Here is a 72,089-nt window from a genome sequence, read left to right on the forward strand (position 1 = left end):
TTCAGAATTTGGTTCAGTGGTAATTAAACCATTTAACAATGTGGTGGCGTCTGCTCAAACGACTGTCGGTTCTTGCATTAAAATCCTGTTGCTCTGATTTGCTCGGCTATATTTTCGCTAGAAACTTCTGCGCTTTTGTGATGTGGAGTCTGCGTCTGGTTCCCCAATGTGCGTTGGCCTAGTTTCATTGCATAATTTACCTCGAGTGGCAAGGTATATATATATCGTTTATGTTGCTTTCTGTTTCCTCCCACCAATTTTGCAATTTGTAATAAAAGCCTGCATAAAGTATCTGTCGTTTTATATAAAGTTCTTGTGATCAAAATTTACCATAACACTGGTCGCTATTTTATTTACTGAGAAGAGCGCCGCCATCTTTGTCGGTAGTAAGAAAGGAAGCAGGGGGACTAATAGCAATTTTGATGTACCTTGATGTAATCCTTAATATATTTTGTACATGCAACGGTCTTTTGTAGTGTTGTAATACGAAAAAAGTATTTTGTCGTAATGCAGCTAAAATACCATCGTGTGTGCTTCGAGAACAAGCACAGATAGGCCCAGTGTACTTTGCAAAGTACAGCTGCATTCATTTTCTTGAATAATATATGGATAAATACGGATAATAATAAATACGGATAATATATGCGGATATCAGGCATTCATCATTTACACAATCTTTTCGAAAACTTCCACACAAACAGCTTCGAGAAGCATATGCTGTGCTTGAAAAAAAAATTAAGTACACCTGCATAAGTACGGATAGTATTTGTAATATCATGCATTCGTCGTTTACACCGTTCTTTGTACATCAGCACCTGGAATGTTCAGCGTTTTTAAGTTTGGCGGTGAATGCAAATGACAAAACTACAACGTGGTCGTCTTGGCAGGACCCTCCCTAGCAAAGTAGGCTGCTATGGAACACGTTTCTTCAATAATTATTTACAAATGAAAATAGTACTGTACTTTTAAAAGTACGCAAGGCCCTAATATGCGGCCTTTCCTGTACATTCCGTGCAGTTATAATACCAAGTGTGGCTTCTTATGCTAAGCACAAACGCTTTTGCTGGTGCATGACAAATCAGGGCATTTAGCCTGAAAGGAACAACACCGGGACTGAGCTGTACTCCAGATGTAATTAGCTCCTTCACTTAGTCGAAAAGTGAGCGTGAGTGAGCAAACCTCATAAAAAAGCACCAACCAAAAAAAACCCTCGCCATTTTAAGGCTTCTCACAAGTTCGAGGATAGTCCAGAACTTAATTCTTTAATTCTTCACAAGCGGCAGCCGGTTAGTATTAAAATTTAATGTGGCCTCGTCCGGTACATCGCCAGTTTCTCTTTTGGAAAGAACTTTTTTAAGATACCGATGTGACGATACTTACCACTAGCGATAAGTATGATGCTCGGGGAGTTCCTCGGTGTTTGCAGCAATGCTCTCGCTAAACGAAAGAGAAGCCATTTACAGCATACGTGAATTTCTTACAATGTTCACAAGTGTTCTGCAAATGTAATAGTGCCAATTTCACGGTGTAATGTAGAGAAGTGTATAATACCTTTTTTTCTCGCATTAGATGTGATATTAGATGTAATATACAGAACACAATTTTTCATGGCTGAGTTTGTAAACTTGACAGTTTCGTTCCCTCGAAAGTAGCAATTTTTACACGTTTGATATCGAAACTCCTCTTCGAACAAGCGTAAATTTTCTAATTTAAGAGCAACGCGCCAGATCTAATGGGCCACTTGTTATGACTAACAAATAATGCAAGAAACAAAACAAAACAAAAGTAAAATGTCTCCGTACGTCGGGATTTTGTGCAGATTCGCCACTCCACATAATTAAACATACGACAATGTTTTTTTTTTTCGAATACTGTTAGCCCTTCCTGCCTGTTACAGGGTGGGATGGGTAAATTCAATCAATACGGCACAGTTCCAGCTCTTTTTCAAAAGTTTCCAATGAACACGTATTGTCAAATACTCGTCGATGAAGGTTATTCCATCGTATAATTGTTTTAGGCAGAAACGAATATTTATAGACGTCAACTATTGACACGTAGGGCATAACTGCAAAGGGATGGTTAGTAAGTGATGACAGTCGACCGAGCGGCCGCAATTATAAGTGGAAATCCAAACTGAATGCATTGCGATAGAGCTGGTAAAGATACTTAAGCCTAGCAATTTTTCTGCGAACAGCCAAAGTTGGTAGCTCTGCACGTGCAAGAAGTTCTGTTACGGACTGCGTTCTTCGGTAGCAAGAAAATACAAACCTCACTGCCATTCTCTGAACACGCTCAATCTTGTCAATAAGATATTTCTCATTTGGATCACAAATTATACTTGCGTATTCCAGAGTTGGCCTTACTATTGATTTATATGCTTTTAGTTTGACATCCAGTTGTGCATCTTTTAGTTTTCACCGTAGGAATCCAAGTTTTCGTTGGGCTGTTCCACATATATTTTGTACATAAACAATCCCGTTCATGTCATGAGAAATCGTAATTCCTAAATATTTTAATTTACTGGAACGTTTTATTTCTATGTTGTTAATTATGTACGGGAGCACAAATGGCGTCTTCTTCTTTGACACAATCATAGAAGTGGACTTTTCATAATTGATTAGCATGTTCCGCTTTAAGCACCTGTCATATAAAACTTTCAAAGAATCATTCAACACGACCTGGTCTTGCAGGCTTCTTATGCGACAAAATAACACATCATCCGCAAACAATCGAACTTCGACGAGAGGATGTATGTCCATCGCGATATCATTGATGTATAATAAAAACAATATGGGACCCAGAACGGACCCTTGCGAAACCCCGGATGAAACTGATGCAGTCGAAGAGCATTCTTCGTCTATTACCACAAACTGTTCTGTTAGGTAAAAAAAAAAAGCCTCGATCTAATTAATACTTTGTTCATCAATACAAAAGTCGTGCTGTTGTGTAAAAGCTTCACATGACACACTCTGTCGAAAGCCTTGGACACACTCTGTCGAAAGCCTTGGACAGATCTATAGTAATAATATCAATTTGTTCTCTCGAGTTTAAGGCTGTAGCAAAAGCATGAGTAATTTCGAAAAGTTGTCGAGAGACGGCTACGGAAGCCATACTGCTTGCCGCGAAAAAGTTGATGACTTTCAATGTATTCTACAACATATTTAGATATTTTATGCTCTAATATTTTACATGCAGAACATGTGAAGGATATAGGACGATAATTGTAAATGTCCAATTTATCACCAGTTTTAAAGACGGGCACAACTCTTGCTAACAGCCAGTCACTCGGTAGAGTGCTCTCAGGTAACGATGCTATGAATATCTTCTCTAAAAAATAGGAAACCCATTCACAGTAACGCCTCAAAAACTCATTAGGTATCTTATCAGGAACAGGCGACTTCTTAGGATCCAGCTTTAAGAGTAATGAAATTGCACCTTCTCACGATATGACAATGCCATTACATTGCTGCCTGCCTGACGCTTCCATTGAGGGTTCGCCTTGTTTTGAACTAAATACCGACACAAAGAAACTAATAAATGCTTCAGCGATTGATTTCGGTTCACGGCATAAAGCACCGTTTATTAGTACTCCGTTTATTGTTGGTTTAGAGCCGGAGAGATACCTCCAAAACTTTTGGCGGGCGCTCCTCATATGCTGTGTCAGTGTTGTAGAAAGGAAATGCGTTTTGGCCTCCTTGAGCTCCTTTCTCACTTGCGCACTGCGAGTAGCAACTACGCTGTCATGTTTGGGTTTGTTTTTATGAGCACGTTGGGAGACGTCGTTTTAAATGGATATTTCGAGTACTCCAGGGATTTGCTTTTCGAGATCTTGTGGCATTGTATCAAAGGCAAAATCTAAGTAGTCAATAACTGAAGTGTCATGAGCTGCGTTAAAACTATAATTGTCTACCACCTTCTGTTTTGAGGCGGACTTAACATTAACAGTAACAAGTACTCTGTTATGGTGCGCAGTTCTCTCGTGAATATGTATTTTATAATCAAAAGCTTCTCCAGACAGAAATATGAAATCCAACAGCAAATTAGCTTCCTTGAGTTCGAGCGAGTTTCTTGACCGTCTGAATGAGACCATACTTCGTCATAATCTCTAACATCGAGTCAGCACGAGACCTTTCCATAGAGCCGGCAACTGTTAACGGACACGGAAAAATAATATAGGCAAAATAACTGCTGCAGTTGCTTGTGTTATCCTGCCGTGGTGAGCTTTGTTTACGGGGTGCACCTGCATTGCAATTGGCTCTCGTTTTCCGTTTTATATACCACTCGAGCCCATGAATGTGACCTGCCTTAACAAGCGGCGACCTTTCTCAAGAGTTGACGCACAAAAATGCGTTTCCAGGCTCGCCAGGCCTTGAAAACCTCAGTGCGATATGACTGCGAGAACGAGAAAGAACATTTATTGTAGAAAATATAAATTAACACGCTGGTGTCTTCCTGCTTGTGCGGGGAGGAAGCGCCGTGTAAGCTTCCTAGAGCACTGCACGGGCCGATTTTTTCAACCGGACCCGGCCCGGGCCCGTTTTTACGTTGGGCTACCCGCCCGAGCCCGATAAAAACTTTTATGGTGAGACCCGGGCCCAGCCCGGGCCCGGAAAGAATCTACGTAACCCGCCCGGCCCGGCCCGCCACCCCTTTACCTTAGGCCCGAGCCCGGCCCGAGCCCGGCTCGAAACCGGCCCGAACCTGGCCCGAGACCGACAAATACATGTTTTTCAGAGTTGAGACGCCCGAGAATAACTCGCTGCACGTTACATACACACGACCAGAAAGCCCGAGCCCGGCCCGGGCCCGCGTCAAATAACCCGAGCCCGACCCGGGCCCAGGTCAAAAAGCACACGCCGTGCCCGAGCCCGGCCCGAGCCCGTGAAAAAACTGCTCTACCCGACCCGGCCCGGTCCACGGGCCGGGCCGGGCCCGGGCTTTCGGGTAAGCCCGAGCCCGTGCAGTGCTCTAAAGCTTCCCCCCAACGCCTGAACGACATTCCATAGCACTCGTTGCTATACCGTTCACGGCGCTGTTCTTCTCTGCCTACACTCGGCCGCGCCCGCCTACGAATGCTGGCTTGAAACCTTGACCGCACTGTGTATTAGTGTATGCGTCGCGTCTCGCTAGTTTCGAGTTGTTTTGAAACGCTCAACCTTTCTCGAACCACGCAACACTTAAGCCAAGGCGACACCTGCGCTACGCCTGCGCGCGCTCACTCCGGGCCAACGTTGCTTCGAAGAACTCGAGCTAGACACCCTAGAGGACGCTGTTTAGTATTGAGCTATTGTGTACTCTTCAAAATGCGCAATTTGGATTTGTCGACCGCCCCGTCAGGGCAAAACCAGTCCGCAACACGTAGCACGGCCAAGCTGGAGCACACAAGAGCAAGTGTGTCGTCATGGCTCAGGGCCGTTTCGAATAGCAGAATGTAGTCATAACTGGAGTAGAACGTGTAGCAATGCAAGTTTTGCAACAATAAGAATACGCCAGGTTCAAGACGTTATTGCAAAAAAAAAGACAGCGAAAATTCGAAGTTGCACTGCAGTTATTAAAGTATGTGCTCTTAAAGCACTCCTTCTTTTAAGAAAACCCTAGAACGCTTGGTTCAATGACGTCCCCACATTTGTGTAGTCTGCCGCAGTGCATTTCATTTAAAAGACAAAACAAAGTAATTTATTCACTGATTGATTGAAAATTATTACGTACACCGAATGCATTTGGTGTTTGTTCCCATGAATACGTTGGCAGAGCCGCGAAGAATGCAATCCCCACCTAGCTGTGACGTAGTGTGGGGCATTGTAAGATGCATTGCCATAGGGAGCAAAGAAGTGGTTCGTATACGCTGCAGCGACTGTGCATCTAATAGGGAGGCTTCTGGTATTAAAGAAGTGCACGGTACTCGGATCTTCCATCTATGCCAGAGGTGGTTTCGATGGCGAAGCACACTTCCCGGTGCCGCCTCGTGTAATCGCTTAATTTTAACGAATATTTTGGACGGAGCTGTTTATAAACATGCCATTGTTGTGATTGATCAAATGGCACCTATTTTCCTTCCAAATAATGTCCGCTTAGAGAAATACTTTTTCGCTAGCGACACAATTCGAGAAAACATTGTAGTCGTTTAAAAATCAGTTCAAAATAAGAAAAAAAGGCACACTGTACTCCTCTATCCGTGTCTTTACGGACACTGACATTCTTTCTTTCTGTTGATACAACCCTAGCAAAGTTATTAAACTGCAAAAACATTTTATTTTAGGAGAACACTTTATGTAGTGGATGTTTTTCAGAGAACATCGAGAGCTAACAACGCAGCCGTTCTCTTATGTAGGTATGCAGATATCTAGCAGAGTTCGTTGTGTCATATGTGATGGCAGTATCAAAGCATTATGATGTGATCATAGCAATCTCTCAGAGGTCTACAACAAAATGCTAAACATGTTCAACTGAGAAACGAAGATTTGCGAGAATTACCCCTGATATTCTATTCAATTCGTTGTGTATTTTTTTCCTTTGCACTCCACATAGCTACACCTAATCGCGCTGTGACAGGTAAGTACCTTGTGCGAGTGTCCTACCTGCACATTTCTTTGTATATGCATTGCTAGATGATTGTGCCCACAGTCAAAATATTTATAACTCAGTATTTAAGAGAAATGCCTACTTCCTCTCTGCTGCACTGTTTTAGAAAATGGTTTTCCGCAGTCACACAGTTGGTAACGGTTGTTCATTCTTTTGCGAGTATCCCACATAATGTAGGAGAGGTTCATTTTCATTCCTTGATTCTAGTGTAGCATTCTACCTTCCCACGTTCCTAGTTAATTGGGTTACAGCGTATTCACCCAGCTAGCACAAAAGAGATATAATCATTCTTATTCATGGATATTTCGCCTTGACCGTCAAAAATCTAGATTGAAGAAGTCAACATCGAGAAGGATTCAATTGGGGTGGAAAAATCTTTCTATAAGGCGGATTTTAGAAGACGTTTAAAATCGCTTGTTCCAGCGGCCTACAATTATTGATTTTTTTGTTGTTGTTTTCTTCCGCTTTTTGGCGGGAAAAACGGACATTGGTTTTTGTTTTTGCTTCGCCCTGTTAGAAGATAATGCAATCAACCCTGGCGCGGGTGTTTGCATTGTGGTGAGTGAGCACTGAAGGGGCAGCTGCTTGCTCTTTATGCTCATAATGAAGTCCACAATAAAGAAGAAAAGTTACGCTGACCTTTCAGACCGTCAGAAGAGGCGTAGAGTTAATGACGAACCGATATCTGCCAGTCCTGTTGCCACGAGTACCGTCCAATAAGTATCATGGTAGGTTAATGAAAGTAGTAACCATGCTTCTAGTGAAGTATCCTCGCCTCATGAGGATGCTCAATCCGAGGACAGTTTTCACGAAAGTGACCTTGCCTTGAAAGGAGAAAATGCAGAAGCACACACGCAAGATATTTCTAGATAATATTTTGTTCCACAAAACGACCCTCCTATGAGCGCGGGCATCGAAAATGGAGGTTCTTCGGACTATGCATCATCATCTGCAGAAAATCAGGCAAGTCTTTGTCCACGTAAATGTGTGGAATTTCAAGGATGGCTATGATGGGTTACAAGTCACCGAATTCCGCTTGTCCCAGTTTCTGAACTTCTCCGGAAACTAAGCACCACTTTCGACGTTGATTTTGTCATCGACGCGAGGACATTGTTGAACAGTCCTCGATACACTTCAACGCGATCTGTCCCTCCTGGCGAATATTGCCATTTTTCTGTGAAGGAAAATTTAGAACGCATGATTGCTGTGTTCCTGAGTGGCTGTCGAGGGTAGATCCCTTGACAACGCTCAGAGAATGTTAAATGACAATGTCAGCCAAGTTGGACTGACGGTTCAAACTGTAAAATGTTTTGATATTGTTTGTCGCAGTTTTCGTTTTGTCTGTTTGGTTAACCTGTTTTTCTTTGACCGAAAGGAAGAAAAAGACACCGTAGTCTAGTTGCTAGAGAACCGGCCGCTGTGACCCACGGCAGAAGTTCGATTCCATTATAGGTTGCACATCACTTGTTTGTATTATAAAGCGAGTTAGGAACCTACCTACCTACCGCAAAGTGCCAAGAATGAGGCATTAAAAAGTTCGACTTTTGTTATTTCAAATTATCTTTCTAAGGTGGCGCTAGTATTATGGTAGCAGCCGAATTTTTTATTTTCTTAGTTAAATTAGCTAGAATTTCTGTGCTTCAGGTACCGAGTACGAAGCCACACTGAGTATTTTTCTGCATTGCAGCAGCGTGTGTCGCAAGAGGATGCAGCGCCGTGACGTGTCATAGCGGCTACCTGACAAAGCGAGGAGTGGCGCGACGGCTCATCGGCGTCATCGCTTGCGCCGACGCAGTCTGAGCAGCCAAGCGGACTGCGCTCTCCGCGCAGCTTCCCTCCAGATTGCGTAACTTTTGAACCCGCCGTTACATTGACCGTTATTTTTGTCAGGACCAGCCGTTAAGTTCCTGACGCGTATTCCTTCATGAACTGCGGAGCGCCAGACTGCCTTCCACATCTTCTTTGCTCACGTAAGTAGTCACGGCCACTTTGACACCTGTCGTGTTTAATTATTTACGGTTTTCAGGCGGGAGTTTTAGGTGGAAGTTTTAGGCGGTAATGAAGTTTTTCAATGAAAGCGCCTTGATTTTAACTGCAATCTCTAATATTGTTTAAGAGGCATGTTTACGTCTGCGTACGTTTCTTTTATTGTATGCGTATTCAGGTTTGCCAAAGCTGTCTAAAATTACCTCTGCGACGTTTCGTTGACCATTGATCGTTAGGAAGACGATGACATTCCCGTTTGGCGCAGAATGATTAGACGTGCTACGATCTTCGCGTAGCCACAGCGTTCTTCCGTCAACGCTCTTGTGCGAGATCACTCGTGTGTTTTTCCGAGCGTGAAAGGTGCCCGCGAATACACGCAAAACTGCCGAACGACTGGCCGCTCGAGGCAGTTTGCGTGTATTGGCAGGCACCTTTCACACTTGTAAAAACACTTTATGTAGCTCATATTGAGAAACAGAAAGCGGTATCAGGGGTTTCTCATGTTGCTTTACAATCTTCTCATTGACACTTTTGATCTAACTATAGTAATTGAGAAGTTAATTAATTAATTAGAACTAATTATCTAACTAGGCGGAATGCAAAAAATAATCTGAGTATCTCCAACATTACCTTGGTTCTGTCCTGGTACGTGGCACTTGCATATTTTTAAAGTTTGGCTAAAGTTAAATGAAACACCCTGCATGTAGTGCACTGTTGCCTTGTTTTTTGTAACATAATCCTGACAGTGTAGCTATTTACAGCATCTTTTTTTAGGATACCTAACATTTTTTGGCTTCAGTCATGCAACAAATAAATTTTGAGGTCGCACTGGCGTTTTCTTTTTGCAAGTCTGTGCAGTAACAAAATTCTGTTAAAAAAAGAAAAATTCCAATATACAGTTGTAATAGGCACTGCTGTTACATTATAAACATAGATACTCCGAGTTTATCAGCATAACAATAAAGAGTTTTTTTTGTAACTTACTATGCAGGCACATACCTACGTGCAAGAGAGAAGGCGCGTGAGGGTGAAGACACCGATCATGTACCCTCTACAGGTGCCAAATGGGCAGACAAAAACGCCGCCGCCCAAAGGGCCACCACGAAACTCCTGAACTCCAAGAACCCAGGTAACTGTTATTTCATATTAAAGTCGTACGAATTAAATTTTCAGCGTGATACATATACAGTCGTATCTCGATAATTCGAACTCGAAGGAGCCCGAAAGTTTGTTCTAATTAAAGGAAAGACTTATTTCTGAAGTATTCGTGCGCCACAGCACGACGTACGAATGGAGTCGTTAGATATCACGGCGCGCAAGCAGATGGCGAGTAGGGGCCACGAGACTGCCCACGTCGAGCAACGCGCTCGCAGAAAACGATGCTGTAGGGAGCGGGCGGCGCCAGCACGGCGGCGCCGGGCGCGCGCGGACACGTCAAAGGTGAGGGAGGAGGGCGTCAGGGAAGCGGATTTGGCTGAGCAGAGGTGACCCCGTCGCTTCGGTGGCTCCCCTCACTCTCCCTCTCAACTCCCTCGTAGCTCCCCCAGCTTCGACTGTCTCCGTGCGCGCCCGCCGCCGGCCCGGCGCCAGCTTAACCCTCTCCCTTTCTTTTCCTGCCGTTGAAGCGAGCGTTGGCCGGTTGTGAGCAGTTTCGTTGGCGGGACTGGGCCTCCGTCGTAGCTCCTCTGCGTCGCAACCGCAGCGTTGAGACATCGACTCGAACACGCGTGTTACGGCGCGACGACGTAACGGCGACCATGCCATTTAAGAGAGAGAAATTTACGCCGCCGTTCTTTTTCTTTTATTGCGATAGAAATTATATGGGCACTCCAAGCGCATTTTTGCCGCCGTCGTCGTCGCCGTGATAATCAGTATAAAGTGCAACGGCGATGAAATCGTCGCCGCGCGCCATGTGTGGGTTTTAGTGTGTGGGCTCATTTCGGTGTAAGCAATAAATTGCATATGCAAGCACTCGAGATCATAATTGATATATAAACTGCACGAGCTTAACCTTTAACCCATTGCGTAACTATAATTATGTCACCAAGGTCAAAGTTAGTGAAACTGGGTGGAAAATTACGGCTTATGTTCCCACCTTGTGTGTGGATGACTCACTGTTTTTGTAAAAAAATTCTTTACAAGTGCTTGGCAATGTTATTGTGTGGAGGTTTTCAAACAGGCAAGTCATAGGCGTGCAACATTTTAATGGTTTAATTACAGCAACTGAAGTTCTTACTGTATATGCTTGAAGCAGCCGTTCTGCAAATAGTCGCTGTTACTTAAGGTTGCACTCGTCTGCTGTCTTTTATTTTTTAAGGAATCGCAATATATTTGCTCAATTTGAAGTATGCGATGTGTTTGATAAACTGGTGTTTAGGTATATGCTCAAGCCTGCGCCATTTCTGAGTTGGCTATGTCATCTGTGGCAAATAAAATTGCGGTGGTGTAACAATGCTGTCACACTGAAGCTGTGCCTTTGCAGAGCCACACTTACCTCTTTTCTCGTACAACATTATCAGAAATGCATTATCTATTCCTTTCTTTGAATGCTAATTGGCACCTACTTCGCACGTGTTTAGGAGGCTGCTGTCATCTACCAGTCGCCAACTAGTCAAGACAACAGCCTCCTGAAAGCTAGCAAAATAGCCGACACTTACACTGGTTGGCGATTGTACATGCAACACCTTCAGTTAGATGTAAAGTATGTCTTCAAGGCAACAGAAGGGAATTTCACTTGTGATCGGTTAATGTTAGAACCATGTTAATAAAGGTGGAATGCTCGAAAACTGTGTGCTTGGACCAATATATTGTAGTGCTGCCCATTGCCAAGATATATTGCAGTGCTTATTGCCAATGCATTGAAAAACTATACGTTCACTAAGAAAAGTGTGCTTCAATTAATATACGTTTTACACATGCCTAATGTTTTTGCAGTAAGAAGACCTGCTGAATTAAGGAGCTACAGCCCAGCAGCCTGTTCGAAACCAGGTTTATCAAGGTCGATACCTGTAATGGACGTTACCCGGAGGCACTCATATTTAATGTTGATTGCTAGCTTGTCTAGTCGTGTTTACTTTTTGCAATAAAAAATGTTATTGCTGTATGTGTTTCGTGTATTGCACAAGCGCAAACCTGCATGCCGCCGGCCGGCGAAACGCCGCAGGGGCATGGGGAGAGGGAAGGAAAGGGAGACGAGGGGGGCGCTAGAGGGGAGGGTGAAAAAAAACGGATGTCAAAATCCTGATTGTAGCAGGATTCAATCTGTATTTTTTAAATGCTTCTAATGGTCTTACAAAATCCCATTTCAAGATAGGATTTTTCGAAACTACTTTAAGCAGGATTCTAGAACTTCTTGCAATAGTCATATCCGCCGGACATTAGCAACGATATACGACCGTTTATCGCCTTCTAAACGGACTGCACGGATTTTTTAGTGCGTCTTTCAGACGTTCATTTAGTCTTGGCGAATCGGTATGGAAGCAGTTTTCTATCGCTTTTGTGCTAGCTGGGCAGCTAGCCGCGCGCAATTTGTTGTTGTTGATAGTTTAACCCATTACCAGTTCTTTCGGGTGTCCCTCAAAGAAGTGTTCCTGCACCCTTATATTGTTTGTACTTTTTAGGCATTGTTGACGTAGTTGAACCATTTAAGCCTAGGCTCATTGCGGTTTATTTTATTCTGCTCAATGAAGTCACGGCCGCCAATGATCAGCTACGTTTAGTACAGCCTTCCGTCACTTGAACTCAATCAGGTTGACGAATACGAGTATCAAGGTGTAACTGTAACCAGCAACTTAGGTTCGAACTCACATATGCCTAGCATTTGTGACTCAGCGTTTCGTATACTTTGTCTTCTAAGGCATGAACTAAAGCATTCTCCGGCAAAATTAAAGTTTAAGCATATTCGTCCATCATCAGATCTAGATAGGAATACGCGTGCATTATTTGAGCCAAGAAAACGAACATTGACGAGCTCGAGGTAATACAGGGCAAAGCTGTTCATGTTATCAAAATATCGGCAAAGAGGCTCTCCCCCACCACTAATGAAAGAACATGGCGTCCGACCGCTCCAGACACGCCGCAATATTTACAGATTAGGGTTCATCTGCTCAGCTAAAAAAAAGCACCTTTCGCTTACACCATAAGTATACGTCACCCCTATAAGTACTAGATGATTGAGGCGTCATCAAGACTAGAATTAAGTGCATACACCTAACTCCACATAGCTAGAAGGGTATCAAGGACAGAACGTTAAATATGTTGACTCAGCAGTTAGGATATGCGCGAAATATCACTGATCTATTTCTGATCCGTTTCATTTCATTTGTCATTGTCTTCGCGCTCATCATAGCCGTGGCAACCGGCGCTATGACTGGTAAGTACACTGGTCGATTGTCCCACCACAAATTTCCTCTTTATGTAAAAAGCTGGGTCATAACTACAACGCTGCTTATTCCAATAAATGTCAAACGCTGAAATTCTTTTCCGAGATAAACCCTTGGCGGAGTTTAAGGAAGTTCGCAGCATTTGAGAGAAAAATGTAAGCTACAGTGACTGCTAGAAGCGCAATCTTGATTAATGGCCTTGAGCTTTTTAGAAAGCTTGCCGAAAATTGGTATGTTTGGAGAAAGAAAACACTGAAGCACGGAAGTTTACAAATTTAGATGGAGTTTACAATTTAGATGGCACCTCTCCATATAATACACATAATCGCAGTTCTGTGAATTGTATCAGTCACATCGTCCAAGGCAAATTTGATGTAATAATTTGCATCTTACATGAATTTGTAACTGTTTAAGGTCTTGCCCAAGTGCGACTCGCTTATTAGTCGTGTATTTTAGATTCATTTACATATCAAATGGATCCGCTGTAGAGGTAGTATTTGATGGAATTGAGAGAACTTCAATATTGTTTTTCATTTCCGTGTTAGTGTTTTAAAACTAGATAGTGTTGTTTTCTGAAAATAGCCAGTTTTCATTCATTTTTATACTAATAAACGGTCTAAATCGCGAATTCGCTACCAACAGTCTCTAGCTTTTCTGTTCCTTTTAAATGCAGCAAACTGCATCAAGTTTAGTACAGTGGTTCCGAGATATTTCTCATTTCCTATGTATTTAAATAGGAGCCTGCAATCTAAAGATAACCTCTTAATATTCATGCATGAGATACATAAAAATAACGATGAACTTCCGAGAATACTAACAACGGAGCTGCAGTAAATACGTGCTCATTCGGAGCAAGTTTGTACATTGCCCGTATAGCATCCTACGGGCCTTCACGGCAATGCAACAGGGAATTATAAATGCTTCTATGCTGAAGAAATTAATATTTAAAAATATAGGATTAGGTGCCACCAGTTGTAACTAAAAGGGCCGAAGGGATACACACTTCTGACAACGTATGCATCTACTCGGAACAGTCGCACTGCGGCAAAGCAATGTTCTCGTCAAGGATGAGCGGCGCAGTCACACGACAGGCACAAATTGTTATGCGCCCCCCCCCCCCTCCTCCTACGGCAGAGGCTACGCTGACTAAACAGGTGCCAAAGTTAGGCCGTATCACGATTTATCGCAGCTGGTGTGGGAACGCTAATGACAGAGCGATTGTCATTCGCTCTGATTGCACACGCAGCAGTGTGAGTGGCAGCAAAGGGAGGGAGAGTGAGCGATTACGCGGGTGTGCTCTTTGAGCGTACTTGAGCTTTTTTATGCTTATTTTCTCTGTGTTTGTGCCTACATATTTGTCTAGGGCCCCACGGGCCTTAGCCGCCAACCGGTCTTGATTTAGAAGTGCTAGCTGCACCTCTGGGTGGGTCCGAGCTGGCGAGTTGCGCACGGCGAAGTGGGAGCACTGGTTCGTGTTAGAATGTATCTTATTCCCTTGGAAGTACGCTAGGTTTCCTGGTTTTGTAGTGCACCCCCACGAGATGTGGTGTAATGTTGGTCTACCGCCACACCACGGACAAATATCCCGGATAAACGTTTGTTAAACTTTTTCGGTCTGCGGTCACTTTGTCGTATATATGTCACCAGGCTTTGACGTTCTTTGAGACCAGGTCCTTTGTGCTGCGTATACGCACCCAACCATTGCATCGCCACATCGCAAAACAAGTGAATACTGGACACCACCGTTTCTTCGCACGATTTGCAATCCGGTAGGCCCCTAAGTTCGCACCCACCTGGTCTTTGCTTCCCATGAAGCAGTTATATTATGCCACAACATCTGGACGAGGCAATTCGATCCCCTTCTTCTGAGCACGGGAATACCTGTTTGTAGATGACATGGGATCTACACTGTGTACAGTGTTTGCCATTGTTACAGTTTGTCCATCCAGCGCACAACGATTATCCCGTTGTCGGAAAGCGCGTGTTCTTCGTACCAACAAGGCTGGCGTTGGAAGATAAAAGGAGCATAAAGGCCCAGCGGGACCAGATCGCCACACGCAAAATAACATGCTCGTACCCAATATAAGTAGATAATCTCACCCAAATCACCGGAAATCTCGTATTACATGAGATATACACAAACATGTGGATCATGCTATTACTGGAAAGAAACCCGGAAAAAGGCATGTACCCATGCGAGCGTTGCATCTCGACGGTTACGAACTGGAACCATTATTTCCCGCCGTCTTGAGCCGCTCCTAAATAAACGTAGACAATTTCTGCCACCTGGTGTCGGTAATCTATACGCTAAGCTCTCTAAAGGCACGTTGGGGCAAATGTGGGTTAAAGAAGAGCCTACACGCCTCCTGCGAGTCCGCCAAAATCCCTGTGGTCTTGACATCTTATGGCTAAGGCTATGGACGCAGCTACCACCTTATGTAGCCGAAGTGGTATGTAGAGGCACTCGTCAGTAGTTTCGTGTTGTAATCGCCCATCTTAATTACATAGCTCCGTCTGCTGTAGCTGGTGGCGTCAACGTATGTTACGTTCACCCGCCGTGGTTGTTCAGTGCCTATGGTGTTGGGCTGCTGAGCACGACGTCGCCGGATCGAATCCCGGCCACGGCAGCCGCATTTTGATGGGGGCGAAATGCGAAAACACCCGTGTACTTAGATTTAGGTGCACGTTAAAGAACCCCAGGTGGTCCAAATTTCCCGGGTCCCCTACTACAGCGTGCCTCATAATCATATGGTAGTTTTGGGACATAAAACCCCATACTTTTTTTTAATGTGACGTTCGGGTCGAACCCGAATTTTTTTCCGGGACCATTTGATTATTTCCTTGCTTCTATTGGTCTGACAATCGTAGTTCATGTTTCGGGGGATAGGTGGTACTACAACCTTTTTTTCGAATTTCGTGGGGTACGTCCGTCAGCGCCTCATGGAGGTGCTGGGGGTAGGGTGGGAGTCCAACTCTGATCAGAAGCGCCCTACCAGCAGAGCTTAGTCTGTCCCTCTTAGCGATGAAGACCTCCGCCTTCACCTCGACATAAGTATTGTGCATTCTCAGAGTCAAAAGTTGCTCTGCAGATGTTCCTTTGGGCAGGCCAAGCGCCGCTTTATAGGCCCTCCAGGTTCACCCCGGCCTCCTCTCCTCTGTCCAGCGAGTGATATGGTAGCCGGCACCTTACCCTGCTTCTTGGTGGTTACCCTGCTCATTACAAGGGCTTCTATGAGCCCAATGGTATCTTTTTCCTTCACACCTTTTCGGTGATACGGGATTGGATAAATGATTCTTGAAATCGATTTGACTGTAGTTTTAAGTGTAGTTATGGCGTGATCGGCTTTGCCGTTGCTTTGAACCCAGAATCCCAATATGATGCCCTTGGCATCATATTAAATCGGACACGGAACATACGGAACTACATGTCCGCTTCATATCTAGCCTAATTCAAAGCTCTTCTAAATAAAATTAATAGGAACAGTCGGCGCGACTTTGCTGTCGTGGGGACCCCTTTGAACACGTTTCATCTAATAAAGTCCCCCTACTGTACTACATTTTTTCAGCATCGTTATGGTCTAACCACTGTTACAAGATTATCGCTTGGCTCGAGACGCGCCTACGTGTACTTGAAATTCCCAGAATGTTGTCACCGATTCAATATCCAAAGAGCGTTATCTAATCGTATTGCTCGCATGAAGCGAATACTGGCGCAAATAATCGATTGCACGTGGGAGCCGGCCATTGTGGTGGAGTGCACTCGCATTGAAGCGTGATTACCCGCGTCTTGACCCGTAAACCCGATTCCGTTGACGAACGACATTACGCGCTGTCATGCTTGTGCTTTAGCGTTACTTCATTAACCACACGTATCTTTTAAAAAGTTATTTCTTTTTTTCTTGCATTCATCATAGCGGCCCATTCCTACGCAGCCACGGGTAAGCTTCTTGCTGAAGCTTATCATTGTTCAACAATGATACCAAGGACAACATAGGGAAATTACTTGTACTTACTAATTGAATTGAAGCAATGATAAAATAATGGAAATGAAAATGGATGAAAAAGCAACTGTCCGCAGGTGGGGAACGATCTCACGTCTTCGCAATGCGATGCACTTACCATTAAGCTACCGTGCAGCCGTTTTCCCATCCACTTTCTGGAGAATTTATGTTTTACAGCTAGAACTAACACTGGGAGTGTTAGCGAGCGCCACCACTCACAAACACTGAATTTATGATTTCTTTAATTCAATTAGTAAGTACCAGTAATTATGTTGTACCTTGGTGTCATTGTTTGGTGGGTTCTACGGATATATAGCGAAAGAGCATAGAAATGACGTTCAACATTCCGGTAGTGCAGCAGCCTCCATAAGAGAAGCGGCGCATTCGTTCCGTAAACGGCCCTTCACCAGGTGTGGCTTTAGTGAGCTGGGAAGCGCAGTCCATACAATGCGAAAAGAACGGTGAGGGCTCCTCAACCTCCCCCCCCCCCCCCCACCGTGGCTTAGTTGTAGAGCAACCGCCTCTACTGCGCGAGGTTGTGGGTTCGATTCCCACAGCCGCTGGACACGCACTGATTCACATGGGCAGAAGTGGACCACGGCATGGCGTTTGCTAGCCTTCAGGGGTGATATGCGTGGGAGAGGAGCTTGTGCGCTAAATTCCCCTCAAAACTCTCGTGCGCACAAAAAGGAGATTTGGGCCACTTGCATGGCGGCCATTTCCCACGTGGCGCCCCAAATGCATTTATTGAGGTGGGGACACTTTCGAGTTGGAGATAAACACCCCTTTCCAAGCGTTGAGGTCACCTAATGGCCAAGCACCCGGCCGAGAGAGCGCTCGTACCTATTTTACCGGTATGTGCCCGTCAGAAGCATTTGCCTCCCACAGCCGCGGCGGATGCTCTTCAGCAAGGCAGTCTGTGGTTAGACAAGTGGCGCAACTGGTGCCAGCGGTGCGATCCGACGTCACTAGTTGTCTGCGTGAGATGCAACAGTGGGTCGGGATGATGAACGCCGGATTTTGTGCTGCGAGGTTTTTTCGCGTGCGAGATCTTTCTCTGCTGAGTTTTTACCGGGCTTTTGTCAGTGAAGGTAACAAAGCGGGCAAAAGCTGTCGTTGTCGCCTACTGCGTGTAAGCGTCAAGGAAGAACTGCGTATGTACAGTAGAGAGATCAGCACTAGATTCACTAATGAATTCGAATGAGTTGCAAACACCACAGTTGTTGGAGCTTGCGAAGCAGTCGCGTCTGGATGTCCGCGACTCACTCCGATGACCACAGCTGATTGGGGCTATTCATGCGTCGTAGGCCGACGATGTCGAGCTGATGTCGATGGGAGAGGGCGAAAAGACAGGCAGAAGAGCGGGAACGTGAAAGGCAAGAGCGCTAGGGTGACAGTGAAAGGGCAAGGCAGAAGCGAGAGCTTCAAAACCAACTTGAGATTAAGCGGCTTGAGATCGAGTTGTCAACGCATTCGGGCAGAATTCAGATCTTATTCAGATATTATTCAGAATAACAGATCTAATGCCAGATCTAATGCCAGATGACAGATCTACCAGCTTGGTGACAACATCGGTATGTTTTTGGTGAACTTTAAGAGAACCTGTGAGAAGCAAGAGTTTCCCGTGAGTCATAGCCACCACGCCTACTCACATTTTACCTGGCGTTTGCTGAGATCCCGTGAGCCGTACATTTTTTGGTTGATAGTACATTCCAAGGTACTCGTACCTTGGAATGTACTATCCACTATGCTGGGTGAACGGTCTTTAACAAGGAACCATTTAAAAATGTCTTGCAAATAAGAAACACACGCAGTGTTTCGCTCTAGCAGTGCCCTTGTTGGCAACGGTCTATACCCTGCACGGCTGCACTGACATGCGAAATACTGGTTTAATAAATACCAGTAATAGGAACAGTGTTAAGCTATTCAACTTTCAGTGTTAGCTATTCAAGTAGGCACCGCTCTTCCGTCTCGAACTCTATCGGGTGGATGAATATCAGTCTCAAGGTGCAACGATAACCTGAGAGCTAAGTTTGAACTCGGATATGTCTAATATTTGTGACTCAGCGTGTCGCAAACTTTGTTACTCGTTACGTGGATCGCCTTTCGTCTTTTGCCTGGGCGCCTTCATGCTGGTCGAGCACCACTCTGCTATGCCCGCGCCACCTCCACTATGCTGGGTGAACGGTCTTTAGCAAGGCTCATTTAAAGATGTCTTGCAAATAAGAAACACACGCAGTGTTTCGCTCTAGCAGTGCAGTGCAGTGCAGTGCTCTAGCAGTGTGTTTACGGACACTGATAGTTTTTATTTCTAGTGATTTCTAGTGATAAAAAATAATGAAGAGAATGATCTTTGTTGGGACGTTGTAAATAGAGGATATTAACAGCTAATAGCGCTGCCGTTCTCTTATCGAAATTTGCAGATATCTTGCACAGTTCGTTGCGTCATAAGTGATTGCAATATCAAATCATTCTGATGTAATTATTGCGATCTCCGAGAGAGCAAGAACGATGCCGAGAAGCACAAAATGCAAAAGATGTTTGACTCAGAAATTAAGGTATACGAGAATTACCACTGACATTCTTTTTAATTTGTTTCATTTTTTTGTCGTCTTCGCACTCATCGTAGCCGCGCCATTACGCATTGCCACTGGTAAGTATCTAAGTCGAGTGTCCTACATGCAAATGTCTGCCCATACATTCATTGCGAGATGTTTGAGCACACTCGCAAACTCTGTATTCAAAAGAGGAAGGCATACTTCCCTTCTGCAGCGCGGTTTTAGCTTCGGGTTTCCTGCAGTCGTACACTTGGTTCACGCTCTTGCGAGGATCCTAGATAAATCAGGACAGGTTTATTTTGCTTGGTTTTAGTGATCACTAACTTGTTTCACATACTAAGCTCATTCAGAAGAATTTACAAATCATCCCCCATTTCCTAGTTAATTGGGTTACAGCATATTTAACTATAACCGCGCGCGCTTTGCTGCTAATAGTTTTGCGTATCGCCCATTATCCATTTCATCTAGCATCCCTCAAGGAAGAGTTCATCAACCCTTATAGTATCTTTATTTTTTATAATTACAATGTTTACGTAATTGACGCAAACCACAAACGTATCCCGAAACTCTTATGGCTTCTTATGATATGATCAATAATAATCGGGCTCCTCTGGTTCCCATTCTAGCATTGACGAACTATAGCAAGTTGAAGTCATGATTTTTGCGGATGATTGTAGTTTGTATTCTGATAACTCATTACCACCAATGATCAGCTAATTTAGGCACAGCCTTCCGTCTCGAACTCTATCGGGTTGATGAATATCAGTCTCAAGGTGCAACGATAACCAGAGAGCTAAGTTTGAACTCGCATATGTCTAATATTTGTGACTCGGCGTGTCGCAAACTTTGTCTCCTAAGGCATAAACTAAAGCATGCTCATGCAAAGCTAAACCTTTAGCTTATTTGTCCATCATCAGATCTAAATTCGAATAGGCGTACATTATTAGTGAGCCTTACACAAAAACTAGCATTGACGAAATCGAGATTATATAGCGCAACGCTGTTCATCTTACCAAAATATCGACAAACAGGCTCTCCCACACCACTAATGAAAGGACAGGGCGCCCGAGCGGTCCAGACAAGGCGTAAATTTATAATAATTCTAACTTCGTACAACTTACTCCATATAGCTAGAACGGCATCAAGCTCAGAATGCTAAATATGTTCGAATCGGAGATTAAGATATGCAAGAAATATCACTGATGTCTGTCTCATTTGCGTCATTTTATCGGTCCTTGTCCTCTCGCCCATCATAGCCGTGGCCACCGGCGCACGCACGGGTAAGTACACGGGGTCAAGTGTGCTACCTGCAAACTTTCTTTATGTACTAACGGGAACCTATAGCGCGGCCCAAACTCCAACGCCGCATACTCCAACAAATGTAAAACGCTAAACTTTTCTGAGGTAACCCCGTGTCCGAGTTTCTACTGACTGCTGAACTGTCATTTTCATTTATGGCCAAAGCTCATACAGGAGCTTGTATAAAAAAATATTCGTCCAGCTAGACAAGTTATAACTGTCAAAACTTGGACAGAGTTCCTTGCCTTTACAAAGAACTCTAATCGATTATACAACAAGCACATAGACGTTACGGTACAGCACACAAGGTCGTGCGAGAACATTGTGTGTGCTCCGCATTACTTTTATGGGCATTGGTGACGTCAAAATTAGTTTCGAGGCGTCATGAATAAAAACAGGTGCGCAGAGAAAAGCATTGGGTCAATTTTGCAATATTCTATAGCAGATGAGGCAACGTTAACATGTGCGTTAGAACGCGAAGTACTGAATTTTTTTGATAAATTCCTTGCAGCATGCATTTTGCTTCGTAAGGTTACGACTAAAGACAAAACTACAGAGATATCGTGTGAATGATACTGACACACAGTCACGTGAAGTTTGAACTCCGGCCCAGTGCCCGTGTTGGCAACGGTCTATACCCTGCACGGCTGCACTGACATGCGAAATACTGGTTTAATAAATACCAGTAATAGGAACAGTGTTAAGGTATTCAACTTTCAGTGTTAGCTATTCAAGTAGGCACCGCTCTGCTGTCATGGGGGCCCCTTTTAACATGTGTTATCCTACAAGTTTTAGCCCGAAACCAACGAAGCATTGATCGTGTTAACCCGCCGTGGTTGCTCAGTTGCTATGGTGTTGGGCTGCAGAGCACGAGGTCGCGAGATCGAATCACGGCTATGGCGGCCGCATTTCGATGGGGACGAAATGCGAAAACACCCATGTACTTAGATTTAGGTGCACGTTAAAGAACCCCAGGTGGTCTAAATTTCCGGAGTCCACTACTACTGCGTGCCTCATAATCAGATCGTGGTTTTGGCACGTAAAACCCCATAATTTTTTTGATCGTGTTATTGCGTACGCCAGTCGTCTGCCCGAGGCAGAATGTCTCTCTCGTAGTGATATAAAGCCCTACTGGGTGGCCTACATTTTTTTTCAGTGTCTTTAGCGTCCAACAACTGCTGCAAGATTATCGCTTGGCTCAAGATACGCCTGCATGTACTTCAAATTCCCAGAATGTTATCACCGATTGAATATCGAGACAGCATTATCTATTAGGACTGCTCGCGTGAACCGAATACTGGCGCTAATTCTCGACTACACGTGACGGCTCAGCCATTGCGTTAGAATGTACGAGTATTCTGATTAACCGACGTCGTGACCCGCACATTCGACTCCGTTGAAGGACGTCATTGCGCGTAGCCATGCTTGTGCTTTAGCGTTAAGTCTTTTCCACTAGTATCTCTTGTAATGAGTTCCTTTCCTTCTTTCTTGCATTCATCGTAGCGGCACCCTCCTTTGGCGCCACCGGTAAGCATTTCCATTGCCTCGCCTGATTATATATATAACTTTGAAGTCACATGTCACTATGAGCGACGTCACACCACGGACATACTTGTACGTATAGGCTCACTTCCGCTTAACGTCACCTCTCAGTTTGGGAGCGCGGCGCTCGCGAAGAGAACGGCAAACCGCACTGAAGCTTTCGACCTTGATTGGCATATTAAGCTAATTCCGAAGAATGTAAGCCTTCCCCATTCCAAGTTCATTGGGTTATCGCATACTTAACAGACCGCAGTTTCTTGTTATTGATAGTTTTGAGTCTGACCCATTGCCGGATTAATCTCCGTCCCTCAGGGAAGCGTTCTCTGGGCCTTACATTACTTTTACAATGTTAATAACAGCATTGTTTACGTAGATGATGAACCACTTAAAGTTCAAGTCAGGCTGTTGCGGATGATTATAATGTTCCCTGAAGTCACCACCGCCAATGATCAGTGCAGCTTTCCGTGTCTTGAACTCAGTCAGGTTGACGAATACAATTATCAAGGTCTAACTATAACCAGAAACCTAAGTTCAAACACGCTTACGTATAACAATTCTGACCCAGCGTTTTGTAAACTTTGTCGTATAATGCATAAACTAAAGCGAGGCACCCTCACAGCCTCTCCATACATCTGACCCCATAAAGCTAGAACGGCATCAAGAAGCACGAAATGTTAAATATGTACGACTCGGAAAATAAGATGAGAAAAATGCCATCTTTTTATTCGTGATTTTTTTGTCGTTGTCGTCGTACTTATCATAGGGGTGGGAGCGGCTGCGCGCACAGGTAAGTACCCTGGCACGAAGGTCCCACCTCCGAATTTCTCTTTTATAGTAAGAAAGCACAATACAAGTAAGCGCAGAAATGCTTTTCTGAGATAGCCCGTGGGACGATTTTAAGCAAATTTGCCTTTTGCATCAGCTTTTTAGTCTTCTTATATACATGAAAATGTGCATTACTGCCAATATGACCAACATTTGCCCCATAAATGAATAAATATTTTTATAAAATATAAAGATAGAAAAAAGAGATAGGTACGCATATGGGGGCATTTGAGATAAAACAGTAAATTCTAGTGACTGCTCGAAGCACGAAACAAATCCGCAGCTCTGCATCTAGAACAAATGTCGGAGTTGTGTGAATTGCATCCGTCAAAACATCCAAAGCAGACAAAGAAGGTTTTGCCAAAGTGCTTGTTACTTATTAGTAATATACCACTTATTAGTGGTGTATTTGAGAGTCTCGTATCTTACGTCCACTTTATCCGGTTTAGATGTACTATTATATGCAACTAAGAGAATTACAATCTCAATTTTTATTACTCAGTTAGAGTTGCCAACATGATTGTTTCGTTGTCTTGAAATTAGGAATTTTCGAGATTTTATTTTAAAAATCCGCTTGGAACATTAAACTTTCACTTTCTTCTTTTAATTGCAACGAGCCAGTCTTTATTGGGCTAGTTTTTAAGATTCACGCAGTAGTGCAATAAACAGCACAAGGATTAGACGTTTGTCGTGATTTTATGCGGCTTCACAAACCTGCACGATGCACGACAATGTCATGGGCATCCTAAAACAATCGCTTGAGTTGTACGTCGAAGCCTGCCGTGGTGAGCTTTGTTTATGGGATGCAGCGTGAGCCCATGAATGCGACCTGCGTTGACAAGCGGCGACTTTTCTCAAGAGCTGTTGCACAAACATGCGTTTTCCGGCTCCCCAGGCCTTCCAAACCGCTGTGCCATATCGCTGCAAGGAAAAGGAAGAGGAATATTTTTTGAAAATAAGAATCTTCCAGCTGGTGCCGAAGGAAGCGCCGTGGTCGGAATCGCATGCCAGTGCTCTTACTGCTGCCTGTCGCGGGGCTGTTCCTCGGCGCGCTATTGGCGCATTACTACGGCCGCCCTGCATGTGACTTTTGGCCCATAGCTCACTCTAGTAAAGAAGGGTGCCTATCACTGCGCTTTTTGTTGTACATCATCACACGTGGTTAATTAGACAGGCTAAAGTAACTGAAATTGTGTGTTCCGAATTTCGATAAGGACTTAGCACCTCCGCAAGAAGCCTGCTGTAGGGTGCTAACACTCGGACGCGCCCGCCTACGGATACATGAATGAAACATTCACCTCACGGCTTGTCAGTGTCGTGAATACCCTGGTGGAACCACGAAGAGGGGTTCCCAGCGCAGGCTTTTTTTCTTTCTTAAATATGCAGATATCTTGCACAGTTCGTTCTATCATAAGTTATTGCAGTATCAAACCATTGTGATGTGGTTATAGCGATCTCTGAGAGTGCTACAACGGTATGAAAAAGCGCGAATTCCTATAAATGCTAGAAATGCGAGAATTAGCACCGATATTCCTTTTAATTCGTTTCATTATTTTTTTTCGTTGTCTTCGCCCTAATTATAGCCGTGCAGACGGGTGCGGCTACGGGTAAGTACGTTAGTCGAGTGTCCTACTTGCAAATTTCTCGTTACATATTCATTGTAAGATGGTTTTGCACACGGCGGAAAACTTATAAACTTTTCCCTTGGCAGCACTTTTTTAACACAGTGATTTCCGCAGTCACACGGTTTATGTGACGGTTGTTCACTCTTTCGACTAACCTAGTTAACGCAGGACAGGTCGATTCGTATTCATTTATTTTAGTGAAGCTTTCTACCTTGTTTCAACATTAAGCTCATTCAGAAGAATGTACGAGACTTCCTCCATTCCTATTTAATAGGTATACAGGATATTTCACTAACCGCGCGCAGTTTGTTTTTATTGACAGTGTTTCGTCTAACCCATTACTGGTTTCATGGGGCGTCCCTCAAGAACGCGTTCTCGTACCGTTGTATTTTACCTTTTCACTAATGATATTGTTTACGTAGATGAACCACTTTAAGTTCAAGTAGAGGTGTTTATAGATGACTGTGTTCTTTTCGCTGAAGTCACTTCCACCAATGATCAGTTCCGTCTCTTGAACTCAATCATGTTGGCTAATACAAGCAACAAATTGTAACACTAATCGGAAACCGATTCGTATGTGTCAAAAAATTGTGACTCAGCGTTTCGGAAATATTGTATTCTAAAGCATAAGCAAACATTGACGCACTAGAGAGGACACAGCGAAAGCTGTTGTCCAAATATCGACCAATCGGCTCTCTCACGCCACTAATAAAGAAACGGCGTCCCAACGCTCCAGACGTGCTGTAAAATTGAGATTAAGGCGCTTCTTCCAGCTTAAAACAACTTTTCTTAACCCAGAAGTATAGCTCCATATAGCTAGAACGGTATCAAGAAGCACAAATGCCATTAGATGTTCTACTGGGAAATAAAGATATGCGAGAAATATCACTGACATTTCTTATTCGTTTGATTTTTTTGTCGTTGTCGTCTCCATCATTATAGCCGCAGTGACGCGCGTGCAGACGGGTAAGTACCCTGGCAGGAGTGTCCCACCTCCAAATTTGTTTTTCTATTAAGGAAGCTTTCGCTCGGCCCAAACCCTACTCCGCCTATTCAAATACATGTTAACGCGCAAATGCTTTCCGAGACAGCCCGTGGACAAATTTTAAATTTGTGGATTTTATAAGCTTTTTAGTCTTCTCCAATTTATGAAAAGATGCCAAACCGTCAATATGATTTGAGCGAAAATGCTAAATTCTCGAGACTGCTATAAGCGTAATTCATATTTATGGCCTGACGTTTTTGAAAAATTGCCAAACGTTCGTAAGTATGAAAAAAAAGCACGAAGTTTACAAATCCAGAGCAATTTGAGTTAAGTTGTTACTCTGGTTCGTAAGCATGAAAAAAAAAGCACGAAGTTTACAAATCCAGAGCTCTGCACCTAGAACACATGTAGCAGTTCCGTGAATTGCTTCCGTGAGAACATCCAAAGCAGACAGATGTGATATACGAATTTGTATCTGATGTGAATTCGTTGCAATGTTTAAGATTTTCCCGAAGTGCTACTCACCTTTAGTAGTGCATTTGAGAGCCATGTACCTTACATTTTATCGGCTTAGATGTACGGTGAGATGCAACTGAGAATTGCGATATGGTTTTCCATCGTTAAATAAGAGTTAACTTGTTACTCTGGTTTCCCGAAACCTTGCGACTTTCAGCAATGTTAATTATATAATTCATGGCCTAAATAAAAAAAAATCCGCTACCAACAGCATCTAGATATCATGTTTTCCTTTTAGATGCAGTAAACCTCATGAAATTTGGTGCGGTCGTTGCCAAGAAAAGCAATTTCTCCGTTCAACACAGATGTATGACATAACATTTAGGTGAACTTAAGATATTCTTAGCAATTGAGCTGCAGCGCATACGTGCTCATGCCCAGCAATTTCGGACATTGCCCGTTGGGCATGCTGTGGACCTTCACCGCAGTGCGCCAGAGTAACTGATAGAGCCCAATATTGAAGGAATTATATTTTAAAATATAGACCGAGATTCACATAAGCACTTACGGCATTTCCTCGAAACATTCCTACTGCGTCGGAGCAATCTTTCGGTGACGGATGAGTGGTGAAGTCACTCTAAAAAGCAAGTCGTTTTGCACCCTCCCGACAGAGGCTGCCTTGATTTGAAGATGCCCCAAATCTAAACCGTAAAGCAATTTATTACAGCTGGAGGCGGAACACGGTATGACATAGCGAGTGCCATCCTGTGGTTTTGCGCGCGCACAATTTGAGGGGCGGCAGGGAGTGAGAGTGAGTGATTCTGCGCCTGCGCGCCTTGAGCGTGTTTTAGCGTTCTTGCCTGGGTGTCGTCGCACGTATTAGGTGAGGTTAGGTTAGGCTAGACAAGGGGCGTTCATGCTTTACTGTCAGAGTAACATAGCAAAGCATGTCAATGCGATCCCTTGAGCGATGTCTGGATCCGCGGAATGCTCAGGAGCTCATCGAGAACCTATGCGAGAAAACAAGTGGACAACAACACTGATACCACTTATTCGTTTTTTACCTCCATTCATGCCTTCATCATAGTGGCTGCGACGATGGCACCTGGTAGTAAGTGCCCACGACAATTAAAAATATAGTGTAGAAAAAAATGTACCTGAATGTTCCTTGCTGTCATTAAAAGATGCAGGGAAATAAAGACAAACTTGCGGTCAAAACCGCCCGTGTGCTTGCGTTGTAGTGCACGTTAAAGAACCCCAGGTGGTCAAACTTAATGCGGAGCGCTTCACTGCAGCGTGCCTCATAATCAGAATTGGTTTAACACGTAACCCCCCCCCCCCCCAAAAAAAAAAAAAGACGAAGTAAAAATTCTTGTTGTGTTTGCAAACACAAGTGGGGCACTTCCGGTAAAGCCCCCTGGAACAACACTAGCTACAATAGCTTATATATTTTCTATGCTGGCACCAGTTCGGCAGTCGAGTTGGAGCGATCGAAAAGTGGATTTTTATTAACTACAACAAAAAGCCCATACATGATGAGCTGGACGCATGACACGTCATGATACGTCATATCTGAACACACCAAAATATGTGCCTACATTATACTATGTGACAGAATACTTCTTTTGTCCAGGATAAGAAGTTTTCTAGGGTCTTGAACACACTGCTGCCACAAAGCGGATAAAAGGGTCTATAGTTTGAAACGCAGCGCGCCAGTCGTCAGCGATAGATAACGAACAGCTATCATGGTGTATTTTTTGGCGAAAAATGTAAGCTATAGTGACTGCTAGAAGCGCAATCTTGATTAATGGCCTTGAGCTTTTTAGAAAGCTTGCCGAAAATTGGTATGTTTGGAGAAAGAAAACACTGAAGCACGAAGTTTACAAATTTAGATGGAGTTTACAATTTAGATGGCACCTCTCCATATAATACACATAATCGCAGTTCTGTGAATTGTATCAGTCACATCATCCAAGACAAATTTGATGTAATAATTTGCATCTTACATGAATTTGTAACTGTTTAAGGTCTTGCCCAAGTGCGACTCGCTTATTAGTCGTGTATTTGAGATTCATTTACATATCAAATGGATCCGCTGTAGAGGTAGTATTTGATTGAATTCAGAGAGCTTCAATATTGTTTTTCATTCCCGTGTTAGTGTTTTAAAACTAGATAGTGTTGTTTTCTGAAAATAGCCAGTTTTCATTCATTTTTATACTAATAAACGGTCTAAATCGCGAATTCGCTACCAACAGTCTGTAGATTTTCTGTTCCTTTTAAATGCAGCAAACTGCATCAAGTTTAGTACAATGGTTCCGAGATATTTCTCATTTCCTATGTATTTAAATAGGAGCCTGCAATCTAAAGATAACCTCTTAATATTCATGTATGAGATACATAAAAATAACGATGAACTTCCGAGAATACTAACAACGGAGCTGCAGTAAATACGTGCTCATTCGGAGCAATTTTGTACATTGCCCGTATAGCATCCTACGGGCCTTCACGGCAATGCACCAGGGAATTATAAATGTTTCTATACTGAAGAAATTAATATTTCAAAATATAGGATTAGGTGCCACCAGTTGTAACTAAAAGGGCCGAAGGGATACTCACTTCTGACAACGTATGCATCTACTCGGAACAGTCGCACTGCGGCAAAGCAATGTTCTCGTCAAGGATGAGCGGCGAAGTCACACGACAGGCACAAATAGTTATGCGCCCCCCCCCCCCCCCTCCGCCTACGGCAGAGGCTACGCTGACTAAACAGGTGCCAAAGTTAGGCCGTACCACGATTTATCGCAGCTGGTGTGGGAACGCTAATGACAGAGCGATTGTCATTCGGTCTGATTGCACACGCAGCAGTGTGAGTGGCAGCAGAGGGAGGGAGAGTGAGCGATTACGCGGGTGTGCTCTTTGAGCGTACTTGAGCTTTTTTTATGCTTATTTTCTCTGTGTTTGTGCCTACATATTTGTCTAGGGCCCCACTGGTCTTAGCCGCCAACCGGTCTTGATTTAGAAGTGCTAGCTGCACCTCTGAGTGGGTCCGAGCTGGCGAGTCGCGCACGGAGAAGTGGGAGCATTGGTTCGTGTTAGAATGTATCTTATTCCCTTGGAAGTACGCTAGGTTTCCTGGTTTTGTAGTGCACCCCCACGAGATGTGGTGTAATGTTGGTCTACCGCCACACCACGGACAAATATCCCGGATAAACGTTTGTTAAACTTTTTCGGTCTGCGGTCACTTTGTCGTATATATGTCACCAGGCTTTGACGTTCTTTGAGACCAGGTCCTTTGTGCTGCGTATACGAACCCAACCATTGCATCGCCACATCGCAAAACCAAGTGAATACTGGACACCACCGTTTCTTCGCACGATTTGCAATCCGGTAGGCCCCTAAGTTCGCACCTACCTGGTCTTTGCTTCACATGAAGCTGTTATATTGGGCCACAACATCTGGACGAGGTAATTCGATCCCCTTCTTGTGAGCGCGGGAATACCTGTTTGTAGATGACATGGACTCTACACTGTGTGCAGTGTTTGCAATTGTTGTAACAGTTTTGTCCATCCAGCGCACAACGATTATCCCGTTGTCGGAAAGCGCGTGTTCTTCGTACCAACAGGGCTGGCATTGGAAAATATAAGGAGCATAAGGGCCCAGCGTGACCATATCGCCACACGCAAAATAACACGCTCGTACGCAATATAAGTGGATAATAATCTCTCCCAAATCACCGGAAATCTCGTATTACATGAGATACACAGAGACATGTGGATCATGCTATTACTGGAATGAATACCGAAAAAAAGGCATTTAACCATGCGAGCGTTGCATCTCGGCGGTTACGAACTGCAACCATTATTTCCCGCCTTCTTGAGCAGCTCCTGAATAAACGTAGACAATTTCTGCCACCTGGTGTCGGTAATCTATACTCTAAGCTCTCTAAAGGCACGTTGGGGCAAATGTGGGTTAAAGAAGGCCTACACGCCTCCTGCGACTCCGCCAAAATCCCTGACGGCTCTCTGTGGTCTTGACATCTTATGGCTAAGGCTATGGACGCAGCTACCACCTTATGTAGCCGAAGTGGTATGTAGAGGCACTCGTCAGTAGTTTCGTGTTGTAATCGCCCGCCGTAATTACATAGCTCCGTCTGCTGTAGCTGGTGGCATCAACGTATGTTACGTTCACCCGCCGTGGTTGTTCAGTGCCTATGGTGTTGGGCTGCTGAGCACGAGGTCGCTGGATCGAATCCCGGCCACGGCGGCCGCATTTTGATGGGGGCGAAATGCGAAAACACCCGTGTACTTAGATTTAGGTGCATGTTAAAGAACCCCAGGTGGTCCCAATTTCCCGAGTCCCCTACTACAGCGTGCCTCATAATCATATCGTAGTTTTGGGACGTAAGACTCCATACTTTTTTTTAATGTGACGTTCGGGTCGAACCCGAATTGTTTTTTCCGGGGCCATTTGATTATTTCCTTGCTTCTATTGGTCTGACAATCGTAGTTCATGTTTCGGGGGATAGGTGGTACTACAACTTTTTTTCGAATTTCGTGGGGTACGTCCGTCAGCGCCTCATGGAGGTGCTGGGGGTAGGGTGGGAGTCCAACTCTGATCTGAAGCGCCCTACCAGCAGATCTTAGTCTGTCCCTCTTAGCGATGAAGACCTCCGCCTTCACCTCGGCATAAGTATTGTGCATTCTCAGAGCCAAAAGTTGCTCTGCAGATGTTCCTTGGGGCAGGCCAAGCGCCGCTTTATAGGCCCTCCAGGTTCACCCCGGCCTCCTCTCCCCTGTCCAGCGAGTGGTATGGTAGTCGGCACGTTACCCTGCTTCTTGGTGGTTACCCTGCTCATTACAAGGGCTTCTATGAGCCCAATGGTATCTTTTTCCTTCACACCTTTTCGGTGATACGGGATTGGATAAATGATTCTTGAAATCGATTTGACTGTAGTTTTAAGTGTAGTTATGGCGTGATCGGCTTTGCCGTTGCTTTGGACCCAGAATCCCAATATGATGCCCTTGGCATCATATTAAATCGGACACGAACTACGTGTCCGCTTCATATCTAGCCTAATTCAAAGCTCTTCTAAATAACAATAATAGGAACCGTTGGCGCGACTTTGCTGCCGTGGGGGCCCATTTGAACACGTTTCATCTAATAAATAAAGTCCTACTGTACTACATTTTTTCAGCATCGTTATGGTCTAATCGCTGTTACAAGATTCTCGCTTGGCTCGAGACGCGCCTACGTGTACTTGAAATTCCCAGAATGTTGTCACCGATTCAATATCCAAAGAGCGTTATCTAATCGTATTGCTCGCGTGAAGCGAATACTGGCGCAAATAATCGATCGCACGTGGGAGCCGGCCATTGTGCTGGAGTGCACTCGCATTGTAACCACGTCTTGACCCGTAAACCCGATTCCGTTGACGAACGACATTACGCACAGTCATGCTTGTGCTTTAGCGTTACTTCATTATCCACACGTATCTTTTAAAAAGTTATTTTCTTTTTTTCTTGCATTCATCATAGCGGCCCATTCCTACGCAGCCACGGGTAAGCTTCTTCGTGAAGCTACACCAGAAAAATAACATCAAACTTCAGTTCCCTCGCCTGGACATATATATATATATATATATATATATATATATATATGAACGCGGAGAATGGGAAACGAGGGGCCCGATTCATATTGGTCATATCATAAGAAGCCAACAAACAATGACACCAAGGACAACATAAAGGGAAATTACTTGTACTTACTAATTGAATTGAAGCAATGATAAAATAATGGAAATGAAAATGGATGAAAAAGCAACTGTCCGCAGGTGGGGAACGATCTCACGTCTTCGCAATGCGATGCACTTACCATTGAGCTACCGCGCAGCCGTTTTCCCATCCACTTTCTGGGGCATTTATGTTTTACAACTGGAACTAACCCTGGGAGTGTTAGCGAGCGCCACCACTCATAAACACTGAATTTATGATTTCTTTAATTCAATTAGTAAGTAGCAGTAATTATGTTGTCCTTGGTGTCACAGAGAGCATAGAAATGACGTTCAACTTTCCGGTAGTGTAGCAGCCTCCATAAGAGAAGCGACGCATTCGTTCCGTAAACGGCCCTTCACCAGGTGTGGCTTTAGTGAGCTGGGAAGCGCAGTGCATACAATGCGAAAAGAACGGTGAGGGCTCCTCAACCCCCCCCCCCCCCCCACCCGCCGTGGCTTGGTTGTAGAGCAACTGCCTCTACTGCGCGAGGTTGTGGGTTCGATTCCCACAGCCGCCTGACACGCAATGATTCACATGGGCAGAAGTGGACCACGGCGTGGCGTTTGCTATCCTTCAGGGGTGATATGTGCTGGAGAGGAGCTTGTGCGCTAAATTCCCCTCAAAACTGTCGTGCGCACAAAAAGGAGATTTGGGCCACTTGCATGTCGGCCATTTCCCACGTGGCGCCCCAAATGCATTTATTGAGGTGGGGACACTTTCGAGTTGGAGATAAACACCCCTTTCCAGGCGTTGAGGTCACCTAATGGCCAAGCACCCGGCCGAGAGAGCGCTCGTACCTATTTTACCGGTATGTGCCCGTCAGAAGCATTTGCCTCCCACAGCCGCGGCGGATGCTCTTCAGCAAGGCAGTCTGTGGTTAGACAAGTGGCGCAACTGGTGCCAGCGGTGCGATCCGACGTCACTAGTTGTCTGCGTGAGATGCCACAGTGGGTCGGGATGATGAACGCCGGATTTTGTGCTGCGAGGTTTGGCGAGTGCGACATCTTTCTCTGCCGAGTTTTTACCGGGCTTTTGTCAGAGAAGGTAACAAAGCGGGCAAAAGCTGTCGTTGTCGCCTACTGGGTGTAAGCCTCGAAGGAAGAACTGCGTATGTACAGTAGAAAGATCAGCACTAATGAATTCGAATGAGTTGCAAACACCGCAGTTGTTGGAGCTTGTGAAGCAGTGGCGTCTGGATGTCCGCGACTCACTCTGATGACCACAGCTGATCGGGGCTATTCATACGTCGTAGGCCTACGATGTCGAGCTGATGTGGATGGGAGAGGCGAAAAGACAGGCAGAAGAGCGTGAACGCGAAAGGCAAGAGCGCTAGGGTGACAGTGAAAGGGCAAGGCAGAACCGAGAGCTTCAAAACCAACTTGAGATTAAGCGGCTTGAGATCGAGTTGTCAACGCATTCGGGCAGAACGTCAGTGAGGCGCCCACTGCAGGAGAAAGGGTATTATTCAGAAAACAGGTCTAATGTGTCACTACCAGCTTGGTGACATGGGTCTGTTTTTGGTGAACTTCGAGAGAACCTGCGAGAAGCAAGAGTTTCCCGTGAGTCAAAGCCACCGCGCCTACTCACATTGTTACCTGGCGAAGCAGCGGACCTAACAGCCCGCATGACTAAGAGCCAGAGGACAACGGCCAAGTCTAGTCCAGTCTGCTAAAGAAATACAGGTTGTCAGCAGAAGCCTTCCGTCGCAAATTTTGCGAAACTGGAAAGGCTAAGAACGAGTATTATACCGAATTCGCGTACTACCTTAATGTCTAACATGCAAGAGCGGCTTAAGGAACAAAAAGCGCTTGTGATCACGACAAAGTTCTCCAATGTTTCGCGCTACAACACATTTATGTGCGTTTACCACTTGAAGTTTCCAATTGGAAGAACGATAGGCCAGGCATCAGCACCGTAACCAGAGCCGCCGAGCAAGCAGAGTAGTACGTGATGCATCGGAATCGCCGAACAAAAGACGAGAGAAAGGCAGCCCCTCCCCATAATTTCGAGAGACAGAAGTTCGTCCCAGCTAAAGGCAAGGGGCAGATGCAGGGGAATCGCTCCAAAAGTAATGCTAGGGAGACAGGAACCGGAAGCTAAGGTGGAGCGAGAAGAGAACTTTGAGGCGAGGATCTTTTGTTTCAATTGCATTAAAACAAGGCACATTGCAGCGAACTGCTCAAACCAAAAACTCGTGCTTATGTCAGTTGTCAGTAACGACGAGAACATGAAGTTACTACAACTACACATGCGTGACATTGTGGTAAACAGAAAACCTTGTCGCCTACTGCGTGATTCCACGGCCACTGAGGATGTGGTACACCCCTCTTATGTCAAAGCAGGGATGTTCACGGGTGAGTGCGCGTGGATAGAACAAGCCGTGGAAACTGGTAGTGCGTGCTTACCAGTCGCAAGGGTGTCCATTGAAGGACCTTTCGGCACCCTTGAGACGGGAGCTGCAGTGTCGTCGACGCTTCCCCCGTAATACCCGTACCTCTACTGAAATACATAGGTCAGACCAGCTTCTACAAAAAAAAAAAAAAACAAAGGCCTCTTACTTGGCGAGGCCAGCGTACAGGCGCTAACCAGGTCTAAAGCTCGGGAGCTCGCTGCAGCGATTGCAGTTCAGAAATCGACGGGTTCTAGCAGCGAAAAATAAAGCAGATGCGACGTGCGCCGAGAGCTGCAGCAACTCGGCGATAAAGAACGGTGCTGTAGATAACACGTCATGCCACGTCACACCTGGAGGTGGAGCCACACGACTTCGGAGCCGAGGAGCCGCATGACCTTATTAGATGCAAAGGCCGGGGGCTTTAGGTAACACGCCCGACACCAACAAATAGGAACAGTGGACCGAGGTTGATGCACCCACGTTGCAACACAACCTCAACACAACACAACAAAACAAAGAAGCTGTTGCAGGTTAACAGCAACTCTCTTAGCCGCGCAAACAGAGGATCCGAGCCTGAAAAACGTCCGAGACCCTGTAAGCAAATGTATTGCAAGGAAAAATATTTTTCGAAAAAATTTTTCGAATGAGACGGTGTTATGTACCGCAAGTACCTTGATCTAAGGGAAATTGAGTACATGGTCAGCTGATCGTGCCTCAGGAATAAAGTCGGGATCTGTTGCGTTTGGCACACGAAAACTCATGGTCAGGACACTTGGGTGTTAAGACACACTCACTCACGGCTTGAGATCGAGTTGGAACGCATTCAGGCAGAACGTCGATGAGGCGCCCACTGCAGGAGAAAGGGTATTATTCAGAATAACAGATCTAATGCGTCACTACCAGCTTAGTGACAACATCGGTATGTTTTTGGTGAACTTTGAGAGAACCTGCGAGAAGCAAGAGTTTCCCGTGAGTCATAGCCACCGCGCCTACTCAGATTGTTACCTGGCGTTTGCTGAGATCCCGTGAGCCGTACACTTTTTTGGTTGATAGTACATTCCAAGGTACTCGTACCTGGCAAGTTATCGCGTCGTATTTTAACCATTATTTGTCCCGCGACAATGTTCCTGGAAGCAGTCCCACTTTTTGAGCTAAGCTATGTGGAAATAGTTAACGTGTTTTTTTCGATCGTCGGGAGTGTCGCATTTCCCGCTTCCAGTGTCAGCGACGAACGAAGAAGCCGTTAAGTAAAAAGTTGTCGCAGTTTCACCTAAAAGGCGAAGCATCAATTGCGATAGCAAATTTGTAGAGAGCTATACAGAGTAATGATATTAGCTTTATCAGCTGTATAAACTTGGACATGCAGCAGCACCGACAGCACGCAGAACTGTTGTCGACGCCGTCGGCGTTTTGCCCGCGTTCGCTCAAAATGCGTGCGGCGTTGGTGACTGTTGCCGGAGCCTCTGATATAAATAGGCACTTGGTGCCGCAGCTAAACGTCGCCTCCCTTCCCTCCCCCCCTCCCCCAAGGCATCTCGCGCGTCGGAAGAAGGCGCGTTTGCTCTACATATATGGTGATTGTACAGGAGGAAAGAGACGCCTACTTCTGCAGCCCTTAAGGGAGCACGGCGCAGAACGCGCGTTTGTTCTCCGCCGTGCGTTCACTCCCCGTGAAAGCGCGCGCCCCTCGCGCCCTTTCACTCGCACATACAGCGTTCGGCGCGCGGCGACGTATATGGACACTCAAAAGCAGATTTCAGCCGTCGGCGTCGCCGTCGCCGTGAGGTTCCGTATGACGTCAATGGAGATGAAATCGTCGCCGGTAGGTAAGTGGTTCTTGAGGGAAAGGGAGAGATAGCGCCAACCTCTCCCTTTCCCTCAAGAACCACTTACCTACCGGCGACGATTTCATCTCCATTGACGTCATACGGAACCTCACGGCGACGGCGACGCCGACGGCTGAAATCTGCTTTTGAGTGTCCATATAATTGCTATCGCAATAATAAACAATCTAATCAACAATTTGGTTTCTCAAGCGCAGCTGGCCCCTGACCAGAGAAACGAGTTGCGAAATCTCCTGAATGAGTTTCGGAATATGTTTCTGGAGATGCCAGACAGACCGCCTATTTGATGAGTACTATTGGTCGAGTTGTTTCCGAGACGTAGAGCAATTGGCGCAGGCATGCGACACATGGTAACGGATAGGCAAACCAGGGGGCAAATTAAGTACCTATAACGCTCGTAGCCATCATAACGGAGCCCTTTGGTCGGCTAGTATTCGACGCAGTGGGTCTACTACCGCCAACGACTTCAGTATCGCGTCATATTTTAACCATTATTGGTCCCGCGACAATGTTCCTGGAAGCAGTCCCACTTGTGGAAGCTATGTGGAAATAGTTAACTTCGATCGTCGCGCGAGTCTCATTTCCCGCTTCCAGTGGGAGCGACGAACGGAGAAGCCATAAAGTAATAAACAATCTAATAAACACTTCGGTTTCTCAAGCGCAACTGGCCCCTGACCAGAGAAACGAGTTGCAAAATCTCCTGCATGAGTTTCGGAATATGTTTCTGGAGAAGCCAGACAGGACGTCTGTGCTTCTGCACGACATCAAACTAACGTCCTCAAAGGCAGTACGGTCCAAGGAGTACCGCGTATGAGAGCGTCAGGGCGACATTATGGAGGCCGAGGTGAAGGAAAGGTTGGAAATGAGAGTGATAGAGGCTTCAGAGAGCGACTACAGCTCGCCTTTAATGTTGAGTACTGGTAGGAGATGCGCCTCGTTGCGTCAATTACCGCACGCTAAATTCGATCACAAATGATCAAATCTACCCAATTCCCAACATTGAAGAGCGCATCGAGCGAGTTAGCAGCGCCCAATTCATTTCCACTCTAGACCTATAGTCGGAGGTTAATTGCAGGTTCCCCTCACGGAGCAGGTTATCGGATACTCTGCATCCATTCCGCCATTGGGTCCTATTCGCCCCAAAGTGTTGAGCTTTAGCTTAAAGAACGCGCCGTACTGTTTTTCGAGCCTTATAGACGGAGGGCTGCGTGGACAGAAAGAGTTCGCTTAAGCTAGTCTTGACGACGTAGCGATATTTTCCGCTTCCAGGCTTGAGCACATGCAGCATCGGCGGGCTGTACTGACGCGGCTACGCGAAGCAGGTTTAACGGTCAAGGCTCCGTAATGTCAGCTGGCGCAGGCAGAGCTCTACCTCGGACGCGTGATTAGACGGGGCCGTCGCCGTCCCTCCTACTTGAAGGTGGCCACAATGCCGGATTTTCCGCCGCCGTGCACGAAGACATACATTCGGCCGTTCTTAGGTGTCGTAGGCTACTATCAGAGGTACTATCGACCAAAAAAGTTTACGGAATCTCCGCAGCCTTAAAAACGCAGCCAGGTGTTCCCATCTCCATGGCCTATAGTGGTATATGCGAACAACATTATGATGTACGGTTTCACTGGCTGCTTTTAAAGGTTGCTCGGATATTTAGCGTTTGCTGAGATCCCGTGAGCCGTACACTTTTTTGGTTGAAAGTACATTCCAAGGTACTCGTACCTGGCAAGTTATCTAACTGATGACCACAGAAATTTTTCAAGGTACGTTGCAATAAAGAAGGGGTGTCTCAACGGCAACGCCGATGGCTTAAGTCGAATCTCCTAACGCAGGAATGAGATTCGATGATATCTACAGTCTTGCTTCCCGACTCAGGTTTGGGAACTTAAGTTTTTATTTTACTCCCTTCGACGAGAAAGCGTTTGGCAGGGCGGCTAATTCATGTGCGATTTTAGTGCTGCCGTGATATTTTGCCAGATTAGCGTGACATTGGAATGGAGAAATAAACCTGATGAAGCTTAGTGAGAATGTCTCCTGGTCCTCAAGAAAGTCTCCGGCGGTGTGCGTGCCATTACCTGTTCTCTGCCAGTGGCGATTAGAGCAACGTGAGCTTTCTTCATGCGCCGAGCGGCGGCCTCCAGCGAGGAGAGCGTTCGCACTCTTCTTCCCCTGAGTGAGGGCGTTCCGGACTCTGTACAGCCCGCCCCCGTCAACGAACTTCAGCATTCAGCTTTTCGGCAAGCTTGACTGTGGGTCGTTATCCGAGTGGAGGCTTGTAGAGGTGACCGCTGTAAAGATGTAAAGATAAACCTTTTTTTACTCGTTACGTGGATCACCTTTCGTCTTTGCCTGGGCGCCTTCATGCTGGTCGAGCACCACTCTGCTATGCCCGCGCCACCTCCACTATGCTGGGTGAACGGTCTTTATCAAGGCTCATTTAAAAATGTCTTGCAAATAAGAAACACACGCAGTGTTTCGCTCTATCTGTGCAGTGCAGTGCTCTAGCAGTGTTTTTACGGACACTGATAGTTTTTATTTCTAGTGATCCAACTCATGTAAATTCATAACGCTATAAAAATAATGAAGAGAATGATCTGTGTTGGGGACGTCGTAAATAGACGATATTAACAGCTAATAACGCTGCCGTTCTCTTATCGAAATTTGCAGATATCTTGCACAGTTCGTTGCGTCATAAGTGATTGCAATATCAAATTATTCTGATGTAATTATTGCGATCTCCGAGAGAGCAAGAACGATGTCGAGAAGCACAAAATGCAAAAGATGTTTGACTCAGAAATTAAGGTATGCGAGAATTACGACTGACATTCTTTTTAATTTGTTTCATTTTTTTGTCGTCTTCGCACTCATCGTAGCCGCGCCATTACGCATTGCCACTGGTAAGTACCTCAGTCGAGTGTCCTACTTGCAAATGTCTGCCCATACATTCATTGCGAGATGCTTGAGCACACTCGCAAACTCTGTATTCAAAAGATGAAGGCATACTTCCCTTCTGCAGCAGGGTTTTAGCTTCGGGTTTCCTGCAGTCGTCACAGTTGGTTCACGCTCTTGCGAGGATCCTAGATAAATCAGGACAGGTTTATTTATTTTGCTTGGTTTTAGTGGTCACTTCCTTGTTTCACATACTAAGCTCATTCAGAAGAATTGACAAACCATCCCCCATTCCTACTTAATTGTGTTACAGCATATTTAAATAACCGCGCGCACTTTGCTGCTAATAGTTTTGCGTACGCCCATTATCCATTTCATCTAGCATCCCTTAAGGAAGAGTTCATCAACCCTTATAGTATTTTCATTTTTTAATAATTACAATGTTTACGTAATTGACGCAAACCACAAACATATCCCGAAACTCTTATGGCTTCTTATGATATAGTCAATAATAATTGGGCCATTCGGTTCCCATTCTAGCCCTGACGCACTATAGCAAGTTGAAGTCATGATCTTTGCGGATGACTGTAGTTTGTATTCTGATAGCTCATTACCACCAATGATCAGCTAATTTAGGCACAGCCTTCCGTCTCGAACTCTATCGGGTTATCGGGTCTCAAGGTGCAACGATAACCAGAGAGCTAAGTTTGAACTCGCATATGGCTAATATTTGTGACTCAGCGTGTCGCAAACTTTGTCTTCTAAGGCATAAACTAAAGCATGCTCATGCAAAGCTAAACCTTTAGCTTATTTGTCCATCATCAGATCTAAATTCGAATAGGCGTACATTATTAGGGAGCCTTACACAAAAACTAGCATTGACGAAATCGAGATTATATAGCGAAACACTGTTCATCTTACCAAAATATCGACAAACAGGCTCTCCCACACCACTAATGAAAGGACTGGGCGTCCGAGCGGTCCAGACAAGGCGTAAAATTTATAATAATTCTAACTTCGTACAACTTACTCCATATAGCTAGAACGGCATCAAGCTCAGAATGCTAAATATGTTCGAATCGGAGATTAAGATATGCAAGAAATATCACTGATGTCTGTCTCATTTGCGTCATTTTATCGGTCCTTGTCCTCTCGCCCATCATAGCCGTGGCCACCGGCGCACGCACGGGTAAGTACACGGGGTCAAGTGTGCTACCTGCAAACTTTCTTTTATGTACTAACGGGAACCTATAGCGCGGCCCAAACTCCAACGCCGCATACTCCAACAAATGTAAAACGCTAAACTTTTCTAATGTAACCCCGTGGCCGAGTTTCTGCTGACTGCTGGAAGTGTCATTTTGATTTATGGCCGAAGCTCATACAGGAGCTTGTATAAAAAAAACATTCGTCCAGCTAGACAAGTTATAACTGTCAAAACTTGGACAGAGTTCCTTGCCTTTACAAAGAACTCTAATCGATTATACAACAAGCACATAAACGTTACGGTACAGCACACAAGGTGTGCGAGAACATTGTGTGTGCTCCGCATTACTTTTATGGGCATTGGTGACGTCAAAATTACTTTCGAGGAGTCATGAATAAAAGCAGCTGCACAGAGAAAAGCATTGGGTCAATTTTGCAATATTCTATAGCAGATCAGGCAATGTTAACATGTGCGTTAGAACGCGAAGTACTGAATTTTTTTGATAAATTCCTTGCAGCATGCATTTTGCTTCGTAAGGTTACGACTAAAGACAAAACTACAGAGATATCGTGTGAATGATACTGACACACCGTCACGTGAAGTTTGAGCTCCGGCCCAGTGCCCGTGTTGGCAACGGTCTATACCCTGCACGGCTGCAGTGACAAGCGAAATACTGGTTTAATAAATACCAGTAATAGGAACAGTGTTAAGGTATTCAACTTTCAGTGTTAGCTATTCAAGTAGGCACCGCTCTGCTGTCATGGGGGCCCCTTTTAACATGTGTTATCCTACAAGTTTTAGCCCGAAACCAACGAAGCATTGATCGTGTTAACCCGCCGTGGTTGCTCAGTTGCTATGGTGTTGGGCTGCAGAGCACGAGGTCGCGAGATCGAATCACGGCTATGGCGGCCGCATTTCGATGGGGACGAAATGCGAAAACACCCATGTACTTAGATTTAGGTGCACGTTAAAGAACCCCAGGTGGTCTAAATTTCCGGAGTCCACTACTACTGCGTGCCTCATAATCAGATCGTGGTTTTGGCACGTAAAACCCCATAATTTTTTTTGATCGTGTTATTGCGTACGCCAGTCGTCTGTCCCAGGCAGAATGTCTCTCTCGTAGTGATATAAAGCCCTACTGGGTGGCCTACATTTTTTTTCAGTGTCTTTAGCGTCCAACAACTGTTGCAAGATTATCGCTTGGCTCAAGATACGCCTGCATGTACTTCAAATTCCCAGAATGTTGTCACCGATTGAATATCGAGACAGCATTATCTATTAGGACTGCTCGCGTGAACCGAATACTGGCGCTAATTCTCGACTACACGTGACGGCTCAGCCATTGCGTTAGAATTTACGAGTATTCTGATTAACCGACGTCTTGACCCGCACATTCGACTCTGTTGAAGGACGTCATTGCGCGTAGCCATGCTTGTGCTTTAGCGTTAAGTCTTTTCCACTAGTATCTCTTGTAATGAGTTCCTTTCCTTCTTTCTTGCATTCATCGTAGCGGCACCCTCCTTTGGCGCCACCGGTAAGCATTTCCATCGCCTCGCCTGATTATATATATAACTTTGAAGTCACATGTCACTATGAGCGACGTCACACCACGGACATACATGTACGTAAAGGCTCACTTCCGCTTAACGTCACGTCTCAGTTTGGGAGCGCGGCGCTCGCGAAGAGAACGGCAAACTGCACTAAAGCTTTCGACCTTGATTCGCATATTAAGCTAATTCAGAAGAATGTAAGCCTTCCCCATTCCAAGTTCATTGGGTTATCGCATACTTATCAGACCGCAGTTTCTTGTTATTGATAGTTTTGGGTCTGACCCATTGCCGGATTAATCTCCGTCCCTCAGGGAAGCGTTCTCTGGGCCTTACATTACTTTTACAATGTTAATAACAGCATTGTTTACGTAGATGATGAACCACTTAAAGTTCAAGTCAGGCTGTTGCGGATGATTATAATGTTCCCTGAAGTCTCCACCGCCAATGATCAGTGCAGCTTTACGTGCCTTGAACTCAGTCAGGTTCACGAATACAATTATCAAGGTCTAACTATAACCAGAAACCTAAGTTCAAACACGCTTACGTATAACAATTCTGACCCAGCGTTTTGTAAACTTTGTCGTATAATGCATAAACTAAAGCGAGGCACCCTCACAGCCACTCCATACATCTGACCCTATAAAGCTAGAACGGCATCAAGAAGCACGAAATGTTCAATATGTACGACTCGGAAAATAAGATATGAGAAAAATGCTATCTTTTTATTCATGATTTTTTTGTCGTTGTCGTCGTACTTATCATAGGAGTGGGAACGGCTGCGCGCACGGGTAAGTACCCTGGCACGATGGTCCCACCTCCGAATTTCTCTTTTATAGTAAGAAAGCACAATACAAGTAAGCGCAGAAATGCTTTTCTGAGATAGCCCGTGGGACGATTTTAAGCAAATTTGCCTTTTGCATCAGCTTTTTAGTCTTCTTATATACATGAAAATGTGCATTACTGCCAATATGACCAACATTTGCCCCATAAATGAATAAATATTTTTATAAAATATAAAGATAGAAAAAAGAGATAGGTACGCATATGGGGGCATTTGAGATAAAACAGTAAATTCTAGTGACTGCTCGAAGCACGAAACAAATCCGCAGCTCTGCATCTAGAACAAATGTCGGAGTTGTGTGAATTGCATCCGTCAAAACATCCAAAGCAGACAAAGAAGGTTTTGCCAAAGTGCTTGTTACTTATTAGTAATATACCACTTATTGATGATGTATGGGGTTTTTTGGCGCAAGGGCCAGATATGGCCAAAGAGCGCCATACACATGGAATATACCACTTATTAGTGGTGTATTTGAGAGTCGCGTATCTTACGTCCACTTTATCCGGTTTAGATGTACTATTATATGCAACTAAGAGAATTACAATCTCAATTTTTATTACTCAGTTAGAGTTGCCAACATGATTGTTTCGTTGTCTTGAAATTAGGAATTTTCGAGATTTTATTTTAAAACTCCGCTTGGAACATTAAACTTTCACTTTCTTCTTTTAATTGCAACGAGCCAGTCTTTATTGGGCTAGGCTTCACGCAGTAGTGCAATAAACAGCACAAGGATTAGACGTTTGTCGTGATTTTATGCGGCTTCACAAACCTGCACGATGCACGACAATGTCATGGGCATCCTAAAACAATCGCTTGAGTTGTACGCCGAAGCCTGCCGTGGTGAGCTTTGTTTATGGGATGCAGCGTGAGCCCATGAATGCGACCTGCGTTGACAAGCGGCGACTTTTCTCAAGAGCTGTTGCACAAACATGCGTTTTCCGGCTCCCCAGGCCTTCCAAACCGCTGTGCCATATCGCTGCAAGGAAAAGGAAGAGGAATATTTTTTGAAAATAAGAATCTTCCAGCTGGTGCCGAAGGAAGCGCCGGGGTCGGAATCGCATGCCAGTGCTCTTACTGCTGCCTGTCGCGGGGCTGTTCCTCGGCGCGCTATTGGCGCATTACTACGGCCGCCCTGCATGTGACTTTTGGCCCATAGCTCACTCTAGTAAAGAAGGGTGCTTATCACTGCGCTTCCTGTTGTACATCATGAGACGTGGTTAACTAGACAGGCTAAAGTAAGTGAAATTGTGTGTTCCGAATTTCGATAAGGACTACCTCCGGAAGAAGCCTGCTGTAGGCTGCTAACACTCGGACGCGCCCGCCTACGGATACATGAATGAAACATTCACCTCACGGCTTGTCAGTGTCGTGAATACCCTGGTGGAACCACGAAGAGGGGTTCCCAGCGCAGGCTTTTTTTCTTTCTTAAATATGCAGATATCTTGCACAGTTCCTTCTATCATAAGTGATTGCAGTATCAAACCATTGTGATGTGGTTATAGCGATCTCTGAGAGTGCTACAACGGTATGAAAAAGCGCGAATTCGTATAAATGCTAGAAATGCGAGAATTAGCACCGATATTCCTTTTAATTCGTTTCATTATTTTTTTTTCGTTGTCTTCCCCCTAATTATAGCCGTGCAGACGGGTGCGGCTACGGGTAAGTACGTTAGTCGAGTGTCCTACTTGCAAATTTCTCGTTACATATTCATTGTAAGATGGTTTTGCACACGGCGGAAAACATAAGCTTTTCCCTTGGCAGCACTTTTTTAACGAAGTGCTTTCCGCAGTCACACTGTTTATGTGACGGTTGTTCACTCTTTCGACTAACCTAGTTAACGCAGGACAGGTTGATTCGTATTCATTTATTTTAGTGAAGCTTTCTACCTTGTTTCAACATTAAGCTCATTCAGAAGAATGTATAAGACTTCCTCCATTCCTATTTAATAGGTATACAGGATATTTCACTAACCGCGCGCCGTTTGTTTTTATTGACAGTGTTTCGTCTAACCCATTACTGGTTTCATGGGGCGTCCCTCAAGAACGCGTTCTCGTACCGTTGTATTTTACCTTTTCACTAATGATATTGTTTACGTAGATGAACCACTTTAAGTTCAAGTCGGGGTGTTTATAGATGACTGTGTTCTTTTCGCTGAAGTCACTTCCACCAATGATCAGTTCCGTCTCTTGAACTCAATCATGTTGGCTAATACAAGCAAGAAATTGTAACACTAATCGGAAACCTATTCGTATGTGTAAAAAAATTGTGACTCAGCGTTTCGGAAATACTGTATTCTAAAGCACTAGAGGACACATTGACGCACTAGAGAGGACAAACATTGACGCACTAGAGAGGACACAGTGAAAGCTGTTATCCAAATATCGACCAATCGGCTCTCTCACGCCACTAATAAAGAAACGGCGTCCCAACGCTCCACACATGCTGTAAAATTGAGAATAAGGCGCTTCTTCCAGCTTAAAACAACTTTTCTTAACCCAGAAGTATAGCTCCATATAGCTAGAACGGTATCAAAAAGCACAAATGCCATTAGATGTTCTACTGGGAAATAAATATATGCGAGAAATATCACTGACATTTCTTATTCGTTTGATTTTTTTGTCGTTGTCGTCTCAATCATTATAGCCGCAGTGACGCGCGTCTAGACGGGTAAGTACCCTGGCAGGAGTGTCCCACCTCCAAATTTGTTTTTCTATTGAGGAAGCTTTCGCTCGGCCCAAACCCTACTCCGCCTATTCAAATACATGTTAACGCGCAAATGCTTTCCGAGACAGCCCGTGCACCAAATTTAAATTTGTGGATTTATAAGCTTTTTAGTCTTCTCAGATTTATGAAAAGATGCCAAACCGTCAATATGATTTGAGCGAAAATGCTAAATTCTCGAGACTGCTATAAGCGTAATTTATATTTATGGCCTGAAGTTTTTACAAAAATTGCCAAACGTTCGTATGTATGAAAAAAAAAAGCACGAAGTTTACAAATCCAGAGCAATTTGAGTTAAGTTGTTACTCTGGTTCGTAATCATGAAAAAAAAGCACGAAGTTTACAAATCCAGAGCTCTGCACCTAGAACACATGTCGCAGTTCCGTGAATTGCTTCCGTGAGAACATCCAAAGCAGACAGATGTGATATAGGCATTTGTATCTGATGTGAATTCGTTGCAATGTTTAAGATTTTCCCGAAGTACTACTCACCTTTAGTAGTGCATTTGAGAGCCATGTATCTTACATTTTATCGGCTTAGATGTACGGTGAGATGCAACTGAGAATTGCGATATGGTTTTCCATCGTTAAATTAGAGTTAACTTGTTACTCTGGTTTCCCGAAACCTTGTGACTTTCAGCAATGTTAATTATATAATTCATGGCCTAAATTTAAAAAATCGCTACCAACAGCATCTAGATATCATGTTTTCCTTTTAGACGCAGTAAACCTCATGAAATTTGGTGCGGTCGTTGCCAAGAAAAGCAATTTCTCCGTTCAACACAGATGTATGACATAACATTAAGGTGAACTTGAGATATTCTTAGCAATTGAACTGCAGCGCATACGTGCTCATGCCCAGCAATTTCGGACATTGCCCGTTGAGCATGCTGTGGACCTTCACCGCAGTGCGCCAGAGTAACTGATAGAGCCCAATATTGAAGGAATTATATTTTAAAATATAGGCCGAGATTCACATAAGCACTTACGGCATTTCCTCGAAACATTCCTACTGCGTCGGAGCAATCTTTCGGTGACGGATGAGTGGTGAAGTCACTCTAAAAAGCAAGTCGTTTTGCACCCTCCCGACAGAGGCTGCCTTGATTATAAGATGCCCCAAATCTAAACCGTAAAGCAATTTATTACAGCTGGAGGCGGAACACGGTATACACTTTTTCTTTGAACGACAGTGCTAAGCGCCCGCCCAGTCAAGATTTGGCAATGCCTGCCGTATGAACTCCAACCCTATTTTATTACTCTGGAAATTAAAGCACGCAGATACGCGGCAATTTTTTTAACATTATCTTTGTCTTCTGCTTCAAAATTGCCTGGCATATATCCTGTGTAATTCTACCGCAACATGTAAAGAGAGCCAATGCAAGCGCTGAGGTGCAACGCAGTCTGCCTTCTACGGCCCTCTCCACGGGCGCTAGATGATTTATTGGCATCTCCTTCAAAATGGCAATTAGGGATTTCTAATTATTTTTAGTCATTTCTGTCATTTAAGTTGCTCAATTTGTAACTAAACTCATCATCATGATAAATCATCATCTGGCGCCTGTGGATAGGGCCGTAGTAGGCAGACTGCGTTAGACCTCAGCGCTTGCATTGGCTCTCTTTTGACGTGTTGCGGTAGAATTACACATGATATATGCCTGGCAATTTTGAAGCTGTGCCTCGTGGTCTGCCTCATGGTCTCAACCGCATAGCGCTTTCGTGTCTTTGTTTTTCCATGTACCTTTCAATGTGCGTATCGATTGATGTTGTAGCATATAAAAGCCGTTCTTTGTGACATCCATTGGCTGTCAAATGGTAGTTTAATGGCTCTTTGCTTACGCATTTTTCTCTTCTCTTTCCTTTGTTTTTTAGTAGCACTAGCAGTGAGTGACACTCTTGTTTCTTAAGTAGCGACTTCCGGTCGATCACCGACTTCCGATTTGTGCGGAATAAAAAAAAAATTCTAAATTCAAAATAAATCATTAAAAATAAATCATGTACGAAATCGATGGTTCTCCTTAAAGTTGATAGATATGCTCTGGTGTCATATCTACAAGAGTGTCACTCACTCCTAGTGCTACTAAAAAACAAAGGAAAGAGAAGAGATAAAATGCTTAAGCAAACAGCCATTAAACTACCATTTGAGAGCCAATGGATGTCACAAAGAACGGCTTTTATATGCTACAACATCAATCGATACGCACATTGAAAGGTACATGGAAAAACAAAGACACGAAAGCGCTATGCGGTTGAGACCATGAGGCAGACCACGAGGCACAGCTTCAAAATTGCCAGGCATATATCATGTGTAATTCTACCGCAACACGTCAAAAGAGAGCCAATGCAAGCGCTGAGGTCTAACGCAGTCTGCCTACTACGGCCCTATCCACGGGCGCCAGATGATGATTTATGATGATGATGAGTTTAGTTACAAATCGAGCAACTTAAATGACAGAAATGACTAAAAATAATTAGAAATCCCTAATTGCCATTTTGAAGGAGATGCCAATAAATCATCTAGCGCCCGTGGAGAGGGCCGTAGAAGGCAGACTGCGTTGCACCTCAGCGCTTGCATTGGCTCTCTTTACATGTTGCGGTAGAATTACACAGGATATATGCCAGGCAATTTTGAAGCAGAAGACAAAGATAATGTTAAAAAAATTGCCGCGTATCTGCGTGCTTTAATTTACATAGTAATAAAATAGGGTTGGAGTTCATACGGCAGGCATTGCCAAATCTTGACTGGGCGGGCGCTTAGCACTGTCGTTCAAAGAAAAAGTGTATACCGTGTTCCGCCTCCAGCTGTAATAAATTGCTTTACGGTTTAGATTTGGGGCATCTTCAAATCAAGGCAGTCTCTGTCGGGAGGGTGCAAAACGACTTGCTATTTAGAGTGACTTCACCACTCATCCGTCACCGAAAGATTGCTCCGACGCAGTAGGAATGTTTCGAGGAAATGCCGTAAGTGCTTATGTGAATCTCGGCCTATATTTTAAAATATTATTCCTTCAATATTGGGCTCTATCAGTTACTCTGGCGCACTGCGGTGAAGGTCCACAACATGCTCAACGGGCAATGTCCGAAATTAAGCAAAGCTTTTAGAGTATTGTAGAAACAAAATAACCTGACGTTAAAAAGACCGTGTAGTCTAGGAATAATGCCGAACACAGAAAGACACTATGAAACTGATAATATCGCGTATTATGCGCTGCGCACTATTAGAGCGCCTGCTGTGCAATGGCGTTACCGAGTGTTGCAGTCGGCTCACAACGTCCCTATTATTGCGAAATAGGAAACAAGCACTAATCTCTATTTAAAGTTACGCTGAATTTTAAAACACGTAAACAATGAAGAAAAAAATGCCCTGTATGACCGCGCTGTTGAAAACTAGAATGAGCTGCTTCGGAAACGCACACGTTTTATTTAAACTTTTAACGTGCTCCGGGCTCGTTCAAGGTATTGTCACTGTAGTTTGAAGTTTCCTGAGCCGATTTGGCCACAAATGTTAATGCCAATGTACTAATCGAGTCTGTTAGTCTCGATTAGTAATTTTATTATGCAAACAGCACAAAAAGAGGACGTAAGAGAAACGAGACGGCCGTAGCGCCAAAATAATGTTAGCTTATTCCGCATCAGAGATAGCTTTTAACAACGAGCTTCGCCGTGCTTAGACGAAGCTTGTACTAAATGCAGACATTAGAGAGGCTTGTCCTTAAGGCGCAGATTCTTTTCCCATAGATTTCTGATATTCTCGTCCTTTTGGGCTCTAAAGAGCGCCAACGTTAGTCCTTCATGCTCTGTGGTCATCTTGCTCTTCAGGGATTGGGAACAGCCGGAGCCGAGCACAGTTAAAATCGTTGTAGGTTACATACTGTTCGAGCAAGCACGAGCGCAACTTCGAGCAAGCACTAATCTCTATTTAAAGTTACGCTGAATTTTAAAACACGTAAACAATGAAGAAAAAAATGCCCTGTATGACCGCGCTGTTGAAAACTGGAATGAGCTGCTTCGGAAACGCACACGTTTTATTTAAACTTTTAACGTGCTCCGGGCTCGTTCAAGGTATTGTCACTGTAGTTTGAAGTTTCCTGAGCCGATTTGGCCACAAATGTTAATGCCAATGTACTAATCGAGTCTGTTAGTCTCGATTAGTAATTTTATTATGCAAACAAAACTAAAAAGCTACTGGCGCAGCGAGCTTCGGAAACGCACACGTTTTATTTAAACTTTTAACGTGCTCCGGGCTCGTTCAAGGTATTGTCACTGTAGTTTGAAGTTTCCTGAGCCGATTTGGCCACAAATGTTAATGCCAATGTACTAATCGAGTCTGTTAGTCTCGATTAGTAATTTTATTATGCAAACAAAACTAAAAAGCTACTGGCGCAGCGAGCTTAAATAAGCGAGCATGCCAATGTACTAATCGAGTCTGTTAGTCTCGATTAGTAATTTTATTATGCAAACAAAAACTAAAAAGCTACTGGCGCAGCGAGCTTAAATAAGTTCTGTTCGTGAGAGAGGGAAATGTTAGCGAGATTGGAGGTGATGTAATGCCTATAGCAATGCAGCGGAGGCGCGTAACCACAGAATAAGCGAAGAGAGAAAGTAAAGGAACGTCGATAGTGGTAATGTGGGGATGACATTACGCCGTATGATAGCTCAATATGAGAAGGAAGAAGAGACTGGAGGTATGATGTAATGCGGAGACATTACTATGATTACGCCGTATGATTAAAAAAAAACGCTTAATGTTGCCGTCGGCCGCACAACGCTTGACACAGCGAAGGTGGGCGATTGTAGCCCGGCATTTTCCGGAATGGAGGCGAAATACAAGAACGCCCGTGTGCCTCCGTTGTAGTGCACGTTAAAGAACCCCAGGTGGTCAAAATAAATCCGGAGCCCTCCAGTACGGCGTGTCTCATAATCAGAACTGGTTTTGGCACGTAAAACCCCAGAACGAAGAAGTGCGTGCGAACATTTTCATCTTATTACTGATGATGATGATAATTTCTTTGCGCGCGTTTCGGACTTACGGCAGTCGCTGCGCATTGATAGCGCATCTTGCAACACCGACACCGCGTTCCATTGCCGACACCGCGTTCCATTGCCGACACCGCGTTCCAATGCCGACACCGCGATCCAGGAGACCCGCTCCGTGATGATAAGAACTTTTATTGAAAATAAGAAAGTAAACCTTGGATTACGGGAACACATGGTCAGGTCCCTATTTCAGGACACCGTTGGCAAAAGCCGCTGCCCGTGCTATTTCGATGAGGGCTCGTTGCTCCTCGAGGTCCGAGCTAGACAGGGCCACCTCCCAGTCCTCCCACGTTGGCTGATTTATTATGTCAATACTGCTATTTTTCTGACAAGCCCATACCATATGGTATAAGTCTGCCTTTTGGCCACAAAATTTGCACTGCGCCGAAAAAGACTCGGGCTCTATGGCGTGAAGCCTAGACGGTTTATTAATGACATAGTTTGTAGCCGACGGAGGTGAGACTCTTCTGATTTATTAAGACCCCTAGCGGGCCCCGGCAGTGTCTGCCTCTCAAGGCGCAGATGCTGTAGTATCTCTGAGTATGTTAAAGGAGAGGGGGAGACCAAGTCAGCAAAGGAGGATGTAAAACGATCCCGGGGAAGAAAAGCTCGAGCGAAGCATGTGCACGCTTGTTTTCCTCAACCCCCTCGTGACCTGGTACCCATATTAGCTGCTTCGGTGCAGCTCGAGTCTTAGCTTGACTAAGAATTTTGCATGCCAGCAGCGTAATTCTGCCACGCATATAGTTTCTATAAGCGCCTGGGAATCTACAATAATGTATTCTGACGCGGAGTGTGTCGTGGCTAGGGCTATCACTACCTCGTCCACAGCCAAGGTTTCCCCGTCACGAACTGAAAGCCCGTCTACAACCTGCATTTGGTGCACCACTGAGATTGTCGATATCCCCTTTACAGGGTCCGCAGCGTCCACGAAGAACGCTCCTTCTGTTCTGGAATAGCACTTGTTCATCTTGCACCTTGCCACTCTTTGGCCAGATGATGCCCCGGGTGAATGTTTTTAGGAAGCGAAAGCGTGATGAATTTGTTCCGCCACTCTCGAGGAATATCTTGTCGTCCAACCACTTGTTGCGGAAAGAAGTTCATATCCTCCAAGACCCTGCGGCCAGTCTTGGTTGTGGCCAATCGCATTACCTGGCTTGTAAGATGGGCGCGAATCAATTCATCAGCCGTATTGTGGATTCATCAGCCGTATTGTGTGATGCAAGTTGTAGCAGACGCTCCGTAGAGTTTTCATGTACAGACTGAGAGCCTTTTTATAAGCCATTCGAATGATAACGTCCATGTGGCTTAGATCGATCTTTCTTATCTGAAGGTATGGGGCCACGTACACTTTTCGGCAGAGGATAAACGCATGCACTAGCCTAAGGGTGTCCTTTTCGTGCATACCTCTCTTCTTGGTTGATATCATACAGATGACTTGCTCACACACCGTTCGGAGCTTAGTGATTGTGGATGCATTGACGCCCTTGTTGTTAATGAGCAAGCCCAAAATACGTAGTGTCTCCACCTCGAGGATAGGTGTGTCGTAGACCGAGATTTCCAGTGGTGCAGTCCGGGGAACAGCGCAGTCCGCATTCTGCTGCATAGTTTTCAACTGTGGTGGCAGCCTCCTGGAGGACCCCCTCCATCTGTCCCAAGCTGCCCTCCGTTGTCCATATGGTTACATCGTCCGCGTAAATTTCCTTTACGCGGACGATATAGAACAAGCATGACCAGGAGAACGAAGCACCTATAAACGGCACCTTATCGTCCTGGCCTGGCGTTCGGCTTCCTTCAGGGGTGATACGCTTGGGAAAGGAGCCTGCGCCCTGAATTCCCGTCGAAACCAACGTTTGATTTGATACAGAAAGACCCGGAGCAGTCATATACCTTAAACAACACAATTAAAATATAACTACCATACCATGGCAGGTGCCTGAGGGAGTACGATGGCGCCTGACAAAGGAGAGGAAAAAAAAACTGAACTTAACTGAAAAACTAATACGATTGTATGAGCGATGTGAATTGTCTAGTACTTTTCTGGAAGGCATGTGGGCTCGAGGGATTACCATAGAGAATGGGATTCAACAAGAGCGGACACTCCCATAGAGCCCAGCGGCCGAATTTACCGCAGCGCGCCAAGCGGTCGGCATCGATCACTGCCGTTTTCGGTTTTGGGCGCGCCCATTTTGAACGCTAGCTAGCACGCCGACTGCGCTTTCTTTTTTTTTTTGCCCTTTCGTCGTGCGGAATCTGTTTATTATTTGGTAAAAATTACTGCGAACGATCTTTTGTGCCTCCATCCAACGATACCAGGTAAGCAGTAGTTCACGTATGAAGCTCCACTGGACAGCATCAGCTGAAAAAAAAATGTAAATTACAAGCCTGTAACAGCATGTTACAAGCATCTGTCATTTGCTATTTAGATATAGGAATACTGCGTGTAGAGGCGAAACGTGCGAAAGCGGTGAATGGGCGGCATTACAAACAAAACCAATTGGCTTTTACATACTAGGCATAGAAAATACCAGAGTCATCCGAAACGATACCATAAAATATGAAAACATGTGATTTCCAAGCATTCCCCCATTTCCGGGCATTTTTTTCTGCATTTTAGCAGCACAAATACATGGCCGACTTCGCGTTTCCAAAACTTGGCCTCAGGCGAAGCGACGGTACGCTACATACAGAGACGGACGCAACAAAGGCCCCCAGCCGGACTATGCTAGACGTTCGCAGAATGCCTTCTACTCGCACGCAAGACAAATGCGTGGGTGCAAAGACTGTTTTCAGTCCCTTAGAAGACGGAAGTTTCGAATTATAACTTTCTGATATGTTTCTCGGCGTTATAATTCGCGCGTTCTGCCGGCGCCAGCAACACTCCCTTGTTATCACTCTTAGCAATCGCCCATCGCGCTTTCGACAGCAGTTAGTACCGAAAGAAGGTATATGTTGCTGCGGGGCCACAAAAAACGTCACAGGCTTGCCTCTGTAAGATTCATTACACGCCAAACTAACTTTGTCACCACGGCCGAGCTGTTTATCGCTAACTGCGCCACAGCACGCTTTGCGGCCATCGTGCTCAAAAGCTAGTACCCCAAAAGTAACGAAATTACTTTTCAGCAATGTCTGGCGTCAGAGAAAGCGGCACGAACTTCTCCTAGCAAGATGACTACGCACCACGGCCGAGTTGGTTCTCGCTAGCTGCGTCACAGCACCCTGTACGGCCAGTGTGCCTCAACAGAACCAAATAAGTTACAATAGTCCCCTAGGAAGCGTCGGAAACATGTCGCAGCACTATTCATTAACTCAAATTAACTGCGCCAGGACGGCCAAGCTGTTTTTCGCTAACTGCATATTAAGTCTCGGTCCCGTGCCCTAAGCCTAGTTGCGTCGTAGACTGTGAAACAAGATTTCTCACGTTGCCGTAGTCCAATAGTGCACTGTTGTCTTGTCCCAGTGCCGAAGGAACGCAAGAATACACCGAGAGCCCAAGAAACCAGGCTACATTCGAAAAGAAAAAAAAAGAGAGAGAGAGACAGGCGGGTCGCCGCGGGCGAGCGCTCAAACGCGAGCGCAGCCGCCCTCACTCGCCTCGAGGGAGTGTCTGGCGGATGACGCATGCATTTGGCGCGTCATTAGCCTGTCGCTAGGTAAGGCAAGAAAAATGAGTCAAAGCTTAAGTTCATTTATACGCAAAACGTTTTAATTTTCGCGGCAAAGAATTAAAAAAATAAATCAATGTCTTAACTTAATTTCGCTTTCTTTTTTTCGATGTTCGCGGCAGCTAGCGTTCGGCATCAATACTATGGTGTGACCTAAGGTGACGTGTTTCCTGTTGTCAGTTTTTGCTGAGTGTCCCCTCAAAAAAATATTTAAATTATGGGGTTTCACGAGCCAAAACCTGTTCTGATTATGAGGCACGCCGTAGTGGGGGACTCCGGAAATTTAGACCACCTGCGGTTCTTTAACGTGCACCTAAATCTAAGTATACACGGGTGTTTTTGCATTTCGCCCCCATCGAAATGCGGCCGCCGTGGCCGGGATTCGATTCCGCGACCTCGCGCTCAGCAGCCGAACACCATAGCCACTGAGCAACCACGGCGGGTTGTCCAACAACCCGCCGTGGTTCTCTTGTTGTTCAACAAGAGTGTCCCCTCTTGTTGAATTTCTTTCTCTGTGGGATTACTCTGGAACCTTCGATGACTCCCGTATAAAAGCCGACGCGTTTCGCCGCTGATCAGGTTTCGACGATCGCCGACTGGGTTCGGCGCAGTCGTCGTGCTTCGAGTGCAATTTGCGTTTGTGGGCACAGGTTCGCCCAATAAAGCGTCCGTTTCGTCATTCATACTTTTGCGATTGTTTTCTTCACCGTCACTACTACGTGACAATATATATATATATATATATATATATATATAACCTTCCGTAGAGAAATCCTATGCTATACACGAAATTACTCGGAGCTCCAACGCGAACGCTTAAAGCGCACCGCTTTGCTATGCGTGCATTCACTTTGCGAAAGATCGTCTGCTACGCTGAAGCGATGTAGGCGGCGCCACAGTCGAGGAGGGAACGCGAAAGAGGACAAACGAGGAGGAGTGAAGGCGGAGGAGGAGAGTGACTCCAATGTGTTCGCGCGGCGCTTTGTCCATTCTCCCAGTATTCTGTCATTCTACTGCAGCAAACGCATGCGTCCTCTTGTTGACAATATTTGCTCCGGTATGTTTTCACCCTTTGGCAACCGGCTCGACCCTCAAATAGCAAGGCACAGCCCCTTGTGTTATCGTATATATTTTAACGCGATAGCGTTAAGGGCCCGGGTCGCAGAAAAACCGGCGTCAGTGTCGCTGTCGGCGCCGGCGTCGTCGTAGGCCTCGGCGTCCGTGGCGGAGAAATTCACCCCGAGCATACAGACATGATAGCGTCAGATTTCAATATCAATGTACGAGAAAACATATTTATGTTGCGAGGAAACTCGAACACAAACCCCTTTTGCAGCATTTCGACGATATTTACAACGGCGGGCTCAGGTAGGTTACTTGGGAAAGAGCCATCCATATGGCGCTCTCCTCCGCGGCAGCGTATTACAACGTGGACCGCAACATTTTGTAGGATATTCTGGATGGGGAACGTAAAGGCAATGAGTGTATACAGCTATTAAGGGAGATTTACCAAGAAAATGTCGTTTGCATTGAATGGAAGGGATGAGGAGCAAGGATAAAGTTGATATCAAGAAGGGACTGAGACAGGGTTGTCCTTTATCCCGTTTGCTGTTTATGATGTACATGGTAAGGATTGAAAGGGCGCTAGAAGGGATCAATATCGGATTTAACCTGATACAAACAAGCCGGCACAATAGTTGAGCAGCAGATTCCATTTTTTTATGCGGACGACATTGTGTTGCTTGCTAACAAGAAAAGTGATATGCAACGTCTGGCTGATGGCTGTGAAGAATTTGAGAATTTAGAATTGAAATTTAGCGTTAGGAAATGAGGCTTTATGGTATTCAGTGGGAACAGTGAACAGTGTTGATACAGGGCCAGGAAATACCACGGGTAAACGAATAGAAATACCTTGGTACATGGATAAACGAAGGCGATAGATACCTGGAGACACAGGCAAAAACAATAATAGGCAAGCGAAATGCGGCCATAATGAAGCACAGAGTGATATTGGGATACAATAGAAGTGCTCCGGGGTATGTAGAAATAAGTGTAATGGTTCCAGGGCTCACATTTGGAAATGCGGTTGTTTGCTTGAAGTCAGGATTACAATCAGGACTCGATGGCAACCAAAGGTCAGTAGGACGCCCCGCATTGGGCGCCCACGGGAAGACTACTAATGAAGCTGTGCAGGGTGATATGGACTGGACAAATTTCGAAGTAAAGGAGGCTCAGAGTAAAATTAATTTTGAAGAACGACTGAGGAATGTGGAAGAAAGTGCAGTTGTTTTCAGGTATTTGTACAGGCAAAACACAGTGTAATTTTGAAGAACGACTGAGGAATGTGGAAGAAAGTGCAGTTGTTTTCAGGTATTTGTACAGACTCACAGTGTAGGAAAAGAACTAGGAAGCTTACCAGCAAGTATGCGACCGGTATGGTCAGCAACGACGCAACATAGGACGTAAAGCGCTAAGTGAGAGAGAATGTCATGGGTGACGGCAATACAAAAGAAACCTGCTATGACTAACTCCTCAAGGAAAAAACGAAATCGGGAAAGAAACAATTTATGAAGCTCCTTACTTTTTGAAGCGAGATGAGGATGCCTTAGAACGCGTAGTAATAAGGATGAAGACGCACGTGCTTGCTGCGATAAAGCTAGGGAAAGGATAGAACATGTTTTATTGGAATGTGAAGAAATTTACCCAGCTGCAAGTCTAGGCTTCTCTGACATCTTTGAAGCCCGTAGGTTCAAGGATAGCAGGGGCAAAGTAAAATTGTCCCCTATAGAGATTAGTAAGAGGCGGTTGCAGATTTGGTGGCAGAAAAATATGGAGACAACCAACAATGGAGACTTTTTAAGACGTACAGAAAGAGTTCCCAGTAATGTTCCCGAAAGTTTGTTGCTTGGAATTCTTTGTATTTGTGTTTTATCAAAAATAAAGGTAGGACAATAAGCAAGATCTTCGTGACGCAACCCACCACTCGGTTTTAAAGGGGACGCTCATAGCATCCATCCATCCATCCAGCGTTGGGGCAACCGCAAAGAATTAAAATAATAAAAAAATGTCCTAGGGCCCTCATATTTTGATATGAGACGGCTTATATTGCCCCTGTAAAAATGTTATCCCAGCAATGCATTTTTGTTTAGTAGTGACGCCAGCTTTAAGGGGATCGATGTAAGCTTAATCTATGTAAGCTGGCTTTCCCACGTTCGGCGTTGCAGTGAAGCCTACTCGTATAGAAAAATGGCATGCGAATGGTGCCTGATAACGCTAACGCGTTCCAGCCGAAGCCTAAGCGTCCTCCAATTTTTTATTCTTTCGTCTAATTCTGACAAATCTGCCCCGCCTTTTTAGATTCGATTCTTTGCCATCCAATTCACTGTCTATTTCTCACTCCTCGTTGTCTATTTACACTTTAAAATACCCTCTACGTGGTAGCCAACATGCATGATCGCTTCCTTCAATATGTGTCCATGCTTTTCAGGTACACATACTTGTGCACCATTCATTTTTATCCATTTATGTGTATACACTCGTTTGAAAAATTTAAACCTATTGAGCCACAAGTAACTAGAACCCAGATAAGGAACTTCCTACATTCACTTTGCACCTAAGGCAAAAAAAAAATGCAGAGGACCTTGCCTACGGTATGTTTGCTTATATAAAAAAATGTTGTCATTATTTTGTCACTTGCAGGCCCTAGCAAATGCCATCAAAAGTATTGGGAAGGCCATTGCAATATCTGTATCCGCGGCACTATGGCAGACTGGAGTTCAGGACAAAGAAGGCCAGGAGAAGTGCAGTGTCTGGACAGACGTCTCAGATGATATTTTGGTAAGTTTTACAATAGTATTATAGGATCGAAATATTACCGATCTTTAAAAATAGGTTGTCCGGATAGTGTGGGTCGAGTAATAAAGAGTGGCGGTATAGGTTACGTGAATAAGACCAGGTAGATATTGTTGACTGTTAGCTGAAAAGCCGCCAGTGGTTCTTTTTGATGACACGTAAGTAGGTAACTACGAATTACGATGTTCTGATTGACAAGGTTCTAATTAAGAAGTTGTGTAGCGGTAAAGGAAATATACAAGTATACGGCCCGCAAAACAAAAAACAAAAATCCCACGAACGAAAACATCCAATTACCATACGAACAATGGCTAGTAAACGTATTTACAATTAAAAATAAGCTAACGAAACCAAATTTCTTGGTGTTCCCGATATAACGAAGGAAATTCCATTCCCCGGCAGATACCCATAGGGCTCAATGTTATCATGAACCGGAATTAACCAAACCCGATTTAAGGAAGTTTTTCCTTTTGACGTTGTTTTCCGGCGGAGCTGTTATATATGCTAGGTTCCGGCGGTTTGTGTGTGTAGAGAAAAAAGATGGTGGCCTACTCAGAGCTCACGAGCGGCGGTATAAATGGTGATAAAAGCGAATCGCCGGGTATGTAATCACGAGACATGTCAAAACGTAGAGATAAAAAATATCAAAACCATCTCCCGCTTAAGGGGACGCTAGCACAAACGCGATCTGTGGCGAACCATCGCCAACGCGAAGCCGCTTCGAAACGTCAGCGTCGAGGAGCGGATTCCACACTTCGAGAACGCGAAGCCTCTTCGAAACGTCTACGTGGAGCAGCGGATCCTGAGCTTCGAGACCTGGAGCCGCGTTGGTTCGTGAACGTCGAGCAGCTGAACCTGAGGTTCGGGACGCTTCGTAAACGTACGAAGCGAGCGGCGGAACCCGACGTTCCAGAACGGGAAGCCGCGTTGGTTCGTGAACGTCGAGCAGCAGAACCTGAGGTTCGGGACCGTGAAGTTCAACGGAAACGTACGAAGCGAGCGGCGGAACCCGACCTTCGAGAACGTGAAGCCGCGTTGGTTCGTGAACGTCGAGCAGCGGATCCTGAGCTTCCGCAACGTGAAGCAGCGTCGGTTCGAGAACGTTGAGCAGCAGAACCTGAGGTTCGGGACCAATAAGTTCAACGTAAACGTACGAAGCGAGCGGCGGAACCCGAGAACGGGAAGCCGCGTGTAAACGTCAACAACGAGAGGCTGCTCCCGATGCTGCACGCGACGCGTTAACGCCGTTATAACGACCGCGATGCTCCGCATCAGCCCATGGTTCCCTTCGGGAAGATGCTGTAATTTTTTTTTCTTCTAGCGTGCGCTTTAACGCTGTCGTGTTAAAACATCTAGGCGCCCTAGTCACGGTCTTTGCGCCCGCGTCTTTTCATATCGGCAGCCTGTCTTAGCTTCACGTGACCCTCTACCTGGCCTGCAACGCACATCGCAGAAGTAATACGGGGGCCACCCTCGTGGACTTGTAACACGCGCAGGCCTGGGTTTCTGACAAATTCAATGCCGCGGTAGCCTTTGGATGTCTCTACGTTACAATTTTTGATTTTCAGCTGCATTCAGCGTGATATAAAAAATAGTAAATTTAACTACTATATTGTGCAACCAACAAGCTAAAGTCAATGATGGTCAACAATCCGAAGTCAATACGACAGGTACTTAAAAGAACCGAGACCTGGGGTGCTATGCAGGATGCGCCGAGTTTCTCGTTCGCACGAGTTTGCTCGATGGCAGTCAGTGAACGGAGATAGCAAGGAACGTGCAAGAACAGCAGGCAAAAAGAAATGTCGAGATAACGCCGCGTATGACAACATGAGCGCACCCTACGCGGCACAGTGATTCCGTGCTTCAAGCACAGAAGACTGCGCAGCAAAACGCGCCAGCGCCGCGTATTCTTATCAGCGTATTATCACCATTTAGCAATACCGTCACTGTACCGCTGTCTATCTGCACACTTGCCGTGAGCCACTTGCCACGCCTTTCTAGGGCGCGTAAAGGGCGTGCCTCCTCTTTCGAGCATTATCTTTCTATCCTCTGTCGAATGCGAACAGGGCACATGCGGTGCATTGTTTCGCCTACACTTTCCCTCAATCGATTACGTTCAAATACAACAAATAAAATAAGAAACATTTTATTTCTTGAAGTATCTGTTTTTCGTTTGGAATGCCATAAATGTTTGATGACAAACAGAGATCAAATACAACAAATAAAATAAGAAACATTTTATTTCTTGCAGGATGTTACGTTCAAATACGTTCAAATACAACAAATAAAATAAGAAACATTTTATTTCTTGAAGTATCTGTTTTTCGTTTAGAATGCCATAAATGTTTGATGACAAACAGAGATGGAGCGAATTATTAAATTTTGCACTTTTTTGCCGTGAGTGGCGACAGTGAAGCGAAAGCTTACAAGCGGATACATTTTAGAGCGTCGCACGCACGAGGGAGTTCATACGGTGAGCAGTCGCCAGGGGCACTGCAGTGCTATCCTTGATAGGGTGCCTTGATGCCCGCGCGCATCGAGGCACTCTAATCATTGATAAAGTCAGTCCATGACAGTGATCTTTCCATTTCCTGACTATTAGGGGAATGGCCACGCCGCGCTGCGGCATGGTTGTTCAGCGCAGGTGCTTCACTTAGGCGGCTATTAAGGCCGCCGCTTTACCAACTGAAACGACGGGAGCAACGGTTGTCACTGCAAAATGGCTGTGCGGTATTCTAGGGTCCGTAGTGACGCAGCACAGTGAACGTGCACCAGTTTATCTGCGTGCGCGAAGCCTCCGCGATGCATTGCAAAGAAGAGTGCGCTGCCCAGTGACACATTTCATCGCTTGTCATCACTTGCCCAGTGAAGGTGCCTCCGTTCGCATGTATACGCAGAGTTGTTCTCTCCAATGTGCTTGCCGATTGCCTCTGCTGCTGAGCTAACAGCGATCGCAGATAGATATAGTAACGACAGCGCAGCAATCGCATTTTGGCAGGTGATGGCTCCTGTGTGCAGTTAAGAAATTAAACTTCGAACGCAGGAAGGGGTTGCAACTATTTAGTGTGCCGTGCTTGTGATGAAGAAATGCCATCGCACTGGGTTTTAAAAAGTGAGCGTTTCTCGGCGCTGACCGTGTTTGCGACACTGTAGATTCGATACACCACCGATGACAGAGCAGCCATCTCAAACAACAGCTGCGATACCTTTACGTTGGAAAACACTACGCACTGCTCAGCATAGTCATCCACCACGGCGCATCGACACCTTGCAAGCAGCTACAGTGTCGTTCCGATAATTATTTGCTGTGCGCTACGTCGCTACAATGCAGACAATGAACCATGTTGTGGGGCCATCACAGCCTAAGAAGACAGATGCATGAGCCAGCGAAAGTCGCCGCTTTGTTTTTGATAGTGATTCTCAGTTACAGTGCATCACCGATGACAGTGTGCTGTGCGTATTTTCTGTCGGTGGTCAAGATTGTTGATGCTTCTCAGTTCCGCACCACGTCGCTGTTGCCGGAAAATAAGTTGGGCGTGGCCCAACCGTGGCGGGCGCGCGCACAAGAGTTACATGCCTCGCGCGGGGCGTGACGTTTGGTTTTGATTGACACGCGAACTCGGGCCAAACTCGTACATCGCGAAACCCCCCTCGAGTTGAACTCGGGAACATGGTGGCGGCAGCAGCAGCCTGTGTAATCGCATCCAGCGGCAGCAAGCGTCAATATGACCATCTGGACCCGTTCACCTACATGTCCGACGTAGAGTTTCAGCGTCATTTTTGCCTTTCCATAACGTGAGTGCGCTGGCTGTGTGACGAGTTAGGCGAAGGCCGTCGTTTGCGGAGATAGGGTGGCGGGCAAATTATGCTTTCCCAGCGTAGACTGGTGTGACTAGGCTGCGGAGGAATAGTTCGTGCGATCGCTTCGGCTCTCTCCTGTTTCAAGCAAGCTCGTCCACCGCGCCCCAGCCCCAGGCCAGGTCCGGCGTCGTCATCGTAGTACTGGAGCACCTGCGAGCGCCTGGGGTTCAACCCGGACCAACCAACTTGCGCAGGCGAAGTAGTCACATTATATTGGAAGACTCAGAATGGACGCCGGGCTGCCTTCCGGTGCCGAAATCAGTTTTGGCAGGTACACGGTACCGCTGCACGGCACGGGCAGAGAGGCGAAGGAAGTTACTGCGCCAACACGGACCGCCTCGGCCGTCCGAACGACCACCTCTCCAGGCGCCAAATGATTTGACTCACGTACTGCGTGAGCAAAACCGTAGACATATGGATGTTGAAAGAGACCGTAGACTTGTTTCCTCTATCGGAGCACGCCATCGCCGACTGGAGGAGCTACCCCCGTATATATAAGGTCGCAAGGGACGAGCTGCTGAAGCGAGCTCCACTCGGTGGCCCCGGGAAGACAGCGCAAATTGACGAGTGCCTTCTTCGCGGCGAGCAAAAGTGCAATCGAGGCCGCCTAATGACGGGCGACAACGTTCCGCCGAGCCGCCAAAACCACGGTGGTGTTAAAGATGGTGGTCCATCGGTCTTCGGCATGGTCTGCGCGACCTGAGGGGTGCTGCTACTTTTCAAGGTCGACCGACGAAAGGCGGCGACGCTAGGCGCCATTATTGCAGCCAATGTTCAACCGCGGACCATTATTCATAGTGACAAATTGGCCGCATACAACTGTGTCCCATATTTAGTGGATGCTAACGGGGCTATACCTCAATCTGCATTTGGAGACAGTTAATCACAGCGTGCACTTTGTGGAAACCAACACGGGCGTTCGCACGCAAAAAATATAAAGCTATTGTCAAAAAGTGAAGCGCCACCTCTTCAGCAGTGGGTACAGAGTAACTGCACTGATGCTGGAGTCCCGCCTGGAATGACTGTGGTGGCACTCAACGGCCACGTGCGCTGCAAAGACCCTTTCTTGCGTTTGTTAGAAGCCACGGATCGCTCGGGCTACCCAGTATAAAGACTCTTTCCTGCGGTTGTTAGAAGCCATCGCCCGGCGCTAGCCAGTATGAAGGTGCGTCACAATGTAAAAGAAAATAAAGCGTATTTTTTTTATCCTTGCATGAGTGTTTTCCGACATTCCTGAGTGCTTACACGGTAAGCGCGCGGCAAACCACTTCTGCGCTAGCCGACGCTCCCTTCGTCTCGAAGCCTTACTTTAGCGCGAGCAACGAGCGATCTGTTCAAAGCCCAGTGTAAAAATCAGGTGTGCACCAATCTGTGCTCGGAAATGGGAGCACAAGCACGTAGGGAGCCGCGCCAATTAAATCTAGAGGAAAGAGAAAGAGCAACGAGCGATCTGTTCAAAGCCCAGTGCGAAAACCAAGCGCACACCAATCTGCGCTCGGAAATGCTAGCGCAAGCACGTAGCGAGCCGCGCCAATCCAATCCAGAGGAAGAAAGAGGAGAGCGAGCGTGCCCTCGTGGTATAACGCGAAACGATTAAACTACAAATTAGTCTAACACACATTCAGTGTACAATTTGTAAACTTTAAAACACCTATACCCTACGGTAATGTGACTAATATCATTGTACTAAATGCATTTATTTGATAACTTGCTTGTGCCTCTAATGCACTCGGTGGAACGACAAACAAGTGAAAGAATGCACGACCATGCACCGACCGTATGATCACGTGAGCCCCAGTTTGTCGACCGCCCATATGGCAACGCCCAAGGGATGATGGCCACCCAGAGTGAATCTAGATAAACCAATGAAACTGGAGGTGTGCCGACGGACAAACTTTGTCTTGTTACCATTAGTTCTTTCATCTTGGGGCGTCGCCAGAGCTCGTGAAGATCCCGAGTTTCGGCAAACTCGGGGCATCCTGCATAGCACCCCTGATTGGCTTTTGCAGACAGGTTTCGGTTCAGGCCTACCAGCTCGTGGGTGGGTATTTTTTAACGAACCACGCTCTTGGGCCCCCTTTGAAGCAGCTTCTCTATTCACTCTTCCACCTGGCTTCACTGAGCTAGGCGAAGTGTTTCAAACTCTTGAGCCAAGGTGAAACTCGTTGTAGTGGGCCGCCCGTAGCCCGTCCTGAAAGAACCGAAACTGGGAAAGTATTATGTGACGATCACTTTAGGCGAAAGTATCGCCGTCAGGTGCGCGCTGATTGGTTGGTTGCGCAAAATCGGATGGGCTGATTGGCTGGTTGAGCTTTACGTTACACGAAGGCAATAGTATCACCGAGGTGATCGTCGGAGAATACGTCCCCTGGCGCCACAATTCCACCTTGATAATCTTGCAGACTCTTTTCACGTGTCCGCACTTCCTTCCACAGGTGTGTGATGCTCTTGCGGATGCAGAGAGCATATCTTATTGCACGGAATGTGGCTTCAGTCATGTCTAGCTCTAGTCGATCGGTTAACGGCACGAAACCTGAGCCTTAGAACGACAAGGCCACTGTACTAGAAATATGTTCTAGAAGTACTTGCGATTGTGCTAGTTTCGGAATTTTTTTCATAAAAGTAGACGTGGCTACCTACTACTACGACGACGACTTCTACTACATACTACAGAGGAGGGACAGACCCACATCCTAAGGAGCTTCGCCCCTAAAACTGAATAAAAGACGTTTCGGCTTCGCTAGGGAAGCCTTGTTCGCAATGCCTTCTTCCGCAATAGCCATTGTGAACAACGCTTCCGTAGTGAAGCCGAAACATATTTTATTCAGTTATTATTTTTTAGCTTTTCTTTTCTTTTGGTCGATGTCTGTCGTTTTGTTGCTTCATGTTTCATCCCGACCAGACGGGCTTCCGTCCAACCCTCGATTTCATCAAGCTTCGCCGGGCGTATGGTCAATCTGTAATCACCGAAATTCAGCCATTGTGAACAAGGCTTCCGTAGCGAAGCCGAAACGTCTTTTATTCAGTTTTTATTATTTTTTAGCTTATCTTTTGGTCTATGTCTGTCGTTTTGTTGCATGTTTCATCCCGACCAGACGGGCTTCCGTCGAACCCTCGATTTCATCAACCTTCGCCAGGCGTATGGCCAATCTGTAATCACCGAAATTCAGCCATTGTGAACAAGGCTTCCGTAGCGAAGCCGAAATGTCTTTTATTCAGTTTTTATTTTTTTAGCTTTTCTTTTGGTCGATGTCTGTCATTTTGTGGCTTCATATTTCATCCCGACCAGACGGGCTTCCGTCGAACCCTCGATTTCATCAAGCTTCGCCGGGCGTATGGCCAATCTGTATTCACCGAAATTCAGCCATTGTGAGTAAGGCTTCCGTAGTGAAGCCGAAATGTCTTTTGTTCAGTTTTTATTATTTTTTAGCTTTTATTTTGGTAGATGTCTGTCGTTTTGTTGCTTCATGTGTCATCCCGACCACAGGGGCTTCCGTCGAACCCTCGATTTCATCTACCTTCGCCGGGCTTATGGCCAATCTGTCATCACCAAAATTCAGCCATTGTGAACAAGGCTTCCGTAGCGAAGCTGAAGTGCCTTTTATTCAGTTTTTTATTTTTTTAGCTTTTCGTTTGGTCGATGTCTGTCGTTTTGTTGCTTCATTTTTCATCCCGACCAGACAGGCTTCCGTGGAACCCTCGATTTCAACTTCATCCGAAGTACCAAAATTATAATTACAATTTATTTCGCGAGGAGCGTGCTGGATTTTATTTTGTACAAATCATGATTTCATTGCCATCATCTCGCAACACATTCTGGCCAGTTAGTCCCTTTTAACATTCGGGCAAGAGTAGATTTTTAAACAACGTCCCTTCATGGCGCACTGCTCCTTGGCAACGCCGAATGGTCAGTCATGTGTCCTAAATATTGAATATATGCACTGCAATAATAATGGTATCCGCGTCGCATTTTCTTCTCAACTGATCTATAGCAAAACCGTGCTGTAATACCGGTTACTGCATGCAACATAAATTTCACCTTTGTTTCGACCTTGCGTAAATGTTGTGCGTGTGTTTTTTCATGTCAATCTCCTGTATATCGCTTCCAAACTTATGGGACTTTCATGCAGCAAGCATGCTAATATTCCATGTAACAAATACGATTCCCGTTTTAAATGATTTCTTGGCGAACGTTCGCCACTACGATTCTCGTTTTAAAGGATTTCTTGGCGAACATTCGCCACTATGGCAATATCTATCTATCAGTATCTATCTATCTATCTATCTATCTATCTATCTATCTATCAAGCCGCCTACGTCTTGGTGTTCTCATGGTTGTTTCGTTACCTTGTTATATACCAAAACTGGCATAGCATGACAAGAGTGTATGACGAACATACATGATAGGTCATGAATATCATGACATGTGTGTCATGCAGGGCAGGTCATAAAACAGCTGCCTACGTACTGGTGTTCTCATGGTAGTTCCGTTAACTTGGTAGGTACCAAAATTGGCATAGTATGACAACCGTGTATGACGAACATAAATGATAGTTCATGACATCAATGTCACGATATGCGTGTCATGTAGGTAATAACACAGCCGCCTAAAATGAGTCATGGGTTTGGACATGGGTACTAATGGAAGGAAACACTAATGGATTATGGGAGAAGGCCTAGTCATGAGTATGACTCACAAAAATATTTAACACTAAAAAACCACTGAAGTGGTACTACGTGAAGGAAACAATAAAGAGATGGTGGTAGAAGCCATCGCCAACAATTTTTTTACGGCGACGGCAGAAATCCGCTTTGAGTGTCCATATAATTGCTATCGCGATAAAACCACTGAAATGAGTTCCGACGTGGGTACTAAGTAAAGGTAACACTAAAGGATGGTGGTAGAAGTCATAGTCATGAGCATGACTCAGCAAAAATGACAATGACTCGGCGAAAGATCAACACTCAAAAACCATTGGAATGAATTCTGGCGTGGGTACTAAGTGAAATCAACACTAAAGAATGGAGGTAGAAGCCACAGTCATCACCATGACTCAGAAAAAAATGAGAATAACTCAGCGAAAAAGATTAACACTCAGAAGCCAATGGAATGGGCTCGGATGTGGTACTAAGTGAAAGAAAAGGCTAAGATTAATGGTAAAAGTTAGCTTTCACCTCCTTACGGTCTCTTAGGCGTAGCTAAAGGGACTCCTGAGGACTCATGACATGAATGTCATGACAAGCGTGTCATGTATGTCAAGAAACAGCCGCCTACGTCTTGGTGCTCTGATGATCGTTAAATTTGTAGGCTCCCCGCACATTGCTTCGCATAAGATTCACACAGGGCGTGAGATCTGCCGGCTTTTATTATGCTATCATTTAATGGACTTAACATTTCATCTTTATTCAGCATGAGCGATCTTCTTGTCCAAGTCACTCACGAGTATGCTTGGTATCCTCATTTTTGTGGTTTCTGAGCGAAAATAGCTGTTGCCATCATATACACATTTCAGTACCAAAGAAGTTTGTGTTCTTCCCAAGTACAGCGGATTTTCGCCTTGAGCAAGCAACAAAGTCTACTACAAAGCGAGCTGGAGAACCAGCAGCAAAATGATAATTACTGCGATATTTCAGCATAGGCAAAACACCACCATGACACAATATATCAATTGCCGTCATCATTATAAGCCTATATTAATGTCCACTGCAGGACGAACGCCTGTCCCTGCGATCTCCATTTACCCCTGCCTTGCGCTAGCTGATTCCAATTTGCGCCTGCAAATTTCCTAACTTCCTCACCCCACCTAGTTTTCTGCCGTCCTTCACTACGCTTTATTTCTCTTAGTATACATTCTGTAACTCTAATGGTACACCGTTATCCATCATCCGCATTGCATGGCCTGTCCAGCTCTTATTTTTTTCTCAGTGTCCGTTAGAATATCGGCTATCCCAGTTCGCTCTCTGATCCACAACGCCGTCTTCCTGTCTCTTAAACGATGGCTCTCGTCTGCCTTGTTAGAAAGTAAAGGTGGGCAGTAAGCATTTTGCACTGCCTGCCGTATGCACTCAACCCAATTTTATTCTTCTGTAAGTTTGCTTCTGATGATCAGGGTGCCCTGTTAGTAATTGACCTAGATAAACATACTCCTCTACAGACTCTAGAGGCAGACTGGCGATCCTGAATTCTTGTTTCCTCGCCAGACAATTCAACGTTATCTATGTCTTTTGCCTAACAATATTCAAATCCACTCTTAACAATTTCTCGATTTACGTCCACAAACATTTGTTGTAATTCGTCCCCATTGTTGCTGAACAGGATAATGTCACCTGCAAACGGAAGGTTGCTGAGATCTTCGCGTAGATCCTCGCTCCTAACCCTTCCCAGTCTACGAGCTTGAATACTTCTAAGCACGCAGTGAATAGCATTGGAAAGATTGTCTCCTTGCCTCACCCCTTTCTTGATGGGTAATTTTCTACTTTTCTTGGGGAGAACCAATGTACCTGTGAAATCTTTGTAGATACTAGCCAAGATATTCCCATACGCCTCATGACTGCTTGATTATGCAATTCCTCTATGACTGCTGGTGTCTCTACTGAATCAAATGAATTTTCATAATCTATGAAAGCCATATACAGGGGTTTATTAAACTCCGCAGACTCCTTGATTACTTGACATGGATGTGATTCATTGTAGAATATGCCTTCTGAAGCCAGGCTGTTAGGGTTGATTGAAGTCAAGTGCTGCCCTGATTCTATTGGAAATATTGCTGAATAGTTTATATAATTGTGAAAGCAAGGTAATGGGCATATAATTATTCGATTCTCTAACGTCTCCCTTCTTATTAATTAGTGTAATGTTGGCGTTCTTCCAGCTTTATGGTACCCAAAGGACCACAAGCTTATCAAGCATGATATCTTTTCCGTCTTTTTTTTTTGAGTCGACAGTTATTCCATCTTCTCCAGCCGCTTTTCTGCGGGCCATGTCTTTCAAGGCCATTCTAACTTCATTGCTAGTTATAAAAAGCGCCTCTGTATCCTGCTCATCACTATTTTGGTTGAAAGTAGTTTGGCTGCTCTTGGTACTGCACAGGTCAGTATAGAATCAGGGTGCCCTGTGAGTGACCTAGATAAACATACTCCTTATACAGACTCCAGAGGCTGACCGGCGATCCTGAATTCTTGTTTCCTTGCCAGACAAGGACAAAGCATACATCTTGCCTTGTCCTATGCCAAGCTTTTTTCTTACTGATTTAATGCTGCGTCCATATTTTACGGCTTTCTCAATCTTTCCCACGTTATAATTTCGAATATCCCTTACTTTCTTCTTGTTGGGCAGTTTAGACTGTTCAGCAAATTCTATCTGATCTCTCGAGTTTGACACTTTCCCGTCTTACGTCCCACTTATATTGCTGCTTCTGAGATCAGCCTAGTTAGTTTCATTAATTACCTCTATGGTATCTTTATATTTTTGTTCTAAAGCTGCCTATTTGTTTGCGAGCACCAGCCTGAATTGATCTGCTTTTACCCTTACTGCGTCTAGGTTGGTCTGTTTCTTTATTAATAATTTTACTCTTTCTCTCTTCAAATTGAGAGAAATCGCAGACTTCACAAACCCATAGTGACTGCACACTTCTAGATCCTGCACTACGCTGGAATCGGCGACGAGTATGAAATCTATTTCATTCCTTGTTTCTCCATTAGGGCTTTTCCAGGCCCCCTTCTTGTTGCTACGCATCCCGAAGAAGGTATTCATTATTCCGAGCCTATTCCTTTCCGCGAATACTACTCCTCTAGCGTTCTTCGAATCGATACCGTAGTTGACAATTGCTTCTTCCTAACTTTTTCATTTAAGTCGCTACAGTGTACTGAGTTTGCACCGTTCCCATCGCTAATTCAACATCGTCATAAAACGGTTATTTCTTCATCATCGTGACTAGAGGTTGGGGCGTTGGCTCGTACTACCTTTATTGATTTAGATTTATGTTCACTACATAAAACGACGTTTTGTTAAGAAAGTAAGTGGAACGGCCTTCCATTTCCCCGCAATGTTCAGGAATTAATATCTCGAAACTGGTGTCATCCCGAGAATTCGTTCCAAGTGTATTCGCCTTGCGAACTCCGCGGCGAGAGTTTGTAAATTGCAATATGGGGCATAAGGTAAGTAGTTTAAAACTGAATTAGTCAATTGTTGTACATTACTCGGTTTTTCATTCCAAATTTTTTGTACATTTAATGTCCGCCTCTTCGAGTAGACCAGCTTAGCTGAGACACCTTCTGTATATCGATAAATTGTCAAGGAAGAAAGGGCTGTAGCCGGTAGTCCGTTGAATAGCAATGTTTATATATATATATATATATATATATATATATATATATATATATAATCTAGAGATGCTCAAGAGACGAGTCGCCGCGTGAAAAGGCGATGAAGTTTGTCTGTGCTCATGGCGCGAGCGAGTGCCGGCCTGGCTGACTGCCTTCACGGTTCCAGCTATTTCTCTGCTATTGATGTTCGTTCAGATACTGGCAGCTTGCTGTTGACGATATGGACAGAGAAAACCCGCGTTCATCACACCTAATTAAAGTAATGGCGTTTGGATTATGCAATGCCCCTGCTACCTTTGAGTTTATGATGGACTCCTTGCTCCAAGGTTTCAAATGGTCCACATGTCTCTGCTACCTCGACGACGTCATCGTCTTCTCGCCAATGTTCGACACTCACCTTGAGCGTCTAACAATTATACTTGATGTATTTCGAAAGACGAAGCTGCAACTTAACTCGTTCAAATGCCGTTTTGGCCGCCGCCAAATTACTGTTTTGGGCCATATCGTTGACGCTTCCCGAGTACAGCCTGATCCGGACAAAACTCACGCTGTCCGAGACTTTCCGGTTCCGAAGGCAGTCGCGGACGTTCGACGTTTTGTAGAGCTATGCTCGTACTTTCGTCGTTTTGTTTAAGATTCTGCGGCAATTGCTAGACCCCTCACTAATCTTTTGAAGAAAGGCGTAAAATTCTCGCGGGGTACTTCAGAAGCTGCCGACTTCTCTCGTTTCATGTCTTCTCACCTCACCACCCATTCTCGCCCACTTCGACCCTGATGCCCCTACAGACTTTCTACAGTCTTATAGTTTCTGGGCCTGAAAATGTCGCGTTGTTGCGATGAACAATATTACTATTTGAAATGCGTGACCTTAGAATTTAACTGGTTCCCACAACACGCAAATCACGACAGCGCGGAGCACAGCTGTCGATCGTCGAAATCTGATGTAATGCGAGACGTGTGGACTAATTATGCGTAACTCGTTGAACATTCTGGCGTTATCGCTTGCGCTCGTCCAGCGGTCATGACGTAAGTGCCGTCTTAGCCCAGCGTCAGCGTGACCAGGATCGGGTTACTGCTTATGCGAGCCGCCTCGTAGCACCATTGGAGCGCAACTATTCCATTACGGAACGAGAATGCCTTGCTGCTGTCTGGGCGGTTGCGAAGTTCCGTCCATACCTTTACGGTCGCTCTTTCTCCGTAGTCACTGACCATCATGCTCTCTGTTGGCTCTCATCGCTAAAAGATCCTACAGGCCGGCTTCGTTGATGGGCTTTGAGGCTACTAGAATTTTCATATTCCGGGGTGTACAAGTCTAGCCGCCTGCACCAAGACGCTGGCGGCTTGTCACGTTACCCTGTTGACGACTCTCAATCCTCAAATAAATATTGTCAGTGCTGCTTGCGTATTCTCTGTATCACAGCTGCTTCATTTCGCCGACAAGCAATGTCGTGACGCCTACATCAGAGCACTCATCGACCGTTTTGAACACTCTCCGGCCGATGCTACTCTACGCCTCTTCGTCCTCCGCGACGGTACTCTGTACCATCGTAACCTTCATCCGGACGGCCCTGAGTTCCTACTTGTACGACGCAAGGAGCCTTCCCAGCTCACCGCTGGTTACCTGCAGCCGCTCGACATCCTTGCCGAGCCCTTCCATCGTGTCGGCTTAGACTTTCTCGGCCAATTTCCGGAATCTACACCAGGAAACAAATGGGTTGCAGTCGCGGCGGACTATGCGACCCGATACGCCGTAACCCGCGCTCTTCCGACCAGTTGCGCAATTGGTGTTGCGGACTTCCTCCTACACGATATCATTTTGATGCATGGTGCTCCGCGTCAATTGCTAATAAACCGTGGCCGTACGTTTTTGCCCAGTCATTGATGACATCATGCATGCCTGCCCAA

This window comes from Dermacentor silvarum, chromosome 10 (assembly GCF_013339745.2).
Source record: "Dermacentor silvarum isolate Dsil-2018 chromosome 10, BIME_Dsil_1.4, whole genome shotgun sequence".
NCBI classification, from domain to species: Eukaryota; Metazoa; Arthropoda; class Arachnida; order Ixodida; family Ixodidae; genus Dermacentor; species Dermacentor silvarum.